Source organism: Rhipicephalus microplus, chromosome 1 (genome assembly GCF_043290135.1).
Source record: "Rhipicephalus microplus isolate Deutch F79 chromosome 1, USDA_Rmic, whole genome shotgun sequence".
Classification (NCBI taxonomy): Eukaryota; Metazoa; Arthropoda; class Arachnida; order Ixodida; family Ixodidae; genus Rhipicephalus; species Rhipicephalus microplus.
The window spans coordinates 215,077,011-215,147,297 of NC_134700.1; the positions used below are offsets into that span (position 1 = coordinate 215,077,011).

Consider the following 70,287-nt stretch of genomic DNA (forward strand, 5'->3'; position numbering starts at 1 on the left):
AGACCTCCTGTGGCTAACTTTGACAACTTCCGTCAGTTTAGCAACAAATATTCCTATATTGCGGCACCCCGATTGAGTGGAATGTCACAGGTGTGGGCACGAGGGGCTGGGGGAGTGAGGGAGGAAGGGAGGGAGGGAGGGAGGGAGGGAGGGAGGGGGGGAGGGAGAAGCGATCGGCTTCCTTCAAATTATGATTGTTGCTCTCATTCAATACATCTTGTTTATTGGTTGGTCTGATGTCATGATGTACTGAAGCTAGAGTCCTGGCACTGACAACTTCGACCAGGTTATTGGTGTACTGAATAAATAAGGCTGTAGTTCATGTCCCATAAAGATATCGTGGACATATCCTACGTTGATTGATATGTAGGGTTTAACGTCTCAAAACCACCATATGATTATGAGAGACGCCGTAGTGGAGGGCTCCGGAAATTTCGACCACCTGGGGTTCTTTAACGTGCACCCAAATCTGAGCACACGGGCTTACAACATTTCCGCCTCCATCGGAAATGCAGCCGCCACAGCCGGCATTCGAACCCGCGACCTGCGGTTCAGCAGCCGAGTACCTTAGCCACTAGACCACCGCGGCGGGGCGACATATCCTACGTTGAAAACAGGAAATGCGTCTATGACATCAAAGTGGTCTACCCTCTTGCCATAGACAGAAACAATTAAACATATGGTTGAACTAGATGACGTCCACAACCACATGCGTACATAAAAGGTTATCATAAAAGTTCTGTCCCAGAAGCCGAAAGAGGGCTATGCGAGGTTTTCAATGTCATTGTTTTTAACTTCTTAAAGAGCAACTTCATCTTCATGTCTCTAATACTGAAAGCGTACTGTCAGCCAGCAAGACAAGCCATGGACCACCCTGCAGTAATGCCAAAGTTTTTTGTCTGCAAGGCAAAAATCATCAATGATTTTGGTAATGCCTAATGTGAATTCTGGCCGCAGCAGCAGAGAATATTCCCCCTTGAATACACAGCTGTCGCAAGCGCGTTTTTGTGAAATCGCGTAAAAACTGCAGGTGAAATTCACGCAAGATTTCAGACAGCTGATAAGAAATGCTGCGTCATGTCTCGCCATCTTTACTTAACTCTCTTAACCAATTGTCCTATTTCCTCTCCCGAAGGATGTGGATGTGTTGATCACACATCTTGTTGTTTTTAATGACATTGCATTTTGTGTGTGAAGTACACGGCGATGTATGTTTCAACTTCTGCATATTCATTAGTGATTATTTATTATGCTTGTATGTTTATTCCGCATATTCTTTTTTATTCTGTGTGAAGTGTGAAGCGATACCTTTCAAATTTTTATATAGATCAGTTTGATGTTTCAGATAGAAATGTTTTTAATTATCTGTATTTTATTGTTCTTTTATTTTTCTTGAAAGCTGCACAAACACGTTTCTTTGGATTGATTTATGTTTAGTCATGTTTTTACGCACATAGTTCATTTTTTTCTTGTTCATTAACCTGTTTATGCATTGTACTTTTTTTTCGCCCGTCCACTGTTTGTTGGCGAAAAAAAAAGGGGGGGGGGGACACAGACAGACGTTATGTGGCTTTGTGTCTGTGTTCCTGTTATCTGTACCGTATATGATACAGATAAGCTTAGCGCCTCCTCGATAAACAGGATTAGTCGACTTCCTTCTATCATATCGCGGTGCTGATGTTGCAACCAATACTTAAATGTAGGGAAGGAAGGAAGAAAGAAGCAAGCAGTGACTCTTCACGCTAGACTTGGAGCGAACGATCTCGGTGAACAAAAATACGAAGTCCATGCCTATGGTCACCTAGGGTAAACCGCAAAGCGATGAATGTGCCTTAACGCTACCGTCTTTTTTTTTTAAGACACAAAGATCTGCGATCAATAGAAAGCGGACTCGATTGAAAGGGCGCATTGTGACAAAGTGTTTAGTCTGCCCAAGCGAGGACTTTTCGACTCACCGATGCAGGCCTGTGTGTATATATATATATATATATATATATATATATATATATATATATATATATATATATATATATATATATATATATATATATATATATATATATATATATATATATATATATATATATATATATATATATAATTTTTGTTTGTTTGTTTTGATTTGTAACAACCAAGTGGAAAGGGGCTGCCTTCGCCAAGTAATGAAGAAAACAACTCTTTCATTGTTGTTGTTTTTTTTTTCATTTCAATAAAAAGAACTGCAGAAATACAGGGAGGTTAGCCAGTTCCTATACCGGCTCACTACCCTGAGCTGAAAAATAACAAAAGGGAGATATTACAACACAAGTAGAAGAAGAGAAGAGCAAGAGGAGAAAAAAAGAGCAATTGACTAAAGTCTGCCTTTAAGCCCAGTTGTGCGCAAACTGGTCTCATGGAGGACAGATCTATGTATTGCCACGGCCGGGCTTGACTGCACCTCCACGCGCTTGTTTCAAGGGAGCGCGCAGGTGCAGTCTAGCCCGGCCGTGGTCTTACTGAGTGAAAGAATCGTACATCTTTGAATAGTATCAATCCCACTTCCAGTTAGACCTCGCTTTTTTTTTCTGGTCCAGTGCTCTGCATCGATATACTGAAAGCGGCAACGTTTCTTATTCCTCTCGCTTCAGTTCGTCCTTTCTATTGAGTCACGAATACCTATAAAAGGGCGGTCAACGTTGCCGTGCGTGTTCTTAATGTATACCACGTAACACTCGAGAAGCCTACTTACCGATGTTTGTCTCGGTGTTTATGAAGAGAACACCACCTAAATTCATTTCGTGCATGGGCTTGGTTTTCACAGTCATGGGCAAAAAGCTCTGTGCCCAACTTCCATTATCAGCCTAAATATGGTTGCCGGATTTTGTGGTTAAACTTGTCGCATTCACCCAGGTAACTGGCTGTACGCTCCAAGCGTGACACTTTGTAAACTATTTTTTGAATTTGACGAACCCTTTAAAGGAAAGTGGAAGAAGACATGGCTTACCAAGTGTCCCAGTTGGAGGGCCCAGCAGGGCAAATAGGTGAAAGTATTTTAAAAATCGGGAGATCTCACGTACATGCATGGGAATCAACGTTGCGCGAAGCATACGGAGGGAAGGTGAGCGTGTTGCATTTGTTTTATTGAAAACACGTCATGAAATAACGCTAAATTTTTATGTTCAAATGTTGCACATACAGACATATGTTGAAGAGTTGCAGATGTTTATATAACCAGTAGTTTGCGCTTGTGCAACGATGCTGACTGGAACACGCGTATTAGCAACACCACAAGCGGATATGAGGCGTTGATGCTCGCGAGGATGCTGGCCCTGAACACTGCTACACAAATCAACTTCAGCGCATGGAAACTAACCACAATTGACGTAAACCCGACGTGACAACTGTATCAAAGGAGTACAAATGTAATGTTCGTAAAATTGGCAGCACTGCAACCACTATCGATGTTTAACGAACATTACCGTCTATTTGCAAATTAGTTCCAAGACCTGCCGTAGCTCTGTGGTAAAATGCTTCATTGCAACGCAGAATGCTTGGGTTCAATTCCCGCTGGAACCCTGACATTTATTCTTTGCATTCGTCCGGTCGACGCTACCGCTGTCGGGTATTTCTTAACGCTCGCGCTTTAAAATTGCGCATGTGTCTCGTCGTTCCTGAGTTGATGCGATGTGTCAATCACCTGTAGCATATACCAGCATGCCAGTGGCACATACCCGCCCGTGAGTATGTGGCACTGTCTGGTGGGAAGTGTTGGACGATGTACGCGACGGGATTGACATTCATATTAAAAGAAAAGCGGCGCACAAAAAGACGGAGACAAAGAGGAGAACCACACACAGCGCTGCCATTACTCGTGACATTACTCTTGTCTAGACCAGTGCGTCATATTCGTCATACCATCTTACCCTCTTATGCTAATTTTGGGTCACGCCAAGTTACGGGGGTGACCATGAGAGCACCCAAACGTAAGTGGCTCGATAGATAGATAGATAGATAGATAGATAGATAGATAGATAGATAGATAGATAGATAGATAGATAGATAGATAGATAGATAGATAGATAGATAGATAGATAGATAGATAGATAGATAGATAGATAGATAGATAGATAGATAGATAGATAGATAGATAGATACGCTCAAAGTCGCCGAAGTTCGCTAAGAAAATGCTTCGCATTTAAAAATATCCACCATTAGAAGAACAGCGCGAGCAGAGTGCGCGGAAGCTGCGCTCAGCGCTATTGCCGAGAACTCTGGGAACCACGGCCATCTAATATACTTCGACGGCAATTCTGTCATACACAGACATCATGAAGACAATTAAAACAAGACGCTGGCCATAATAAAAGCAAATAAAAAAGAAAACGCCAGGCTCGCGCAGCACAGTCACATCAAAAGCTAAATGGGCGGCCTTTCAGAGCCTTTGTTAAAAAACTCTTTGGGTAAGTGCTACAAGTCCACCTTTAGGGTAACCACTACGCCATAAATGAGTGGCCGGATCTGTCCCTGTCCCTACATCAGAATTTCGGGGGGACCCGCCGTGGTGGTCTAGTGGCTAAGGTACTCGGCTGCTGGCCCGCAGGTCGCGGGTTCGTATCCTGGCTGCAGCGGCTGCATTCCAGATGGAGGTGGAAATGTTGTAGGCCCATGTGCTCAGATTTGGGTGCACGTTAAAGAACCCCAGGTGGTCAAAATTTCCGGAGCAGTTCACTACGGCGTCTCTCATAATCATATGGTGGTTTTGGGACGTTAAATCCCACATATCAATCAATCAGAATTTCGAGGGGCCTATATAGGCACCCCCCTGACAATGCACTCGAGTCGAGGGCTTTTCACGGATAAGCGAGCCACTAACCCAACTCACCGTACCGGCCTCGAATTCAGGGGGGAAACAGCGCAAGTCGAAGCATTTCAAGAACTGAAACGACGCTGGCAAACGTTACCGATACTTCCGCATTTCGACGAAAATCCACACCATGCGACGCAAGCAGCGTAGGGTTAGGCGGCCTCGTGCTTGTGCAGAATACTCACGTACAGGAAAGGGTTATCTGTTCAGTCTGTCGCTATCTAAGGCAAAATGCAACAAAAACAAAAGATGTGTCTTGTCATCATCTGTACTACGTCAAAGTTCTGCCACTGCCACTACGGCAGGTCCTTCAAAACTATAAACGACACCACGCCTTGTGGTAAAGACCCTTCAGGTCGTCTCACACGATGAAGTATGAGAGTTCAATGATTACTGTATTTTACAAGTCTGGATGGGCAGACTCGCTCCCTCGATTCCATGCTGACCGGTTGTGCCCTCGCGATCTCCGACGACAGTGCAGCTCTGGCCAACTGGGCTGGTCCTACGCCAACTCCTGACGCCGGTACCCGACGACAACGACAGCGTAGCTCTGACCGACTGGATTAGCCCTACGCCATCTCCTGACGCCGACAAGAGCTGTCGCCAGTGGTGTCCCATCCTCGGACTCCTGCAATCGTGTCCATCTTTCCTGTCTTCTTATACTTCCGTCGTTCGCTGTCCCTGCGCCTCGCTCTCTCCTTCCTCTCTCTTTATCTCTTTACCTTGTAATCCTGTCCTTTTAATCCCTTCTCAAACCCGATCCCTCGTGAGCTACTGTTGAGGTGTCCTACCCTGAGAGACAGTTACGGGGTTCACTTTTCTCTTATTTTCATTTAAAATCACCCCCCCCCCCCCCCCCAGTCCGGATGAACTAATGCTCACGCAGACCTTAGTGCTAACAGAATGACTGCTTCTTGGGAATCTTAAGCTCCGACGACTTCGCTGAATGGCAGCGAGCCAACCCGGAACTTGGGGGTCAAGTAAAATAGCTCGAAGGCAGGAACACCTCGTTATTCCGAAGGTATTCAAGCGGGCATTGTTTGGCTTGGGAAAAAGTTTGCCAGAAGAAAAACTTCCTACCTTTTCGAGCGAAGTGCATTCTCTCGTGGTAGCCTGAACACAGGGACCAGAAGTCCTCCAGGCCCTGCAAGACGATCCAACAGCGCGACACCTCGGAGTTGTCCATACTCTCACGAGATTACCGAAAAATTACTGGCCATACCTTGTCGCTGACGTAGCTCACTGACGTAAGGAAATGCCGAGATTGTCATCGACAGAAGACAACACCATGACCTGCAGGCCTTCTTCAGCCGATCAAGCCAACTCGGCGACCGTTCCAGCCCCAACGTCGACTTGCGGAAATAAATGGATCGTCGTAGCTATCGACTACTTACACAATGGTGATCTCGCTCGCTACACCTAAACAAGGGCCCTTCCCAAAGGCAGTGCCAAGCCAAGTTTTCTACTTTTCTTTAGAACATTGTCCTGCGTCACGTGGGTCCACAGAAGTCCTTATCGGTGACAGAGGTACCGCCTTAATGCGGACCTAACTCAGGCGATTCTGAGATGCAGCCAGACAGGTCATCGCTGAGCCACCGCCTGCCACCCACAGACAAAGGACCTCGCTGAGCGTCTAAACAAGACCATTACCTACATGCTGGCCACGTACCATCAGCGTCCAATGAAACCCGAAGAGCGGCGGGCCTTCGCGATGGCGGGCCTTCGCGACGCCGTCCACTTTATTATCACTACGAACAAGCATGCATGTATGTGCAAAGCTGCTGAACAGGTGATGGTGGTAAAAAACATTTATTTTAGAAAAAGTCTGCTAGAGAGTGCCGACGTGGCCCATCGGCGTGCTAGAGTGGAAAGACCCTATTCCGGGACGCCAGTGGAGCTGGAAGCTGCCCGTGCGCGCTCCACCAAGGAGCGTTGTGCAGCCAAGGTAGAGCAGCCGAGCAGGTGCTCCTCCCAAGCCTCTCTAGTTGGGATAGCAAAAGGGGATGAGAAAGGGACGGGATTAACTGGGCACGATGCTACGACGTGATATGTGTCGGCGAGCACATGACAGGTCGAGCAGGTGCCATTGATTTCCGGCAAAAAGTGCCTGGCGACCGCCGGACTTATAAAGGTGTTCGTCTGCAGGCGGCGTAGCAGTCGTTCGTCCGCTTTCTCCAAACCGCGTGCGGGGTCCGGGTAGAGGCGGCGCGAAGCCCGGTAATAAGCCAAAATTTCGCGAAAGCGCGTCAGGTTGGTATTGCCAGATTCCGTCTCGGGACATGGAGGGGCAACGGCCCGGACAGGAGAAGCGCGGGCAGCGGCATTTGCCGCCTCGTTGCCGGGCAGGCCCGAGTGGCCTGGGGTCCACACTATACGAATGGGATGAGGGTTAAAGCGCCAAGAGGCTGCCTGTAGTAGGCTAGCCGCCAGCGGAGCAATGGAACCCTGAAGGTACTGAGAACAGGCCGAGCGCGAGTCCGTCAGGATGGTGCGTGAGGCAGGGTGAGAGGCGGCCAAAGCTATGGCAACCTCTTCAGCATGCGTTACTGTGTCTGCTCGAAGGGAGAGGCCATCTACGTGTTTGCCCTCTGTAATCACGGCAGCCGTGAAGTGACCCGAGGGGGAGGGACCCGAGACGTCCACGTAGAAAACACCAAGACGATCGGAGTGTCGCGTATGAAGGGCCGCGGCGCGTGCTAGTCTACGGCCAGGATGGAGGTCAGGGTTCATATTACGGGGTAGAGGTTCCACCCATAGCTTTTGACGCCAGAGCTCTGGTACCGGCTGCAGAGGGTCTTGGTCAGATATCGTGTTAAGGCCAAGTCTGTGTAGAAGACGGCGCCCTGAAGGCGTCTGCGACAGTCGATTGATTTGGTTAACGCGATGAGCTTCGCGCATCTCTGCAAAGGTGTTGTGTACCCCCAGAGCCGTGAATCGGCTGTTGGAAGTTGCAATAGGTAGGTCCAGAGCGCGTTTGTATACTGAACGAAGAACGACGTCCAGCTGGTGCTCGTGTCGACGACGCAGGCGAAGGTAAGGCAAGGCGTAGAGGACGCGACTGGTCACAAACGCGTGGGCCAATCGGAGGGACTGAGACCCGCGGAGGCCGCCGCGCTTGGTAGAAACTCGCCGTATCATGCGGCTCACCTGTTCGCTGGTGCGTCTGAGGCCTGCTATTGTGCCCTTTGGATCCAAGGACGACGTGAGGTGAAGGCCAAGAACCCGAATATTTTGCACTGACGGGACGGGCCCGGACGGAAGAAAAATTTGAGGCGGCGGTAGCGGAGAGACTGAAAGAAGAGCCGATTTAGCTGGAGAGCACTCCAGGCCGCATGAACCTGCGTAGGTGTCCACCAGAAGGGCAGCCTTTTGCAGGCGTTCTTCGATTTGCGCTAAGGAGCCGGTGTTGGTCCAGATTGTGATATCGTCCGCATATAGTGCGTGTCATATTCCCTCGACCTCGCTTAGAAGAGAGGGGAGGTTCATCATCGCCAGGTTAAAAAGCAGAGGAGACAGAACTGCCCCTTGAGGTGTACCCCGCGTGCCTAATAAGTACGGGCCGTGTTCGGTAGAATTAAGGCGAATGAAGGCGGTGCGATGTGATAGAAAGGCGCGAATGTAGTTGAAAGTCTTCTGCCCGCAGTTTGTGGTAGACAGGTTAGTGAGTATAGTGCTGTGTTTGACGTTGTCGAACGCCCCGCGGAGATCGAGAGCGAGCACGGCTTTATCGTTATGGCGCATAGTAGTCGGCTCTATGATATCGTGTTGAAGCTGGAGCAGGACGTCCTGCGCCGACAGATGCGGGCGAAAGCCAAACATAGTGTCGGCAAAGGTGCTCCTGGCCTCCAAGTAGGCGGAAAGGCGTTCGCGAACCATGGTTTCCGTGAGTTTGCCTGCGCAAGACGTAAGTGAGATGGGTCTCAGTGCCTCAATACTAACGGACTTTGCCGATTTGGGAATGAATGTCACGACCGATGTGGTCCATTCCGTTGGAAGCGGAGAACCGTCCCATATCGAATTTATAAGCTGGAGTAGCGAGAGGTGTGCTTGGTCGGGAAGATTTGCCAGGAGCGATACTGTGATTCCGTCGCGTCCAGGGGCCGTGCCGCGTCGCATTTTCGTGAGTGCAAATCGTAAATCAGAAAGCGTGTATGGGGCGTCGAGGTCGGTGTTAGGGGCGCCGGAATACGTATATGCTGGGCCTGCGGGATCAATTGTGCGGCAGATGTAGCGGTCACAAAGTTCTCGCGCGAGTTCATCCGTAGTGCCCTGAAATGCATGCAGAACACGGTGGAGCTGGCGTTGCGTTTCTCCCCTGGTGGTGGAGGGATCGAGAAGGCTTCTAAAGAGTCGCCACGCACTCTTAGAGCTCATCTGGTTTGCAGCCTTCGAACAGGTGTCTGCCCAGTTAGCATCGGAAAGTTGTGCGGAGTATGCGGCCGCCTCTGCAGTGAGCGCCTCAATGCGAGCGCGAAGTTTCCGATTAAGTTTGTTGCGTTTCCAGCGCCTTATGAGCCCGCGGCGAGCGTGCCAAAGATGTAGGAGGTGTGGATCGATTGCAGGAGTCAAATTAGAGGTTGCAAGGGTGCGAGTGTTCGCTTGTTTCATATGAAGAGCGTATGATGCCCACGCTGCATATTCGGTCGAGGAGAGGCCGGCGGGGAATGGTTGCATTCTGAACTTAGTCCAATCGGTGAGACGGGCTTGGCCCCAGTGTTGGCGCATTTTCTGCCGCGGTGTGAACGAAATGCGGAGTAAAAAGTGATCGCTGCCTAGGTTTTCGCCTAAATTTTCCCATGTAGCATCGCGGATGTGACGGGTGAGGGAGAGGTCGGGGCATGTGTCTCGCGTGACCGAGTTGCCGGAACGTGTGGGTTGTGCCGGATCGGTAAGAAGCGTCAGGCTCAGCGAGGAAATGAGCTCCTTGAGCTCTCTGCCCCGGGCCTTCTCGTAGTGGTAACCCCAGTGAGGGCTGGGGGCATTAAAGTCCCCGACAATCACCAGTGGTTGTCGGGCCGCTATACGCAGTGCCCGATGGAAGAGATGCGCAAACGAAGCCCTCGCAAGGCGAGGGGGACAGTACACGTTTAAGATGTGTATTGATGGTTGGCCCCTCCGCTGAGACAGCACTGATATCATGCAGTAGTCGTAAGGAAGATCCAGATCGAGGTCGATCTGTATCGCCGTGTAAGCTTTATGCACGAGGAGGCATGTGGTGGTGCCGCCTACATAGGAGCAGTATCCAGAAAGGGATGGAGCAGAGCCAGATTCTTGGAGCGCCAAGACGGCCGGCTGAGAGCCAAGTGAGCTGAGGAAAAGGAAAAGATGTGAACGCTTTCGCCTGTTCCCAAAGCCTCCAGGGTTCCACTGTATGATCTCAAATTTAGACGCAATGTTTGAACGGGACGTACGATTGGTAGCCATCGTGACTGTCCTAGGTTTTATATTTGGTCCTCCATGTCCCGCTCGGAATCCTCAGAGGCAGGGAGGGGCACGGAGGCCGGATTGTCTGACGGCGGGGTGGTGGTAGCCACCTTACGACGACGCCGTGGAGCTGTACCCTCACTGCTCACCGAGCAGGAGCGAGAACGCGATGCCTTGGGTTGAAACTGGATGATTGCCCAGGCTTGAATAGCCTGGGTAACCTCTACTACTATGCGTTGAACCGAGAAGCTGGTGAGGAGGTGATTAATCGAAGCTTCGACGCGCGTGAGGCGTTCCTCTACGCGCGGGGTGTGCTCTTCGCTAGGGAGAGTTTGGTTAGCGGGCAAGAGAACCTGAGGTGCCCCAGGAGTCTCAAGAGCTTCTGGAGTAGATGTAGCACCGGTTCCGAGTGCTGGAGTACACATGGCTGCTTGAACCGGCGGTTTAATGGGAGTGGACTTAGCGCGAGGACTAAGCTTGGACATAGCTGGCGTAGCCGCCTGGACAGAGGAGGCAATACCGGATGGCCTTGCAGTACACTGTTCTTGGGGTTGAAGTCGCTTATTTAAGAGTTCGAGTTGTTTAGTTAAAAGAGAATTTTGCTTTTGAAGTGCCGCAACTTGCTGGCGAAGGGCCGCAAGTTCGGGAGAAGGAGGATCGACAGAAGGGGGTGAGAGAGGCTTTGAAGCAGCTTTCCCTGCCCAACTGCTCACCTGAGGTACCGCCGCTGGTGCTTCGAGCGGTGGGAATGCTTGAGAGTCGGCGTGGAGTGGTGGAGCCGAATGATGCAGGTTTCTGCTGCTGTCTGGCTGTGACGAACATGAGGTGGTCCCTCGAGGAGATGTTGAGGGCTGCTTGCGTTTCCGATATTTTCGGTATTTTGCCGTGCAGCCACTGGTCCCAGTCTCATGGGCGCCGTGGCAGAGGAGGCACTTGGGGTGGCAGTCGTGGGCATTGAGACCTGCAGGTGCGGGGGTTCCACATTTGGCACACTGGGTTGGAGCGGCGTGAGGGCACTGAGGTGGTCGATGACCGATGGTACCGCACTTGGTGCATACAGGGACCGTTTTCTTATAGGCGCGGATATACGTCGCCACGCAGTGGTAGAAGAGGAAGCGGGGTAACTTCGTGCCCTCGAAAGTCACCACCGCCGCCGCGGAATCTCCGAGTTTGCGGACCGCAAGGATAGTACCTTGAGGCCAATACAGTTCAGACTTTATCTTTTCCGGGCTTTCAGCAGGGTTTACATTGATGACGCCCTTGCATGTATCCCCTGGTGCCTTGGCGTGGCCTCGAACGGGCAGCTGCTGATCCCCCACTTGCAGCTGAAAGTCACCGAGGAGTCGCTGTGCCATAGGCAAAATGGTGGTGCTACAGACCAAGATGTTCTGTTCCCAGATTGGCCACACTTGAATTTGCGTGGTAGTCCGGTCGCCGAGGTAGCTACGGATGGCGTCGCCCGCGCGATCGGCCCGGACAAATGTGCGTAGCTCGCAGGGAACGCGAGGTTTCAGCACTACGATGTAGTCGTCGCGAGAGAGGCGAGGAGTTTGACGCGGACGCCACTTGCGTTGCTTCGCTGGCTGCGAGGACGGAGCAGAGGTAGGCACACCGCCGGAGGGATGGCGCGCCGGCGTTCCTTGCAAGGCTGGGGAATGGTGGCCCACCGTGGCGTCTCGTTGTTGTTGAGACGCAGACTTCGATTTCGCTTGCTTTCGTTGCCACAGTTTCACCATGTCGTCGAGGTATTCATCTTCTGATGGCATAGTGTTTTCGGAGGATGAAATCTCCATGGACAGCATTTGGCTTGAGGTAGGATCATAGCCCGTAACCACGTTAGCGGCCGCCATCGCCGGGCTGAGAGCCCTTAGCGAGGCGGCGTTGTAGCCGGGAGTGAAGGACGTCCCTCAAGTTGTCAAAACTGGACCCACCTGGACGAAGGTGTTGTCTAGGCGAAGCGGAGAACTTGGCGGTGACGATAAATCCAAGTTTCAGGGGTACCAAGGTGGATGTCCGCAGAAATAGCAGACTGCTGAACAGGATGCGCGCGCCTGTCAATGGTGATAACTGGACGGCACGCACTGCACTATCGCAAAGGCTTGCCGCTCTTCGGGTTTCATATGACGCCGATAGTGCGCGCTCGTAGAACACAGGACATGGAATGTCATACTTCGGTATGTGACATTCGCATGCAAAATGGCCGGGCAGGAAACTACACGCGGATGACGTCATACAACTTGGTCTACTCGTAAGGAACCCGGCAACGACACTCGACGCCAGGCTAGTATCTAACATTAGCTACGAATAAAACCTCGACGTCAACGCATACCTTCAGTGCCCCGAGGAATTAATCCAGACAACTCACCCGTCTGCGCATCACGAGCCAGAACACTAACAAAAGCCGCCACTACAATCTTCGACGACGCCAAATGGAATGTCATACCGGTGACCGTACGTATATGGGTATGGGCAGTACACCGACAATGACTTCACGAAAAGCTTCTTCGACGATATTTCGGATATGCGGCACTAGACGCGAGCATGCGCAGTGGGGATGTAGACATCGCCGCAGACGCATGACGCGTGACATCATGGGACTAAAAAATGCGCTACATTAAAAAAAAACATCTCTTTTTTTTTTTCTGAGTTTGCCTTGCCATGCGCCTAATCCGTTGGACCAACGCGGTCCAAAATTGCGCTCAACTTTAAAAAACGCGCCGAGCAGGAAGTGATCACGTGATAGTTGTGAGGATCACGTGCCACTATTGTAGGGAGTCGACTAGGTACTTCTAGAGCCTCTAGGTACCCGTGCATCAGCCATCCAAGCAACAGCTGCAGCTGTGTTTTTACTTGCGTGTGCTTGCCCCGAGGAAGCGCACCGAGGCCGAGGGGCGCCGCGTACCTTGTCGGAGGGAGGCTCGAGACAGGTTCTCTTTCGGCAGTCGACCGAGAGCTGTCACTTCCTTGTGCACCTCGCTCTACGTCGTCATGGCGCTCAAGTTTGATGGCAAAGTAGTGGTCGTCACGGGTGCGGGCGGAGGTGAGTTGTCGAGAAGTTCGTCTGATATTTCGCGAGCCCTTGCAGCTCGTTTGGCCAGCTGATTCCAATCAAGACAAGAACTAGTCAGCGGACATGGCCTTCGCAAAGTTTCCTCGTATCGCGATGTGACGCACAAATGCATCGCAAGGTCGCATTGATGTGGTTTATCTGCGCAGATTCTGTGTTTAGACTGGCAGGACGTAGAAAAAATGATATTTTGTCTTATACTTTGAAAGTTCCACCCACCGTTTGTAGCCGGTAACATTTCCAGTAATGACCCACCGTGTTTTTAAAAGACAAACATAAAGTAATGCAACATTCCTGCTTGCTTCCTGTGCTGTCAGCGTTTTGCTACTTTCAGGAATTGATAGTGTCGGGTGGAAAGGGGAATTCCAGGTCCGCGATGTGGTTTGGGCAAATTCAAAAAAGAAATGCGTACGTAATGCTACGAAGCTCGAGAGAGCGTGGCCTGGAGGGCATTGTCCTGTTTAATGGTGACCTAGAGTACGCTCCGGAGAGCAGCGGACTTCTACTCGTGTTACTTCTTCGCTTGACCCGAAGGGCATCGCCGAAGCGAACTGTTGGACTGTTACATCGCGGAACGCCTCATTTGCTTTCAAGGCTGAATGTGGTAACTGTGGAGTAATACGATTCACGTGTTTCGCAATAAACGCGTAATTATAAATCTTTTTTAATTACGTTGAAAAGACGACAGTGTTTAATTCAGTTTATAGAGAACATTTGCTTGTGAGTAAATGGCTGTAGTTTCCTGTCATTCTCCTTCAGCATTTCTTCTTGTGTAAAAAGGACATAGTACTTTTTTCCTCCTGGATGCAAAAGGTCAGACTGCCTGCACTTTTCCTTTAGGGACAGCTAACGTTTGTTTGCACAGCAAACATTGCTTCTTTCTTGCATCTTCTGGCACTTAAACGTGTGCCTTCAGGAAGTCTTTAGGAGTGTTAAATAAACACACATACCTTGTGCGTTCTTTTAAAGCAGCCATTCCTTTGGCATAGTGACTTCCTCTTTCAGCGTTTTTTAAACCGTGAGTCGGGCTTTTCAGGCATCTCTATATCCCACTCTTTTGTATTGCAAGACTTGCGTCTGCTCACTATACCATCTCTTGCATTCATGATTGCCTGTACTGATTCGGATTATGCACTTTATGTGCATCATAAATTAAATTTATGTGTATAATTTGAAATTTTGCAGTAATGGTGTGTCTTCAGGGTAGCTCCTTGCATCTGTTGTTGTCTTACTTTCCTTACAAAGAGAAACACTAAGTGAGGCCTTTATGAGGTCTCGAACATTGTGTATGCACAGTAGTGTTTAGTTAGTGGAAAAAAATTAAATGGGAACCTTTTTTCGAAATAGGCCAAATCCAGAACTGAAACTAGCTCAAATAAGGCTCTAATAACACATACATACTCTCAACTTACCTCTAGAACAGTAATAATAAATTATTAATAGTTAGTAATTTATTACTATTTTAGATGAAAGTTGAGAGTATTTATGTGCCAATACAGTCTTATTTGAGCTAGTTTCGGTTCTGGATTTGGCACATTTAGAAAATAAGATCCACAATTGTGATCATGCTGAATCTGTTAAATAACGAAATTTGTACAGTTGAAATGAGTTTGTGGACTCAATGGCATCCTGTTCATGTAGCCTAATCACAAAAGAGGCTAATAGATTACAGATATAATGCTTGCATAAACAGTATTGCCAGTTAGCTGCAGTTCTTCCCGCATTTCATGTAGGGTGGCGAGGATACCAACCATGACAATTACGGTACCCTTACCAGTGATCTTTTAACATTGCAAGGCGAGGATACCAACCATGACAATTACGGTACCCTTACCAGTGATCTTTTAACATTGCAAGGGATAATATAGCATTATAACAATAAGAAAAAGAAGACACTGCAAGATGAAAAAATACGAGAAAGACAAGCACCACAGATACAGGGTCTTGTTTTCCCTGTGCTTTGTCTTTTGTGCTATTTTTCTTTCTTTAATAATGAATCAACTCCCTCAGGGCTATATTTTGTGTTTTCATGCACGAAGTGCTAACATTATAAGATTGTACTTTCGCTTCTGCATTGTGGAGTGTATATGCTTTTTTGTTCAGTTTGCTTCATTTCAAGTAACTACTGAAAATAAATTGTTCGTACTTAGTGTACGGACTGATGCGCACTCATAATTCGATTCTCTGTTCTTTGCGTTATTTTGACAGCCACTTGCCTTGAGACCTCAATTGGTTGTGACTAACCTTCATATATAGCCCTTTGATGAGTATTTGCTGTCTGTGTTAATAATGTTGCATCTTTATTACGTTACTCGAAAATTTGGAAGACTGGAGAATGTGCTTCTGTTATAGCTCTCTATGTTGTGAAGTAATTATAGTTACAGTATTGTGATGTCCCTGTGTCACTTCACTTTAAGAGGTAAAATATCAATTAGTGAAAAAAAGATTTCATACCGGAAGTCTTGGAAAAACGAAAGGAAGATTGTTTAATATGAGCTCCTGGTGTTATCAAAATATAAATCTGCATCTTTATAGCCCCAAACTAAAATTTTTAGAGGGACACTAAAGAGCAAAACAATTTTTCTAGTAGTTAAGTACAATTCCACAATCCCCAAAACACCACCCTTTATCGCGATAAGATGCTCAATCAGCGAGATGACGGGTGAAAAGAAAATTTTGAGATTCTCTCATAAAAAACTGTGACTTAAGAAACTTTGAAGGCATCTACTAAATGCTACGTAGCTTCCAATATACTGTAATTTTTGTGTGCCATAAACTTAGCATATGAAGTTTCAGAAAATTTTATGGAGTTAATGCCACGAAAATACTAAAAATACATTTTGAAATTATCTACATCATGCTAGACATTTTGGCATGAAGTTTAAAAAGGAAACTTCAGCTTTGATTTTCTTTGCTAATAATGAACTGATAATAGTGACACATATAGCATTAGAGTTCTAAGAGTGCAGTTGGTTAATCTAAACCAAGTCAATGTTCCTGTTTAGTGTCCCTTGAAAATCGCATTCATTTGTGAGCGCACTGTTTAACTCCGACATAACCACCGTTTGTGCTCTACAAATCGGTTAGCCACATAGCTGGTCCTTAATATGGCAGGTTACAAAGGTAGGAGTACTGTATTAAAATTTGTAGTTTGTGATGAATAACAGTTTTCCATGCATTCGGGCATTCTTGCTTCTAGGTCTGGGCCGAGAATATGCAGTTCTGTTTGCTGAGAGAGGAGCATCCGTTGTTGGTGAGTCCTTTCCCACCTTCCTTGAACATCTACGGGCATGGCCTTGGTTGCCCAATGTGCGAGGCAGCACCTCTGTTCGTCCTTTGTTTTCCAACGCCCAGCTTTGCATCACTGTTGGCTATCTTAAGGAGGAACTATCAAGAACAAAAGAATTGTTACTTTCCCTTTGCTCTGGAGAAATCCTCTCGAAGGAAGCAGACTTTTTCTTCTTTTGCCGACTTAGTCTGTCTTTTTCTTTTTCCTCTTTCCTTTCATTTTCTTCCCCTACAGTAATCCTGAAACTAATAGCCATTTGTTTAAAGCCAACTCGTGCTCAGAATATTCAGGATAATTTTTTTTCTCTATCCATTGGCCAAAGTAGCCATACTGACACCATGGAAAGTTGAAGTATTTGGGGGTAAAAGTACTTTTAGACTCTAGTCAGCCATCACTCGTATAACTTTTTTTAAATTAGCTGCATAGCAGTAGTGTAGCATATGACAGCTGGAGAAAACCTACATTGTGGGTGACCCAAATCATGTCATAATTACTAAAGAGTCACTTGCCACACAACTGGTATTATAAGTTATAATTTAAATAAGTTGTTTATTATGGTATACTGTAAAAGGTGGCCCCTGCTCTTACATTACATCATTTGTGTCCGTGCATGTTTTATGAAAGTAAGTGCTCTCATTCAAAGCATTATAAATTCTAGTGCTGTAAATTAAAAAAAAGTGTCTGTTTTCATTCACTATTACCTTAACCTTTGATTTTTTGCCATATTCGACAACAGGTGGAGACTACACACATACTTTTTGCCCTTCAGCCAAAATGAGATCTGAAATTCTAGCGGTTGCAGTGTGTGTGTTATGTGTGTGCGTGTTTTGCATATTTAAGCTGTTACGAGAACTTCCTGCAGAAGGGCCTACATTTCCTTAGCATTGCTTTAGCTTTACATTATGTAGTCACAACAGCTTAGGGGAAACTGCTGTTCTTTTTATTATCCTAACTTCGCTCCTCCGAATGGGAAATATCTAGCTCAACAGTGCGCTCTTTTTTTTTTTTTCTTTTACTGTAGACCACATATCCAAGAGGTCCGTAATTGTCACTAAATATGCTTATTTTTTATTTTTGTTTGTCATAGCCTTGTCTTGCAGCTTAATGTCATGATACTGTGAGATTGTATTAGTATTGCCACACCAGTTTTCATGTCATTGATACACACCCACACATTGCACTATAGCCTGTCAGTACTATAAGACGTGTTACATTCCATCATTGAAATAGCATGAATGAAAAAGAAGTTCAAAAATCAAAAGCTAGCAAATTGTCACTGCAATAGATACAATTACAAAAAAAAAATATGGCAACACTGATGTTTGTCCAAGGCTAATAAATGCCTTCTTTTTCCCTTTTTTGCATTAATGCAAGTTTTGTGGGTTTTCTTTTTACGTGACCTCAGCTCACAGTTGGACATCACTAAATAATAAACGGGGTTTGTTTTTATTGTTTATTATTTAATTTTAGTTTTTGTTTTGTATTACTGTTTCTCTACAGTTCTGAGGTGAAAGTGGAGGCCAAGCTGCATTAATTGTGTTAGTTTGCCTGATAATGTATTTTTCCTGCATTATATAGCTTCTCATAAATACTTTGAGTCTTGCATGTGACGGTATTTATTTCTTTTGCTTTTGCAGTCAATGACTTGGGAGGATCTCGTAGTGGCGAAGGGAAGTCCAGTTCTGCTGCTGACAAAGTTGTTGAAGAGATTAAAGCAAAAGGAGGCCGGGCTGTAGCTGATTACAGTAAGTTCGTACCCATTGGCTTAAGGGGAACTACAAAAAAAATTTTTAAAGGAGGAAAGAGGATCTTGCATATCATATCACTCATTCTTTCTTTCTCATTTATAGATTCTGTTGAAGAGGGGGATAAGATCATCAAGACAGCTATTGACAACTTTGGTCGTGTCGGTGAGTTTCATCATTCTCTCATTCACAGATTTTTTTGCAACCACTCAACACGCAAGATCGCCACCCAGCCCATATGCCAATGATGCAAACAGTTCCATCATTTCATTTTGTGTTGTCATCAATTTGTGCTCATTGCTAGTGACCTTCGAAATTTGTCAACTTCTTGTTTTTTTGGAAGGTTAAAGCTGTGTGATCGTGTGCTAAACTATGATATTTCCCTCCAGATATTCTTATTAACAATGCTGGCATTTTACGTGACAAGGCCTTTGTCAACATGACTCCTGAGGAATTTGGTAAGCTAGGCATATCATGTCAGTCATGTTTGTGTATACTTTTATTGCCTATAAGTTCTGTCATGAAAACATGCGGTGTTTTGCAGATCTGATTCATCGTGTGCATCTGAGGGGTTCCTTCCTTGTCACGAAGGCGGCGTGGCCATACTTTAGGAAGCAAGGCTATGGAAAGTAATTGCGTTTTCACTTCATAAGTGCTATCTAGAGTGGGTTGAAAAAAAACTGCATCGCACTCTTGTGCTTAGAAGTCTGTGTGCTCACAAGTACTCTTCAGCAGTGGTGGAAGTCATGGGGTGGTCAGAGAGAACCTGCCACCTTCTCCCCTATTAAGGTGTGGGGACAATGGTTGCGCGAATGTGATTGGGTTTAAAAGAATCACTGGTGAATATCAACACGCTCTACAAAGATTGCAGTTGTATTAATCAGGGGGCTAACACTTGTACACAAGTGGTGCTGAAAATAAAGAAAGGCTCTTTTTTTGTGCATTTGACAAAGAAAACTCAAATGAAAAAGAATTTTTATATGACAATTTATCCCAAGTGACAGATTAGCTAGAAACATGCTGGGGCCTATACCTGAGAGTAGCACTTCTAACTTGGTCAACTGTTGGCTAATCAGGTCTATGCTCTTTTTTCGTTTTAATTTATTTGCAAGCATGGTTTTAATTTGCATATTATTAAAATATGTATGTTTAAGAAAACAAAATGGCTGCCATATCATGAAGATTTGTGCGTGTGTCCCTTGAGATTTTTCTGGTTTTACTCCATGCTCTTTATTCGTTACTATATAATTAAAATAGCTAGTTAACTCAATTTCTTGTGATCTGAAAAACTATTTAATAAAGCAAATGCAAATAATTGGAAGTATCAAGAAAACGGTAAATAAATGTCTATTACATCAACGTTATGTCATTTTCTTAAGGAATATGTAAATCCAGTGATTATTTTGCTTCAGAGCGGTGCAAAAGCGGCATTTTTCGTCATTTTTTACTTGCGTTGACTTCATTCACAATAATGCCTCCATGTCTTAAGCCGACATGTGCTCTTAACACGTACCTTATTACGTACCAGCAACGTGGTTGTGGCTGGCGACCACACCTTGCTGAAAGCTTGCAGCTATTTCAGCTGTCCGTGAACGCTGCTTCGCATCGTATTCTTGCGACGACTTGTCCTTAATGCACTCTAAAAATTGTCGTCCAAGTTAACTTGGTTGTGGCCAAATATGACTGAATTAAAGGGACACTAAAGAGGAGGAATGACTTGAAATTGGCAAACTGCACTCTAAGAACTCTGTCATATGTTTCACTGTCATAAGTTAATTATTAGCGTAGAAAATCAAGCTTGATGTTTCATTTTAAATTTCACGCCAGAATCGCCGCATGTGACATAAAAAATTTCGTAATGTAATTTCGGTATTTTCGTGGCATTGGCTCGATGACATTTTCTGAAACTTCATATGCTTAGTCTGTCACTCCCACAGATTACAATAAACTTCATTTTTATAGATTGGAACCTACGTAGGACCCACTAGACGCCTTCAAAATTTCTTGAATCGCAATGCTTGGTGTGGGAATCACTAGGTGGCATCGCCAGCCACATTTTCTTCTCGCGCATTTTCTCGCTTGCTAAGCGTCGTGTCACAGTAAAAGTCATGTTTTCAGGATAATAAAATTGTACTTTACTGATTTGTGAAAAATTGTTTTGCATAGTGTCTTTTTAATAATAGTTTTACACCATTAAGCAGTGTATGCACTGGCCAGGACCAGAGTACACGTCTGAATTATTTTTCAAATTGACAAGTGTTAAATTAATCCGCTATTACTGTATAAGTATGCCGTATGAATGACAATGTACATTTACTCTGTGCATGCAGAAGATTCGCACCAAAATGGCATACTTAAAGGTATGCAGAAGCATCAAGCATGAGAGGTGATCATAATCCAGTATGTGTACTGTGTTTTGTATCGATATTCATTTCATGGTTTTTTAATTACCTGTGTATTTTTGTATGTGTCTTCTGCTGTTTTGAGGCACTCGTTAGCTTGCTGCTTATCTAAATATTGGTGGTTATTTATCTTTGAAATGCATTTTCAGAGTTATCATGACAGCTTCGGGTGCTGGAATCTATGGAAATTTTGGCCAAGCAAACTACGGTTCTGGTAAGCCTATAATTAGTCCCTGTTCACAAAAATCATGTGAATAAATTGCCTTTAAAATTAATAGACTGCAGCACACATACGTTTGAAGAGAGAACACCTGCTGATTTTTGCCAGTATATGAAATGGTGTCACGCTAGGAATTCACAGATGTTTTACCGGCTGTGAAGGCAAGTAGAAAATATGCTTAGTGTTGGACAAGGACATTTGGAGACGCCTGCAATCAATTTACTTTACGGACGTTATAGCCCGAATGTAATGTGCAAAACACTGTGTTTTGCTTATCATACTATTCAGTTCAGTTTAATACCTTAAAGACCCTTCATGGTAGTAATATACAGTGGTGGTTACATGATGAATAAGGACAAATACCAAGTAGTTTTTCATACAGTGCAGTAAATTCATTATTATATTGTGCTGTTAGAACTTAGAGCTTTATTATACGCAGTTAGTATGAAGATGTCTTGTCGAGGTTGCATAAATAAAAGTGGGCACATAGTGACAACAATTTCCGAGGGAAGCCTGTTCTAGTCTTTGGCAGTTCAAAAAAAAAAAAGGAAGATTGAAGAGTAGTTTGCGCATAAGTGTGCAGATGTGTGTACAGATGAGTTGGACTGTATGTGCCAGACATCCTAGTGCTCACATTATGTATTGTCGCTCGGCCATAGTTTCTTTTTGTAGAATATCTATTTAGTAGATTGTGTTCTCTGCACCGAATCTGAAGCATGGCAATGCTGTGTTGCAGTGTAAGAGCAACTTCAGTTTAAAGTTGCAGTTCACAGTGTTTTTGTGATTGAAATATAGTGTCTATACTATGAATATACACTAGTAGTCTCCAAGCCAATGTAGATAAGACTTTATTCATAAGGTACCCCGCGATTTCATTTATAATTGCTTTTATTAACGCTTCCATTTTCTATTTGCATCGTCATTCTTCTCGAGCTGCAGTTGCAGAAAATTGGGTAAGATGCCATATAATATAGATGCCGATTTCCAATGGGCTAAGTGCCATTCCTTATGTGCCGTACTCTTGCCCCGCCGCGGTGGTCTAGTGGCTAAGGTACTCGGCTGCTGACCCGCAGGGCGCGGGTTCAAATCCCGGCTGCGGCGGCTGCATTTCCGATGGAGGCGGAAATGTTGTAGGCCCGTGTGCTCAGATTTAGGTGCACGTTAAAGAACCCCAGGTGGTCTAAATTTCCGGAGCCCTCCACTACGGCGTCTCTCATAATCATATAGTGGTTTTGGGACGTTAAACCCCACATATCAATCAATGTGCCGTACTCCTCTGTGAGACATATTGCCACTGTCTATCCATTTGTGCCTGAAAGGGAGTTTGCTCTCAGTATATTTCACGCAGCATAAGCACAACTCGGGAAATTAAAATGGCAGAGCAGAAAACAGTCCATACGTGCATTGCTCACACGGCGTGGCTGCCCCCTAATTCGACAACTTCAGATGTCGGCAGTGAAATACTTCGTTGGGACTATAATTAAAATTTTCACTAAAGAGATACCCTAGCTGCATGGCAAATTAAGACTGGAGGGCTACTTTCTTTAGAATTTTCTCAGTACTTCGTTGCCACAGTTAAAAATTGCAGTTATGAAGGCTGGACTTCTTGTCTTCAGTGTACCAGTGTCGCAAATGTATGGTGCTTCGCACGTGTTTTGGATACATTCCTAGTTATCTGTATCTCTTCCTCACTCTTTAAGCCAAGCTTGCCTTGCTTGGACTGAGCAACACCCTGGCCATTGAAGGAAAGAAGTACAACATTGCATGCAACACCATTGTGCCGCTTGCTGGGTCCCGCCTCACTGAAGACATCTTCCCACCAGGTGAGCGTAGTTTTTAACCCTCTGTAGATTCGCCTATATTTTTGACACAGTGGTATAAAAAACGGCTTTGGTATATTGATATAAACTACAAGAAAATGCTATGAAACAAATTTCATCATGATCAAGCCAGTAGTTTACTGGAAAAAAAAAAAGTGGGAAAAACACTGTATCATGAAGGCGCCATGTCGTGGTTGTTCAAGGAGTATTTGAGATGACACAGCCGAAGAAAGTGGCTCAAAGCGTCATTTTTTAAGTTGTGAGGAGAATAGGTGTGTGACCCTTATTTTAGCAAGAGAACGCCAACGCATTTGCACTTGCGAGCCTTCATAACGCTCTATTCTATTTCTGTAGAGCTTACTTTTTCTCATGCATTAACCATTATTTTTTGCTTATTTGGCCGTCTTCGCTTTTGCTATCTAGCGTAGCTGTCGTCCCTGATTAAGCATGTGCCTACTTTTCAAGAGGTATATGATATAAAGAGAAATATTAATTTTCCACTCACTAAAATCCGCAATTGCACTGAGGTATGAGCCAGGCAATTTTGCAGGGGATTGTTCAAATGCATTTATTAGTCAAGTTTTAATGCAAATATACAAAAACACATAATGATTGGAAGCTAAAATGACCTTTCAGGGAAACCAGAAAGAGAGAAAATTATCTGGCATTTTTATTGGTAGGTTCAGTCTATAAGAAGAGTAAAGTTCAGAAGCTATCGTGAAAAATTGACCGAACTTCAATTCCATTGTAACACTACTTCCACCCTTTGAAAGCATCGTAAAAAAACTTCTGTCATGACTGCGAGGGCTTAAGTTAAAATGAGCATACTTAGCACCGCACCAAGTGCTTTGCGTGATGTGGAAGAAAATATTTTCTATGTATGGGAAAGTGAGATATATGTGTCCCACTGTCGCACAAAGGGTCAAAGAGCAACATTGACTTGGTTTAGATGGGCAAACTTCACTCTGAAAACTCTAATACTACAAGTTTGACTCTCATAAGTTTATCTATTAGTGAAAAAAATCAAGGTTGAAGTTTCATTTTTAAATTTTGTGCCTAAATTCTCGCGCGTGATGGGAAAATTTTCAAAATGTATTTGTCACATTTTCACAGCATTAGCTTGAATAAATTTTCAGAAATTTTGTAAACTAGGTCTATGGCACCCACAGATGACCATGTACTTCAGTTTTATCGCTTAGAAGTTGCGTAGGACCCAGTAGACACAGTCAAAATCTATGACGTCACAGTGTTTGGTGTGGGAATCTAAAGGTAGCATCTCCATCCATATTTCCATTTTCATCATTTTCTCGCTTACCAAGCATCATGTCACAGTAAGTGTTGTTTTCAGAATTGTGAAATCGTAATATAATACACGAAAAATTGTCTTGGACTTTAGTGTTGTTTAATTACCAATCATGCACCTTTCTAAGTTTATTGCCGGAACCCATAGCTAACACAGTGAACTGCAGCCAACACACAGAATAGAATATTACATTAAAGTTTCAAAAGCTAGTGTGTTTAGTTGTGATGAAAAACATGTGCAAAAATAAATGTTTATGTGAGGTAAAAAAAACTAAAAAAAAATCTAAGAGTAGCTAATTTGAATGTAAAGGGCAAAGCTTTCGTCTTTATATGTTTATGATAGCCATGCTAATTAGCCTTCTTTACCTTTATGAAAAATAATGTATGAATGCATTGTATGTTTGAAAGAAGTATTTGGGCTATTAAAAGAAGGATTGGGCGGAAGCATCAGCGTGCGGGGAGCTGCATCTCGAGAACCTACAATTTTGCAGATTACAGTATCCTGTTCAGCACTGATGAACCTTAAATGGCTTCATTAGGAATTGATTTTGCTGTCGAATACTTCACTGCCTTTATAATTGATGCTGTTTCGTAATGTCTATATGAAGTAAAAAATGTGGGAGGAAAACGTGTTCCGTGATAGAACAAAGAGTGCCGCAAGGCTTGAGAGAAACAAAACAAAGCATGGGTACTACTACAGGCTCTACAGCTGAAAATTTTATAAATTTCAAACACATAAAATTCCAAGGCAGGAGGATCTGTCCGCAATCTAGAAGAGAGAGCTGGCAGAGCTTTATCTCAAGTATCAACTCCTACACAGGTGAGGCTAAAGTATGTAATAAGGTTAGTAGAATCAAAGACCGACAACCATCCAGTCTCCCCCTGGTAAACATACATGGTGACTCATTGGAAGACCAAGTTAACTCCCTGTGGAAGACCACAATGGAAGACCACAATGCTGTGTGGAAGACCACAATGCTGTGTGGGCCTCTGGTGAAATCCCCCATGCATAGAAAGAGGCTATTATCATCCCTCTTCTCAAACAGTGGAAGGATCCATCATCTGCCTCTAGATATCGGGCTATAGCACTAACGAGCTGTCTGTGCAAGGTATTTGAAAAAGTGATTGACCATCGCTTGTTACATTTCCTTGAATCAAACTGCTTGACCCATATCATATGGGTTTTATGGGGGGCGATCCACAACTGACCACTTAATCCGCATTGAGTCAGATTCGCGAAGCATTTGCGCATAACCAATTCTTCCTCTCTGTTTTCCTCGGCATGGAGAAAGCCTATGATACAGCATGGCAATTTGGAATAACCAAATACCTTTTACAATGGTGCCTACGTGGTGTAATGCTGAATGTAATAGAAAGCTACCAGACAGACCAAACATTTCGTGTACGAATGAGCAACATCGTCTCACGACAGTTTGTGCAGGAGACTGGAGTGCCCCAAGGGGGGGTGCTCAGTTGCATGCTTTCCATTGTTAAGATGTATTCATTGTGCCTGTGTATCCCACCCGGTATCTTTTATTTCGTGTATGTCGATGATATACAAATAGCTTTTAGATCGTGCAATCTCCATATCTGTGAACGGCAGTTACAGCTTGGTCTGAACAAGGTGGTCAAGTGGGCAGACCAGAACGGCTTTAGATTAAATCCATAAAAGAGTACTTGCATCGTATTTCCCCCTAAAAGAGGCCTGCACCCCGTCCCTGACATTGATCTGCAGAGTCAACATCTACCTGTAGAAACGGAATATAAATTTTTTGGGATAATCATTGATGCAAAGCTAACCTTTGTGCCCTATATAGAGTATCTAAAAAACAAGTGTATGAAAACAAGGAATGTTTTAGAGGTGTTGTCAGACACTACATAGGGTAGCGACAAGAACTGCTTAATGGATGTTTATAAAAGCCTCGTCCGCTTACGACTAGAGCCATAGTCTGTCAACCTGCCTCGTCAAGCGCCTTGAGTATGCTGCACCCCATCCATCACTTAGGTATCCGGTTGTCTTTAGGTGCACTCAGGACTTTAGGTGCACCTAAACACTCAGGACTTTAGGTTGACTTTAGGTGCACTCGGTTGTCTTTAGGTGCACCCTATAGTCTATATGTAGAATCAGACTAGTGGTCACTCCGATTGCAGAGATCTTACTGATCCCTCGTTTATTTCCAAAAATTGTATGCAAATAGAGAACACCCCACACATGCTACTATAAATGATTTGTCCAGCTCTCTCATATTCCACAGCCGTGCCTCAACGAGGAAGCCATATTCACTTAGAGTGAGAGCCCTTGCTGAGGAAATAGAAGTCCTACTCTTTGAAAACAGCCTTATGGCACCTGTTACAGGCCTTCCGCTGTGGCAGTGGCAGCTTATAAACTGTGACGTATCCTTTGTTGAAGTTACAAAACAAGCCCCTGTTGTTGCATATTTTCGTATGTACTCTTTAGAACTTCGGCACAAGTACTCCTGCCCTGAATTCTATACCGATGTGTCGAAGTCGCATTCCGGCGTCTCCTACGCAGCAATTGGCCCATTTTTTTCGGACGCAGGAGTACTCCATCCTCAAACAAGCATATTCAGGGTGGAGGCTCATGCAATTTTGACAGCTGTTAAGCATATAAAGGAATCTAAAATATCTAAAGCAGTGATACATCAACTCGTTGAGTGTTGCGGAGGCTCTGAAAACTTCTATGATTCACAAAAATCCGGTCAGAATGTCGCTGTGCTCTCTCTTGTGTGCCATGTATGCGGCTGAGCAGCACGCCGTGGTTTGTTGGGCACCATGAAATAGAAGGCAATGTGCTGGCTGACCAGCTGGCGACATCGGTTTTTAGAAAAGACGGGCACTTCTTCCTCTGCTCACTAATGGTACCCGTAACGTATGTGAACCCCTATCTTCGCAATACACTGCGAAGCTACTGGCAGCACTCGTGGGATGTCCAAACTAGCAACAAACTTCACAATATCAAGCCACGATTAGGTAGCTGGCCTCCCACCACAAAATCTAGACGAACTGAAATCCTCCTGTCTAGGTTGAGAATAGGACACACCTACGGGACCCATAGTTACCTATTGACTGGTGGAGAACCGCCGACCTGTGGTAGATGAGGAGAAGCGCTGAGTGTACTTCACATGCTTCTACAGTGTCGAGAGGCAGAACCTGAAAGAAGAAAATACTTTTTTAAGCCTATCAGGAGCACATCCCCCTTCACCCCGCATTATTTTTAGGTATTGATCCATTATTTGACAAAAAATTGGTGCTATCATTTCTAGATGAAGTCAATACATTGAAAATAATTTGCTTGTGAGAATCGTAGCTCATCCTTTGCGGAATAATGTTGCTGCGAAAGTACCATGTTTTTAATTCACTAAGCCTCCGACTTCTTGCTCGCAAGGGGTCCTGTGGGGCAGCAGTGCCTAGTATGTATAGTTTTACTATATTGTTATACATCCCATGCACTATAGTGCTCTTAACCATCTGTATTCCTTTCTACTCACTCCCATTCCTTTAACCATTATATGTATTTTATGTACATTTTGTGTGCAGGCTCTTAAGGCCATTATGCAGCCACCTTACATCAACATTAATCACGCATTACACCATGTCTTGGCGCTCTTTCACCATCATTGGCCCTTACGCCATAAAACACCATATATCATCATCATATATTTACAGAATCGATGACAGAAGAAAGGGAAACACAATAGACAGTTCCAGAGGACTAGGTGGTGCGATGAAATGAGGAAATCTGCTGTCAAAAAGTAATAGTCACCTGGCTCAAGACAGGAGTAAATTTCATGTAGTTGGCGTGAATTCGAACCTGACTAGCCTACACCTTTTCTCTATATCTTGACTTCGACTCATCAGCGTTCAATTATTTGCTGCTAAGACAGGCATTTCTTGTATTTTTTATCTTTTTTTTTCTGCAGAGGTTTTTGAAAAGCTCAAGCCATCTTACGTGAGCCCAGTTGTTGTTTGGCTGTGCCACGACAGCTGCCCTGAAACTGGTGGTGTGTTTGAAGCGGCTGGAGGCTACGTAGGAAAGTGTGAGTCTGCTTTTGTACAACTTTTTGGGACATCCTATTTTATTTAGGAGCTTGCTTCTTATGCTCGAGCCTTGTCCATCCATCCAGCCGTAGTAGCCATGCTCCCTCGGGAGCAAATGACAGGGTCATAATGAACACGATGCAGCATTTGTCTTCTTGCATCAGAGGACACGCTGGGCTAGCAACGCTACGCTAGCAAAACGCGAGCTCCGATGTGAGACGCAGCCGACGCGACCGGCGTTCGTTGGCACCGTTTCAAGGCGCAGGGTGCTTGCGACTCCCGGTAGAGTCTGCCAATTTTTACGGAGTAGTGGGAGAGGTGCTGCAACAAACCTTCACTATAATAATAATAATATCATTGTCAGAGTTTAACGTCCTAAAACCTTCGCTGCCCATGATAGGGCATGTCTTTGTATGATGGTCGAGTGGATGTACGGAGGATTCTCGGTTTACCAAAATTTAACCTCCGGAGCAGGCTCCTACGTCATCATTCACTTCATGGGTATGGCATAATTTTTTTTTTCCCATGAGCCCTGAAGTTACAAAATAGAATTGTTGAAATGAAAATCTGTAATCACTGGTCAAATGTGCCAAATACAAAACTATGAAATTAGATGCAACTTTTATTCTCTCTCCCAACTTATTTTCTCAAAAACTATTACATTCTCTAAAAAGTTTTTCTCAACATACATACATATATCTTAATTAAACAGCAATTTAAAGCTCTATGTATGATACTCTCGGTGTCCCGGTGTTCAGCATGGGGATATGGAGCTTTGTCAAGCTATTTTATACAGCTTTTTTCTCTGTCCCAGCCACTTAATGTACAACTGTACGTGGTAAAATAAACTAAACTCTCTAACTAAGGTTCATTTTTTATTTTTAATGATGGATTTGCGATTTCTCATTTTTTTTACATTCTTTTAGATCAGTGGTACAGATCAGGTGGAAAAGCCTTCATCGGTGATGATTTAATCACGCCAGAAAAAGGTAAGTTTCGTAGAGGAACAGATGTTTAAAGATGGCTCCTTGAATTTGTACGTTCATGTTGCTGAATTGTTAGCAGACTGGAACATGCACAATTCATGAACTACATTTGTTTCCCTCTAGTTCGTGACAGCTGGCCGCAGATCACCGATATGTCAACTGCACAGCCAATGGCTTCCATCCACGGTATGTATTGTAGCAAGAATACTTTTTGCCATTGTTTTATTGCAATAGCAATCATATGTACAATCTTTGCTGTTCTTTGCTGTCATGTCCTGTATATGTATATTATTTATATAACAGCCACGAAGAAAAGTAATTCAGAAAAATATTTTCCGATGTGCGGAATCGAACAGGTAATCTCGCTCCACAGCACGTGGCATTAACCACTCTGCCACAAAAACGCACGTACTTCAGCATACTAACGGTGAGCAATTTATATATACCACTTACTGCTGGCAATACGCTGACCTCGAGGGAGTATCAGCATGTTCTCTTCCTTACCAGCGAGATGTTGCGAAGTGCACTGTCGGCGCTCGGCTCATGATGCGTTGGAACTGAGAACACCCAAAGGCAGTTCGCTAACTAACACAATTTCATCCTAACAGTGTATTTCCCATCATTCCCACAATAGTTGAACAATCGCACTGCTCAATTTTCCTCGAGGTTATAGTACCTGTATGAGCCTCAGCAAGCAACAGGAGCAAGAAAAAATCACCGCCCAAGCACTCCATACATATAATTAACCAGTGAAAGCCGAAACGTGTGGTCCCGGTATTCAGCAGTGGGGTGAATGGTTGAACCCGACGCTGTGCTGAAGCCTTTCACAATTATTGGTTACATGTTCATGCTTCTTAATGAGCATTAGTTAGGCACATGTTTCGCTTGGTCTATACAGTGTTTATTTCGCATGCTTCACATTGTGCCTCACATGATGACGGTCATGAAAGAGTGTGATTAGCCGTTAAAGGCTTTTGGATTGCGTTAATCGCATTGGTTGTTGTTGAACCACAGGTGGTGTGGAAGTGTTGAGTTTCATACTTATTTATCGTAATAAGTGCTATCTTTCGCATATCATGGTATCCTTTAAACCACATTGTTTTCTGTACTGCTTCTATACGAGTCTTCCATAACTTTTTAAGAGATAAATATATCTGCGGGTTTGTATGCTTTATTTCCTCGACATTTACTCATGGAAATAAATAAGTGCATAGTTAAAGAAAACGAACCAAGTGCCATTATGTCTGATTCTATATAGGTGTTGCGATAATATAGGTGTTGCGATGATATAGGTATTGCGATGCAGCTCTCTGCCTTCACTGCCCCCCCCCCCCCCCCCAAAGGAACCGTTCGTCTTCCTGAAGTCAATTGAGCAATGTATGCAGATTGTGCATGAAACCTTCGGAATGTGTTATATATATACATATATTGATTGTGTAAAGACTAATAATTTTGTTTTTGATACCGTCTTTCATTTGCTTTGTCACCATGGTAACTATTGCTTTGGGGCAACTGTGGCAAAAAGCAATTGGATGTGCTTGGACATGAGTTACGTTCTTGCTTAAAGTAGGATAGATACACGAGAGGGGACGTGCGAACGTTACTTATTTGAGTGCAGCACTTCACACAAAATCTTGCATTATGGTTCATCGGTCACTGGGCAGCTATATGCGACGTTACCGGTCCTTCGGACAATATTTGTTCGGTTATAGCGATTTCCCGCCACTTTAGCGCCCGGTCGCATGTTGTGCTGCATGCCAATGCTGTTCTCTCGCACATTCTTTTTCAGTACTGGCTATGTGCGTGCCAGTCATGTCAGAAGGTATTCACAACTGCTCGTAACATCGCTAGGATTATATTGACGTCATAAGAAACTGAGGCACCGACTTTGGTGGGTCCATACGCCCCTTCTCGATACGGCAGTGCATGCTTCATTCCTTAACGGAAAGCTTGCCAGGCTCTTCTTTATATTGAATGCTTCCATCCTGGCGATAGTGGGTTTCCCGGCCCTTCTCATATTCCTGCCAAAAAGAGCAAGGGGCAGCACAGGAAAATGAAGGTGGCTTCCACCACCGTACTCCGGAGCCACGGAACACCAACGACGCGCTGCACAGAACCAAAGAGGAATCTAGCAAGACAGAGCTTTGCTCATGGAGACAGTCCATATTCCTATGGTATTAGCGAATTTCTTTCCATTTCTCTCAATTTCAACAATTCTTTGCTCTCTTTTCCTCATTCTAAAGTATAACCCCCCCCCCCCCCCCCCTTCTGCACCGCGCCGCTGCCGATCAGATGAGCCCCGCACCGGTCACGCGCCGCCGCCAGAGGTTAAAACACCGGTGCACCACGGCTGGTAGTTTTGGTACCGGCACTCGGGTCTAGTGCGTGCATGCACCTATCTTGTGATAAAGGCATTTGGTACGTCTCTTGTGTCATGTGCTTCTGCCATAAAGATTGTGTTTAGGTTACAGGTCGCACAAAGGTTACTTCACTCACTGCAAAGGCCCCATTTGCGAAAGAGGTGAACTGTTTAAACACAGTGAAGTAACAACTGTCAGTTCACACTCATCGTGCGTATGTTTTGTGCGTTCTTTGTGTTTGAGCTGTGTGTAAAGTGTCGAGCTGTAAACGCGAGCTCAAGCTCATCCTATGTGTGCTCTTTTCGTGCATCTTTTATGCTTGAGAAGCTTCTCCAAGTTTCACGCTGCTTGCCGTTCTTTTCGGGACATCCCAATTTGTTGCTATCGCATTCATTGCTCCGCCCTTGCAGCAAAACTGTTACTTTTTTATGCATGGTGTTAGTTTTCAAATGAAAGTAAACAAAACACATAACAGTAAAACCTCGTCAAAAGCAAAATGCATCTGAAATGCAACTAGATTCTTTATGTATCCGATGATTTGTGTGTACTCGTAACACTTTTCTCTGGCAGTACTATTCCTCGTATACTACGTTATAACTGATAATTGTTATACCCGTATTCATTATATCAAGTGTTGTTGGAGGCCCGTGTGCTCAGATTTGGGTGCACGTTAAAGAACCCAGGTGGTCGAAATTTCCGGAGCCCTCCACTACGGCGTCTCTCATAATCAAATGGTGGTTTTGGGACGTTAAACCCCACAAATCAATCAATCAATCAATCATTATATCAAGTGTATGCTGCTCTTGTGCCAGCATTTGTCACAGTTATAACTTCCATGGCATTGATCTGCAGTAAATGTCTTGCATTTGTTTGGCATCAAACATCAACTTTAAACAAGTTCACCAATATTAATCAAGTAACACCACTACGTTGCTGGCACACAGAAACAGTGAAACTTCACAACCTGTGTAGGGTTTTTCAAGCTCATTATCAAGCAGGTTGGATGTGCAAGTTTATTAGATGTAATAGTTACACAAACTAATTTTTGTGGTGTATAACACTCACAAAATGGTGCACTTAATAGCTTCCTAATTGGGCACTTGCTCTAGCACAACTGAACAAAAGCTAAAGATATCTGTGAACTATTATTTTCTTTGTATATCAAATTTTCTTTCTTTTTAGCTTGTATACAGTGCTGAAAATAGCATCGCACATATTCTGTATTTCTGTTTCAGATCAGACCAAGTCTTTGATTGAAGTCCTGTCTGGCCAGGCACCGTCGCACCCCGTCGGGTCCACAGTGCCACCTCCTATTGATGACCCCACGGTGTTTGTCTACAATGCTGACACAGTCATCTTGTATGCGCTTGCAGGTGAAAGAAAACACCTTTTATCTGAGGGTCCGGCCCCAAGACGTACAATTGACTCTGTAAACTTTGTTTTCATACCCAAAAAGTTTGCAACGGGATATTTCGATGTCATGACCATCTGAGTAGTAGTGCTTGGATTAAGTTGCGTAAAACAGAATACTTTCTGATGTGCCACCATCCTAAGTATAAGTGTCCTTCTCTTTTGCTTATTCAGTGGGGCTGTCGACACAAGAGAAAGACCACCTGAAGTTTCTCTACGAGGGAGCTGAGGATTTTTCTGTGCTGCCATCGTTTGGTGTGATTCCTGCCATGCCTGCAGTGTTTGGCTCTGTTGCACAGCACGATGAGACAAGGAAGCTCAACATTGACCCTACAAAGGTGAGAATTGGATTGTTCATTATGACATCATTTCTCAGCTAATTATCTTTCATAAGTGAATTGTGCATTTTGCAAATTTTGTTGATTTGTTTCTCTGTTGGTTGTTTTTTGCTGCTCTGTGCATGCATTTATTTAGTATTCATATTGCAGATAAGTGGTTGAGTTGGACTAGGTAGTCAGCTTATACTGCATATTGACCATAAAACTATGGCCACTTAGAGGGAAAAGGAACAATGTGGTACTAACACATTGCACTCGCATTGCTTACAGCGCTCACATCACTCCTCTTCTCTCTTCAACATGAAAGTGTTGTATGCTGGGGTCCACCAATACTTCAATGACGCATTTCCGTCACGGATATGGAGATGTAAAATTAATGCTAAAAAATGAGAAAAAAAAAACATTTAAGAAAACATTCCCCCACCGGTTGTTGAACCTCCGACCCTTTGGGAAACAATGAAAACCACTCGGTGCTTTACTGACTGATCTATTGAGGCATTTGCTGGGTTCCTTACAAACGTGCCTTGTATTTTTCACAGATTCGCACTCGCTTCGTGCTCTCTGTTGGCAAAGTAGGGTGGTGCCGCTTTCTGTGAGTGCTCAAGAGAATTAATGCAGCGATGCAGTTGAAGCATGGCGTCAACATTGCGGGCTGGCGTGCAGTCTTGGAGGCCATGGTTAAAGCTTCTAGATAGCAGTGAAAAATTCTGACTTAGTGAGCATTGTAGAGTTGCCGACGCAGTTAGGTTCTTTGCCTTTCGCTTCGTGTAAGCATGTAACAGCTCATGACAACTCGTTGAAGCCGTGCAACTTCCTCATGTTTTACCATCGACTACTTTGAGTGTGGTAGTACTGACCTGTTTAATAAATAAGACTGCTGCAGAAAGCACTGCAGCCAGGAAACGATTCAACAGGCAAATGTTGTGCCTTGGTGGAGTGAAAATGAGGCCAGCAAGATGTGTAACACCGGCATGCCTTCATGGCACAAGCTACGAACCTCTGTGCCTCGCGTTGCTGAAGTGCAGTGTTTGTGAGCGCTGGCGTAGGTTTCAGGAGCGCGCCCTGCCACGGTGGTCTAGTGGCTAAGGTACTCGGCTGCTGACCCACAGTTCGCGGGATCGAATCCCGGCTGTGGCGACTGCATTTACAATGGAGGCGAAAATGTTGTAGGCCCGTGTGCTCAGATTTGGGTGCACGTTAAAGAACCCCGGGTGGTCGAAATTTCTGGAGCCCTTCACACAATGCTGTTCCTCTCCATAAGTAACGATTTTTAAAGGTGTGCATATCAAGTAGTAGTTTTTACCGTGTGCTTGTTGATGTCATCTTTGTGCGTGATTAAGAATACGCTGTGTTCAGGTATATGTTAAAAACTTCAGTTACTCCAACGGTTAAATCATGATCGTGAGTGGTAGTCGTCGTGATGGAGCCATGCCACTAGGCATCAACATGGCTGTGTCCATGTCAAACGGTGCTAAAGCGGCAATAGAAATTGTATCAACTCTCGTATATCACTACACAATGAACACTACTTCTAAGAAGACACATTTCACTTTCGTGTTATACCGATTATTATGATCGAGGGATCAGCCATGTTTTCTTCTTTCATTATCTTTCACCAAGTGATCATGATTTTATGTTCAGTACACAATGACTTGCTTGTTTAAGCAATAATTTTGAAGTTGACAATCACGTCGGAATTGCTGTAACTATTCAATTTGCCAATGTGCGAAAGGAACATGGGGATGTCAAAATGGCAGAAAAGACTCTTTGAAGACGAGGAGAGCGGCGATTTATTACAAGTGAACATTTTCAATGACAGCAGAGCTGGACATAGGATAGGGCTCATTTGATGTCCGTTTTTTTGTCCCGCTAACGTTATGCAGTTCATAAACCTGCAACTAGCCCACCGACAGATTTTATTAATGCTTTTGCTAGTGCAACCTTGGCATTTGACTTAATCTTAAGCGTGTATCTACTTATTTGTTCTACATAGATGCTTCATGGGGAGCAGTACCTTGAGCTGCTTCGTCCAATTGCACCATCTGGTGTGTTGAAGACTGAGGTCCGGGTTGTTGATGTCCTTGACAAAGGTTCTGGTGCTGTGGTAATTGCAGATGGTAAGCCTGTTCTTATTTGTGTGCATTTGGGTTGTTAAAGGAGTGGTAGCTAATGATAAGAGGCTGCTGAAGTTGCACAGATGGCACCGTCATACATATGCTTCATTAGTGTAAAATCACCTTGCACATAAATTTAGTGTTGCGGCGCTGGTCAGATTGCTGATCAGTAAGTCTTATCAAGTCTTATTAGAAGCATTCACAAGAATGTTGTGAAACGGGTCCAACCTCTTGTAGAATAAAACATTTAAAATTAGTGTGACAAATGGAGATGAGTCGCCATTCTTTCCTAAATGTCATTATATCGCCAAAATTTCAGGTACTTGCTTTCTATTTAGCATGCTAAGGTGACATGTGGCAGCCATGTGCTACGCCCATACATTTGGTTATATATGCAAAATAAAAAAATTGAAAACACTATTTGCTGGCAAATGTCTAAAAGACATGGGTTGAGTGAAAAAGCTGGATTTTGCCTGTATTGGCAAAACTCGCCGTGGTAGTCTAGTGGCGATGGCACTCAGCTGCTGACCCGCAGATCACTGGATCGAATCCCGGCCATGGTAGCCGCATTTTCGATGGACGTGAAAATGCTTGAGGCTTGTGTGCTTAGATTTAGGTGCATGTTAAAGAACCCCGGGGGGTCAAAATCTATGAAGCCCTTCACTAGGGTGTCTCTCATAATGATATCGTGGTTTTGGGACGTCAAACTCCAACAATTACCGTATTTACTCGATTCTACCGCGCCCTCGATTGTAACGCGCACCCGATTTCTACCGCGAAAAAAAAAAAAACGTAAGACATCGATTGCAACGCGCACCCGTTTTTTCTCGCTGGCCCGCATGATCACACCACTCGAAAAAACGACTCCTTTCGGGAGCGTCTTCCATTTAAATATGAGGTACGGGCGAAGCTTGTGCCCATCTGACGTGTAACAGAGCATTGCCGTCACTGTAGTTTTACCGTGGACCGATGTCAGCACGCGAACTTGCTTCGCCCCCTTCTTCTCGACGGTTGTGGTGCCAGGCATGTCGAAGTAAAGAGGCGTCTGATCGGCATTCTCGATTTGCCCAAGCAGGTAGTCGTTGTTGCGCCGCAAGTTTAGGACGAACCTCTGAAAACTGTGAAGCTTTTCATCGTACTCCTCCACAAAACTTTTCGCATATGCATGTTCCCCTTCGGAGGGAAAAGCCTTTTCTCTTCATAAAGTTAGTTAGCCAGCACCTGCTCGCTTTAAACTGGCTCCGCATTAGACCTTTTTCTAAGACTAATTGCATAGCCCGCACTTGGAGCAGTTCTGCCGTCACGGGCCGCTGTGCTGCTCGCTGCTAAAGCACATACTCGCCGAGCAGCTCTTTAATTTGCAGAAACCCACCCTGCTGTGGTCCACTGAAGCCTTTGCGTAAAGCTTTGCTGTCGAAAATCTTCTGCTTTTGTTTCCGCCGGTCCTGCACGCACGTTTCGGGAACTCCGAACGACCGCGATGCGGCCCGATTTCCGTCCGTTTCTGCACACGCGATGACTTTTCTTTTAAAAGCGGCATCGTGGTGCACTCGAGTTTTTGGAGTCGGCCATCCCACGCCGTCGATGCTAATGCACTACTAGATGACGAACTCCTCAGCACACGTACGAAGGGCCGCACATGAGAAACACATAGGCAGAAATGGATGACACGCCATGCCGACGCACGTAGGGGGCGGCCATTTTAGGTTTGCCGATGGCAATAGATTGGCCGTAATTTTTTTGCTCGTACTCGATTCTAACGCGCATGCGATTTATGAACTCGCTTAACCGGAAAAAAGGTGCGCGTTAGATTCGAGTAATTACGGTATTATATATTATTCAGCAGCAAAAGAAAATTTTTAGCTTTTCATATTACCACTATATGCCACCAACATTTTGCCTATTCTTTTTTTATGGTTGACAGAAAAATTGTAAAGCTAAGATTTTCCTTAAACTGAAGAATTCTTAAGCATGAGTCACATGTAAACAGTAGTCATGTTTTGTATTTGCCTGCAAAATTTATTTACGCTTGGTGTTTGCTCTGCTATGTGAAACATTTTGCCTGAAGCAAAATGTGCAATGACATATTTTGTTTCTTTAGCAAGTTAAGCTGTTCCAAGTGTATTCACTACTTAGTGGCATATGTTATTAAGCCTATTTTTATGTAATGTCTAATAATTTTAAAAGGACAGTGTGTGGACCATAATTTTACGAGGTAGCGCCCATTATTCAACATGAGCACTCTAGATTGCACAGCAACACCAGACCGCAGTGAGTAGACTGTACGAAGATGCATGGTGTTCCTGTTTTTTAATGCAGCTGAATCAGCGATTGATAAGCGTAAGCACGTAGGCCAGTGGTACTATGTGCAAGAGTGATCAGAACTCACCGTTTTGGGCTTTTTCACTCAGTTTTATGCAAAAAATTTGTTTATTCGTTTTCGTTTTCTTTCGGTACGTGTATGCCTTTTTGATGCCTTGACCTCAGTGTACATGCCACGATTCTGATCTTGCCATGCAGCGGACACTTTTGACCAGAATGGTGAGCGTGTCATCCACTCCCAGTGGTCAACGTTCTTTGTTGGCAGTGGAAACTTTGGTGGCAAGAGAACTTCAGACAAAGCGAGGCCCTTGGCCACCATTCCAAATCGCAAACCTGATGCTGTTGTTGAGGAGAAAACGTCAATCAACCAAGCAGCGCTCTACCGACTTTGTGGTGACAAGAACCCCCTGCACATCGATCCCATGTTCTCAGCTGCTGGAGGTAAGCCATGCTTACCCTGTCTGTTGTCGAGTTTGCATCACGACGATAAGTAGGCATGCAAAGATGAAGGAACCTGCTCACGTTAGCACATATCAAAAGCAGAATCGTATTATTATTATTATTATTTGTCGATTGCACAGCATAAATGTTCCACAGGCTTCTGTCATCGCAACAGCCCTTTCTCATTGTATTTTACATTGTGACGCCTCTGTACCTGGTCAAAATGACTTGTATGTGCAGCTTGCAGGGATCTCGACAAAGTCTTAGGGCACTGATAAGTATTGTAGTTTTCTCAATTACTTGGCTTTGTATTGTTACATGTATAATAAAGAACTGTGACAGTCAGAACTGTTATTTGAAACTAGGTAGGAGCGTAGGCCTAGCCAGCGAAAGCAGCGATACCGTCCGGCGCGAGATTCTCGTGCTTAGCACTGACAATGTGTTTTCTGAGCTATGCATGACCCACTACATTCATCATTACACATGGCCTTGACATTGAAAAAGGCGGCAGTCAGCGGAATCATGATGCAACTTTTTATTTGGGCAAACATGTGCCTGAGAAACACGAAGTCAAACTATAAGCGATACACGCTTAGCACTGAGAGTAGCGAACATAGCGTCGACCATGAATAATTTGCCAGGCAGTAAATTGTGTCGACTTTTATGCATGCATTATATAAAATTCCAATGTTATCACTAGTGCCTGAGTAAGCTCTCAAATAAACTACACTGTTTATGTCCTGCATGCAATCTCGAAGAAAGATCTCAAGTAATCGCAGTGCTTCTCAAACACTGCTGTGCGGCCTGTGCCGATCATTGCTTAAAATTTTTGCGAATTCATCAAAATAAAACGCATGGCAGTATCTTCGTTCAACCTCTGCACTGACCTGTTGTAGCTTCTATCTCGGGAATTAACTTGGCCTACAAACTGATAAAAGTTACATGCAGCTTTCACTCACGATATTTGATGAGATAGTGCTGAATGTTGCTTGGTGCGAGAGCTACAAGATGCCTAGTTTTCAATAATCTGCTTTCGCCAATGACGTAACTTTTTAAGTTCTATACCACCCGATTAAGTTGGAATAAATTCTTTTCTGTGTGTAACATACTTTTTTTAATTTTAGTGATTTTATTGAAGTGTAGTGTCCAGGCTCACTATTTATTACAAGATCTTGTCAAATAACATTTTACAAGGTTTTCTACACTTATATAAATGCCTGTTTCGTGACTTTTTTGTGTGTCAAATAATTCTGGACTTATTTCATTTCCCTGTTTTCATCAACCATCCATACTGTGTATACTTTTTCGTCATGTCCTATACTGCAGTATGCTGAACTTTCTTAATAAGAACTTGATTAGTTAGCTGTTGCATGCACTATTAACATCCCTTTAGAAGCATGTATTTACTGTGTGAAGTGTGTATTGGAGCAGCCGTGTTTTGTACCGTTTATTTTTTTTTTAATTATCTGCGCGAGTGCTAACAGCTGAAATTTGTTTTCTACAGAACTCTTACTCTTACTCACCTTTCTGCAGGTTTTCCTCAGCCAATCATGCATGGGCTGTGCTCATTTGGCTATGCAACACGTCACATTCTCAAGCAGTATGCAGACAATGATGTGAGGAAGTTCAAGTCCATCAAGGTAACTGACTGACCTCTCTTTTTTGTTTTTCTTGGTATCCAGAGCCATCAATAACGTAATAGTGAACAAATTTATTTCGTAGGCTAGGTTCACAGGACCGGTTGTGCCTGGTCAGTCAATTCGAACGGAGATGTGGAAAGACGGCAGCCGTGTCATCTTCCAGTGTTCGGCAAGTCTCTACCTTTTTTCTCTCGCGCATCCTTAAAACTTTCTTGTGAAAGCATGATAGCATTAATGCATGATATCAAGGTGCTATGCAGGCAACATAATTGCATAAGATATTTCTTGTTGGATTATATGTAGCGATTGTTTAAAGCACTAAAGGTCTATTCTGTTGCATATTTCTCTTTAAATAAAGATGAGGTCAGCGAGAGAAAAGACGAATGGCAAGGGTGGTGACAGCTCGTACTTTATAAGCATCAAGATGAGAGCTGGTTGATGTACATTCATTTCTACAGTGCAAGAAAGGACTGGACAGTGTTTAGCGTTGCCTTGTAGCTTCTCTCTTTTTTTGTCCCATCCTTTTATTGTGCTGTAAAAATAAAAGTTGGTACTTACTGTACATCACTTAGATTGCCATTATTTGTATTTCATCTTGCTGGATGTGTCTTTCTTTTATAGTAAATCTGCTATGCCGTAAATTAGGCTGAATCGCCTGAATGCAGGTTCTTTTACAGCTGTTCCATAATGGCACTTGAGTTCCTTTGGTTTCTTTTTTTTTCTTTGTTTTTGCTTAGGCTTTCTTGTTGTTGTCATTTTTGTTGTTGCTACAGGCCATCAGACCATCACAAACATGTAGCTTGTGTTGTCTTTTATCGTGGTTTCTCACCTTTCCTTTAACTTTTGCTGTGTGGTAACTCTAAAATTTTGTCCGTGGTGGCAGTGCATGCTCTGTCACTCCGCATTTTAGTATACCCTGTATTCTCAATTCCTATCAAAGTTAAGTGCCATGCTCTCAACGGTAGGAACCATGATTCCTAATGTCTACGAGTGTGACATTGAGGGCAACCTCCACTAGAGAAATACTTTTGTCTGTACCATTGAACATCCTGCCTTATGTTGGGACACTGCAAATGTTAAAAATCACAAAGCCTTAAGTTATTAGGTTTCTTTTGATATGGACAGCCTGCTGTGTTAATAGTTGATGCAAGGCTACTTTTTTTTTCCATTTTCAAGTATGCTTTCAAGCTCTCTCTTTTTTTTTTTTTTTTTGAAGAGGCTTTTAGCAGAAGCCTACAAAGCTCAAGAAAAAATAATGAAGTCTTTTGCTTCCTCCTTCCTCCAGGTGCCTGAATCAAATAAACAGATCATCTCTGGTGGCTGTGTAGAGCTTCATGACATCGCACAACCACCACCCACTGCCCCTCAGCCACCTCTCGGGGCTTCACTAGAGGTACAGCTTATGCTTTGTCTGTATTACAGTGCTTCTACATATCATGACTGAATTTTGTACTACATACGTATACATATTGTATGTTGCAGTCTGAGATAGAACTCAAGTCCGACCTTGTGTTTGCTGGAATGGAAGCTCGTGTGGAGGACATGCCCGAACTGGCTTCGAAGGTCAAGGCCATCTACGAGTACAACATCCTGGTCAAGGGCAAACCAGCAGCTGTATGGAGTATGTACTTCATGATTTTGTATTGGCTGTCACTACGCATTAACTAAAGCACTTCCTGGTGTTTCAATAAACAGTCAATGCATTTACAATTGCTTAGTAAAAAATTTGCAGATATTGGTTTATCACTAAGTGTTGAATATTGTGCTATATATAGTAATTATGTAAAGTCTAAAGCCTTTAAAAACACTAACTTTGTCATTTTTGTCTAATATGAGCTGAAATAGTGAGCAATATGGTTAGAAGCATTGTACTGGAAATGTACTACGTGTCTCATGCTGTGTAAGCTACAGCATTGTGTTTATGTATTGTCCAAGTAGCAATAGAAAATTCAGGAGTTTGTACATTGCCTGAAAATGAAAATTCGTTGTTAGGGTTATCTGTTTGGAAAAGGTGCTTGGGCTTAAACATGGTTTTACATCTCAGCATTTCAAAAATTCTCCTGTTATCGCTTTGCTAATTAAATGCTGCTCTTTGAAGACTGGCATGGTCTCTTGTATCTAGAGAAATAGCAGACTCACCAGGAATGTATTTAAAAAAAAACTCTAGAATTTCTTCAATTATAAAATATGTTTCAGCTATGATAGTATTAGGTTCTACTAAGTAACTGACAGAACTTTTATGAAAAAGGGAAGGGAAAATGAGCTGCTGGACTGTTGACTCACTGTTAGGCAGATTCGTTCATTTCTGGGAAGCCTTGAATGAGAGAGTTCACCACTTGACATTCAAATCATTCCAAAGAAAAAGCTGTCTTTTGAAAGAAGTTACTTTATGGCATTATCAGCATTTGTTAATCGAATGACCCAAATTCTCGACAGCTTCAATGAATACCTATGCAGTACTTTTCTAGTCATATGCCTTTTTTTTCGACGTCCTTCTGAAAGTTCTTCAGCCCCGTTCAAATCTTAATTTTTCTCATTTTTTCTACACTTGAAAGCTTTGGATCTGAAGAATGGAAAAGGAGCTGTTTACAAGGGCTCTCCGAAAGACGGCAAAGCCAACTGTGTCATTACCATAGAGGACGAAGATATGTTCAACATGGCAGTTGGGCAGCTGGACCCTCAGAGGGTGCGTATGAGCAGAAATGTTGGTGCAGTTAATAGCTTTCTTTTCGCTTATTTCACTCCCTCTCTCTGTGTAGCGATTCGGTTCGCGTCCTTTCCACAAGAAGTGCTTTCTATTTTTTTATTATTCTTCGCATTATTTTGTTCGCCTGGATGCCCCACCCAGGCAGCCATGTTTGTTGCGCAGAATCACCAGCATTGTCAACCACTGCGAAAGTTCTTCTCGACAGAACAGGCCTGTTAAGCGGTTCATCCTGAGCTCACTTCTTTTGCACTGAGTTTATGGTAAACCAAACAAACATTCTGGTGTTGCTTAACATAAGCAAGAATTCATCTCAATACGTTCATCCTAACGGTAGTTCACTGCACTTACCGATTCTATACTTACGAGGGTTTTCTTTTTTTATTCAAGTCTATTTCCATCAGTGTGCTTTGTTAGCATTTAGTTTTCCGTTAATGTTTAGCAGCATATCTTTTTACATATATTGCATCGAAAGAATTCTGCTTTCAATGTTTCTTTCTTTGAGACTAAATTATTCTTTTCATGCCATTCCCCTTCCCCGTCCAACTAGCATCGTTCAGGATCGTAAGCCTTTATGAGCAAAATTTTAAAGAAGAGAGAGAATGAAATAAAATCAAGATAAGTCGATGTTCTCAGAAATACAAACTAATTTCAAGGTTCTTTTTTTTTTAATAGCATAACACCGGGGCACCTACTTTTCCTTCCACACTTTTTATTTGTCTTCTGACTTCTCCATGCCCTTTTTTCTGCCATTACAGGCATTTATGACAGGCAAGCTGAAAGTGAAGGGGAACCTGCTACTCATGCAGCGGTTGAGAGAACTGCTGAAGCCACCCAAAGATTCGGCTCCACCAAAACCAGCTGCAGCTCCCGCGGTAAGTCGTGTAGACCTGGAGGAGAGTACGACAAAATCTCGCTGTTTCGACTTCAACAAGCTTCGCTGCGCATGTTTTGGATTTTCGATGCCACTTCATATAGGTTTTATCAGAATAAAAAAAAGATGAGATGATTGGCAGGCAAATCAAATAGAAACCCTGCAAACACCGCTTTGAGTGCAGTCTGTAGTTTCAGTTTGTGAACTCGTAGTCGTAGCACATGTGTGCAAGCTTCAGAAATTGTGGCATTAACCTACTAATTTTGATAGCACCATTTATTGTGCTAACAATTGTATTATGACTCTGTAAAAATGTTGCCAATGCCTACATCAGCAATGTGGATCATTAGCGGCTTCTCCGCGACATTTGCGATTACCGAAAGTGCTGTAGTTTGTTGTTGGGAACCACATGTAGTATAGATATCCTCTCTCATGTTCAAGATTTCATTTTAACATGGCTGTGTTTTACAATGGTTGTATTAAATATTTGAAGAATCAAACTGCAGGTATGTTGTACGTGAGTGATTGTTTGCATGTTCAATGTTAGGTTATATATCTGAGTACGCATAGTAATTGAAATGTATGTCTGTCTGCCAATTTGTAATGTTCACTTTTGAACTGTTAATGAGTGTGCTGCTCATTGTTGAAATTGTGCAGTGGCTAGGGTGCTTGGATGTGGGATCGAACCTGCTTGCACGTGGGATCGAACCTGCGACCTTCAGGTTCGATCCCACGGCTGGGATCGAACCTGAAGGTCGCAGGTTCGATCTCAGCCGTGGCAGTTGCATTCCGATGAAGGCGAAATGGTAGAGGCTCGTGTGCTGTGCGATTTCGGTGCACGTTAAAAAACGCTAAATGGTCAAAATTTCTCAAGCCCTCTTATATGGCGTTTATCATAATTATATTGTGGTTTTGGGACGTAAAACCTCGGGTATTACCATATTTACGTGCATAATAGGCACACTTTTTTTTTTCAGAAAATCCGGCTCGAATTTTCGCATGCGTCAATTACGCGGGGTAGAATTTTCGGAAATCTACTCTGTACTCGCGCTTTAAATCTGCACATTTGTTTAGTAAAAGGCGACTTTTACTTGACTGACATTTGTCAAGTAAAAGGCGACCGCCAGCATTACGGTGCATCGTTATTTATCAGCGCCAGGCGATCTCTGACGATGACGCTCCGTGCACCTTTCTTCTGCACTGTCGTGTCCCGCGGCATATCCAAGCTAAGGGGGGTCTGACCAGCGTTGCTGATCTGGTACAAAATGAAGTCTTTCTGCTGTTGAAGCTTTATAACGAGACTGTGGAAGTCCACCACTTTGTCCTCACATGCTGTGGACAAGCACTGGCACAAGGTGGTCCGCCTTCGCAGTGAGAGGCCATGGTGCCGCATAAAACGAGTTGTCCATCCGGAGCTGGCATTGAACTCTCTTGCTTCGATGCACTGCACTCGGGCTATTCTGCGCACCTCAGTCGGTACAACATCTAATGACACAGCACAGCCGTCTTATCGCAGCTCCTGTATATGCCGGACCAGCTGCTCTGTGACGTTAGGATACCTGCCGGTCTTGGCACCGCAGAAAGCCCGTCGTGTCTTCTTCGTCGCCTTAAGTTTTTTTTTTTTTTCTTGATCCCTCCAGTACTGAATACTGGTTTCTCCAACACTGAAATGCCTGCTTGCAGCCCGGTTGTCATGCTCCAGCGCGTACTGCACTGCCATAGGTTTAAATTCAGCCGTGTAGCTTGCGTACTTCCCCATGGTAGAACCAAAGTTGAATACACGACCACAACATATGCACACCGCTTGCAAAATGGCGTTGTTTTTTTTCCTTTTTCTCTGATGGTGGTGATGGCGATCGAGCCCCCGGTGTTGTACATGTGACCTCGAAGGAGCGTGGCGATTTGGGGGGTATTTGTAATTGATTGAACAGCCTTTTTTTTTTTCTCGCTCATGGGCACTTTTTTTTTTTCAAGTTTTATTTTGACACACGTTAGTTAGGTCGTTGCAGTTCGAATTCCTTTATTTGCTCGTCAATTTGCTTTCTTCTTTTCTTCAAAGTACAGGGACCGTGTTTTAACTGTACCGCTGGGGGTAGAATCGTTTCTGATCATGGCCAAGTTTGGGGTGCTATTATGCGCGGAATTAAAAAAATCGAATTTTCCGCGACCAAACTAGGGGGTGCACCTATTATGCGAGTAAATACAGTATTATTATTAACATTTCTCAAGAATAACGGTTGACATGAGTAGGAGTAAAACTATAAACATGAGTGAAATACACTGACATTGTTCTCACTGCACTTACGATTGTTCATACTGAGGTCGCTTTGCTAATCGCCTTACTCGCTCATGTGCTCATTTCAGGCATCATCATCTGTGCCTCTAAAAAGTGATGCTATTTTTGAGTCCCTTGAGAAGAAAATTGCAAACAACCCTGATCTTGCTTCATCAGTCCAGACCGTCTTTCAATGGGACATCAAGAAGAATGGACAGCTCATCAAGCAATACAGTGAGTTATGTAGTGTCATGCCCCATTCAGTGCAAAAATCACAATGTTATAGTAGCTTCGTTTAGTGGAGTCACTCCTAAACGGAAATACATGTGACGCCTTCTTTTGTATGCCAGCACATGTTGGTTGTTAATGGTAGTCATGTACTAATGTGCAGCAAGCCGACGATTGTTTATGCCACTTAGCTGTCGGCACGTTGGACGTGTAAATTTTGTGCATACTTGCGAGAGTTCATTTCTCGTGCCTGCCACGTCATTTCCAACTGTTCGTATGTTGCGAGGAAACCTGCTTTCTGTGTGAGCACATTAAAGTGCCCAAGACTCCACCCAGTATGAAGAGTCTTAATGTATGCAAAAAGAATGTTTCTGGAAGAGTTTGGAAAAGCCATAAAGTTAGTACCGTATGTTCTCATTTGCTACAGTAATGTCCAGTTGTACAGTGCTTTCTGTTTATAATGTTACCATTTGTAATCAGTAGAGAACATGACAGTAGGTATTGTCCACTACACTGTACCACTATGAGGGAAGTACATAATGTTACCCCAGGTAATAATTGTATACAGTTACAGCTTAATCTTTGAAATAGACACTGTCATTATGAGTGGACATTGTCGAGTAATAATGGTCATTTAGCGAGTGAAGAAATTTAAGGAGAAAAAGTATTCTGGCACATGTCGTCGGGGATGTGCTGTCTTCTGCATACCTATATTTTGGCCGTTCAGTAGGCTTTGGTTGGTAAGGGATGTGTGAGCGCTCGTGGCAGAAGGAGAATTTTGATGTCAAAGTACAGTAGACTCTCAGTAAACGAAACCTATAGGGACCGGGAAAATATGTTCCATTTAAAAGGAGTTCCGTTTACAGAGAGATGAACATGGGGGGAAAATGCAAGCTCGAAACCCAGCATTGCAGAGCCAATAGTTTGGTTTAAGAGATTTCCATTTACTGGGAGTCTACTGTAACAGATTGAAACTGCACACACCAGTGCATTTCTATTTTGCCATCTGTAATCTTCATCTGCATAATCTAATGCACTTAATTGGCAGCAGTAGCTCTGGCATGTGAGTTCACTTGCAACAGTACATTTTCTGATGAAAGAACATGATGAATGTGGCATCGATGGTTAGTGAAAGGATTGTTCCTTCACATTTCCTTTGACAGCTCTGGACTTGAAAAACGGCAAGGGAGCCGTTTACCAAGGAACACCTAAACAGGGAAAGCCTGATTGCACTTTTATCATGGAGGATGAAATCCTGCATAGTATCTTCACTGGAAAGCTGGATGCTCAGAGGGTATATCTTGACCTATGTATTTCTCTCTTTGATGAATCTGTTTATTACTTGTGTTTGTGTGTGTGTGAACAAACTATAAGAAAAAAAGGATGGGTATATGTATTATTGGGATAGGAAAAGACATTTCGTGAGTCTCAGTGCAAATTTTACATCCTGCAAAGATATTCAAATCAAAATAGTTTATTTACTGTATTATTTGTACTGTAGCCACATGACAAAGGTGCCAAAAGAAAGCATAACGACATGAGTCCTTAATTGCAATCTTAAATATTTTGCATCATTGCAGTAATACGTGTGTTGTCACAGTTAAGGGCAGATGCGATTCGAAAAAAAGTTGCATTAATTTTTATCCGAGTTAAATCAAATTTTTGATATATATATATATATATATATATATATATATATATATATATATATATATATATATATATATATATATATATATATATATGTGTGTATATGTATATATATATATATATGTATATGTGTGTGTATGTGTATATGTGTATGTGTATATGTGTGTATATATGTGTGTGTATGTATATGTGTGTATATATGTGTATATATGTGTATATGTATGTATATATGTGTATATATGTGTATATGTGTGTATATATGTGTATATATGTATATATGTATGTATATATGTGTATATATGTATGTATATATGTATGTATATATGTGTGTATATGCATGCTTTTATGCTGATTTTAAGCATTTAATTAGTTATAGTAAGTTGCACAGTTTTTGCTTTATGCATGACAACATGTAGAGTACAGTTCGTTTTGGACAAACTTCTTATGCCATTAAGCATTTGTCTTTCTGAGCTATTAATGTCTCATGTTGCTCTGTATTAACTGTAGAATGCAAATAAGTATCAAGTGCTTATAAGACAATTTAATGGACAAGAAAAATTGTAATGTGAGAATTCTTAGAATCCCGAGCTCATACTAACTGCTTTCTTTAGGTTTGTAATAATTATGCAGGGGAAATCGAGTATCAAAGGAGTTACTCGCACCCTTCACATGTTGAGGAATATGTGGGCAAAATTTCATCCTATCAGGCTGTCCGAAGTACCAAAACATGATGTCCAAATTCAAAAAGTTGCCCTAAAGTGGATCTTGTAACAATACCATTTTAAAGGTATAAATGAAAGCTCATCTAAACAGAAAGAATATGTTTTTAAGAGAATATTTAGAGGTGAAGCTCCTTAGGGTGTTTGTCTGTCCATCCTCCGATGATGTATGTAGCCACTGGTGGCACATACTCGAAAGAGCGGTTCTTAGAATGTCCGCTGGATGGCTGTGTTTAGAGTTCACTAGATAGACAGACGGACTGACGGCCGCACAGACGGAGGGACGGCCGCATGTACAGACCGAAGAACAGACGTACGGACAGATGCATGGAGGGACGCACGGACGGACGGATGCACCTACGGTCACACGGAAGGACGAACACACGAACAGACGAAAGCAAGAACGAATGAGCGGACGAAAGCATGGACGGGCTGCCGATTGCTTCGCCCCACCAATCATCATTCAATCCGTGAATATGCTGTGATTTCACATTAATGTTCACGGCTGCACTGGTAGAAAGTGTGTGTGGTTCAGTATTCACCAGCGCATGCTAGTGAAAATTTCAGCACTTCTCAGTGTGCATCAGCATCACAGTCGTTAAGCCAGCGCCTCTACCAGTGCGACAAAGCTATTTATCAGTGCACCCAGCAAAATGCCTGTAAATACCAGCGTGTACCAGGGCCAAAAAATGTACTGGCATCACGCTGGGCCGTGTTTTGCAATAAGGCAAGAACGAACGGACGGGTGGAAGTACGGACGGGCTGACGGACGCTTTGCCCCAATCATTATCATTCACTCCATTGATATGCTGTCAAAATCGCAGCATGTCCACAGAGTGAATATGATAGCGGTTGCGTTAGCGTACGCAACCTCGACATCTGTAGGACTTCGCCCTAGTTTTTTTTTTATCATAAGAGCATGGCAATAATGGTGATTTCGAGCATGTGGCTTTAGTGAACTTTTCATGCAAAATGCCATGGCAAATAGTCGGGTGACAATTTCCGGGGGACTAATGAGCTTTTTTTTAGTTTTAGTAGTCACTTTGTGCTCTTTAAATGATATTGTAGCTTGCTTCATGTTTAATTGCAATCTTCAGTTTCTTTGTCATGAAAGTAGAGAAACTGAAATTATGAAAGCAAATAGAAACGAAAAACATGTAATTTCAGAAAAACTTGAGTTTTTCGAATCGCATCTCCCCTAAAACATGTTCTTTAAACAGATACCATGGCTCTTTGACTCCAGACATTGTCATTGTTATGACACCTATTGCTTTAATGTTTGATTAACCATGTACTGAAAAGGGTTACGGTACAATATAATTTTATTATCTCTAGAAACCGAGCTCTGTTCTGCTGAACATACTCTAAAGTAATGGTGTATGCATCAGTAACTTGGATGAAAACATATTTTTTTCTAAAATACAAAGTGGCATAGTTTGATATATATTAATGTTGCTTTAAAGATATTACTTGATTTTATTTCAGAATTTAGTTGTAGTTGGCAGACTTCATAGGTTAATAATAAGCTTACTCTAAACTACATTCATACCACTGTGGAAGCTCTGTAGATGTAACATGAACTAATATTTAATGTACTTACGATCTCAAAATAGAATCCTCTTGTGCAACATGTACGTTATCTGTTATTGCACTTTGTAATAACTGATTGCCCTGACAATATCCTAAACCACTGAAACGATTCTCCAAGCAACCATTGAATGACTTCGCTAAAGGAGTTTGTTGCCTCACAAGTCAACCATTGTAAAAATTTCTGGAATTCGTCAAGTTGTGCAGAGTTATAGAGATATGTCGCATGCTGGAAGTCAAGCAGGGAGAGATGACATGAGGGAAAGAAGTTGCGTCACATGCGTGTCTTGAGTTTGAGCATTGTTTTTTTGTTTCTAACTTATGGCTTACTTTCAGTGTGATTGCGAGTGCACACGCAGGCATGTGGCGACCTCCCTTGGCAGCCATTGTAACTATGCTGCTGACGATGCTCAAATCAGCCAATGGCCGTGAATTTAGGTATATGGCGCAGTCATTTGAGCACGTGACATCATTTGTAGAAAGAAGGAAGATCGATATTTTGGTGGCTGAGAATGAATTCCAGGCCACGTGCTACACTACGTTGGGCTTGCGTGTTCTCAGAAGCCTTGACGACCTATGGGCAGTGTTTTCTGACCTTTCAGAAAAAGCGTTACAGAGCCTTTTCAAGGCTCGGTTACCACACCCTGGAGAACTAGTTTGAAATTCTGCAGGCGCACATCAGTCGGCATATCAGACATTTATACATCTTTGCACTGATGGCCCAATTTCATTTGTTTGTTTATTCTCTTTGTTTTCTACTTGTGGTATACGAATTTCGTACTTTTTTGCATAAATGCATCTGCATCTCTTTGTAACCACCAAGAAGGCTACCTCACAAGAAGTGTCTATAGATTGAGTTCTCCGCATTTCTATGAGTGAAGCTTTAAATAAAGAACCGGTGTCTCTCTATAGAAGCTGAAGGCAGTGGGACTGTGCTTTGCTTGCTGAACAGGCGTTCATGACGGGCAAGATGAAGATCACAGGTAATGTGCTGGCCAGCCAAAAGCTTCAGGAGCTCTGGGAGCAGGACAAGGAAGAGAACCCCGACGATGAACTGGCTGCCATTGTCCAGTCAGCCAAGGATAACGAGGCAGCTGCGGCTGCAGCTGCTGGTGCTGATGGAGAAAGGCCACCACCTCCCAACGAGGTGAGCTGAATCTAGAATTCAATCATGGGTGATTTGCTCATTCCATTCATACCAGACCTCCCGATTGGCTCGGGTGACTCCCAAATTTTGAACAATCCTCCCTGTTGTACAGGCACGGCCATAAACTTCAACAGTGTTAGTGCCTCCTCTAAAAGAAAATAGCAGTAACTTTTGACATCAGTTTTAAAATGTTCTCACCCTATGCAAAATGCTCGGGTCACTTTTTCTGCAGTGCAATGGTGTCATGCAGGAAAGCGCATTAAGATCGGTAAGGGTGTTTTCACACGACAGACCAAATCAGTCTTTTCCACGACAGACAGCAGATTAAGTGGCCTACGTCACGGATTTTTGCTGCCTGTACCGCATCCCCGGACAAAAAATGCCAAGCTATTTTTCACATTCAGATTCATACGAAATAACGCAGCAGATTTCGCCAAGAGTGCCAATATAGGTCTGGCAACAAGCGCAGCTTTTGTTTTGTTGTTTTCCTCTCGTTTAGTTTTGTAGCCACAATTTTTCAAAGCTTTGCAGGCATTTCCTAACACAGAACGTGATTTCTGCTCTACAAGCGAGGCTCTTCAAGTTCACGCCTAGGTTAAACAACAGTCTCCGATGCAACACATATGGAGAAATGTTTCGAGTAAAAATGCACAGACGTGCTGCGCTTGTTTGGAGCAAGGTACTGTAGCATAACCTGGAGCCCTGTTTCTGCTGACATGGCTAACCACATCATGGTGTCCTGTCGTTCTATGCAAGATCCCACCAGCGACAGCAACATAAGTAGCTGTTCTCTTGACACTCGCAGCAGCCTCCTGTATTGTTCAGTGTCACTAAATAAAAGCTTGCAGTACAGTTATTGTTGAATACCCACGTGCGAGTTAACAATGTGGCCATTTTACCAACAAGACCTTTTTGCAGGAAAGAAAAGCGCTTCATTATCTAATTCTGATAAAGCAACCGCCATCGCAGCTAATTGTCACTTTCTTTCGAACTTTATCTTTGACGTGAGCTCACAACGAAGACGGAAACATAAAAACTTACAATATTTTTGCTAGCAATGAATGTGTTGTCGACTTCCAGACTGTTCATGCCATTTAGATAAAAAAAGGAACAGGCAAGCATTCGCACAATACAACTGTGACCTGCCAGATTTGGCAACACTCGCGCTACCGCAGATTACTGAGCTTATGTTCAGCCAATAGAGGCACTCGCTAAGCCTACAGCTCTCGGATTAATATGGGGCTCAGAAACAGTATCAAATTGTCATGAATACGCTGCCAGCGAAGCTTGCGGACACAAACTCAAAGCCAACGCAGTTGTCAGTTTGGGGCTAACAGCCCATGCCATGCACGACAAAGAGCTTAAAGATTCGAAGCGAACAGCTCTCGCTTCAGATAGTGCCACCATGTTTTTTCTCCGGCGCGTCTGTCTACTCACTTTGTTCGTCGTCTGGATGCGCTAGGCAGCCGACGGGTGGCGGAACGATCGTCCAAGAAAAAGATTTCAGAGGAGAAGTTTGTCGTGTGGATACACACTAAGGGGCTACTAGCCGACACAAGACAAAGACACGACGCGAGGATTTGCCAAGAGCCAAGTAGTTTTAGCAAAATACTTTGCATTGTCACGCTGCTGGGAAAGAAAAGAAAGCAGCCAACACTTTTTGAATTTTTTTAATTTAAAAGCTTTTTTGTTTTGCTTGCTCAGATCAGCTATATTTTTTTTATTTCACTACAATGAAATTTTCGCTTCAACGAATTATTTTCATGCCCCGTCAGTTTTGTTATAGCAGGGTGTGACTGTATCTATCTCTTTTACTTTTGATGAGTATGAATGGTACAATCGAGTAAAGTGCACTTGCATTTGTCGCACAGTATTCAATGCAGAAGTTTGGCCTATTTGGGGGATGTAAAACTTGCGCATCTTGCCAAGTGCAGCAGAACAGACTCAAAAGAAAGGGGCATGAGAGGTGCCTCACAAACAGGTGCAGATGGCATTTTCATCATTTTATATGAGGGAACGTTCAGTTGGTGTCTAGCTCCCATCCTGGTTTTAGGCCTCGTTCTTTGTGTTTGTTTCACTGAGCTTGCCAAGTAGCAGAAGTTTACAGCACAGTATTTTGTTGCGCGCATTTCTAACAGCGATTTTTGTTAATTTTTTTCTCAATAGCCACCAAACACGATCAAGTCAGACTTCATCTTCGGCATTTTCATTGAGTACCAGAAGCAAGAACCACAGATTGCAAGCATTGTGAAGACAGTCTTCCACTGGATAATCCTTCAGGATGGCAAGAAGGCAACAGAATGGAGTGGGTGTTGATTTGTGAACCATATTTGGAACACCTATTGTTTAACAACTGTGCACACTGCAGTGATTAAAAAAAGAACCTCTATATCGTTTTGATGCAAGGATGTGTGTTGGAGAGGACGTAAAATAGTACCTCTAGCCAGACTTGCAGCTAGGGGATGGTGCCCTAAAATCCCTCCTCGAAATTCAGACGGCGAGAGGTTGTTTTACCAAAGACAAATAATGACAATAGCCGTTTTTCAAGGCCTTCAACAAGTGGGCCTCCCCCCAAAAAAAATTCCTGGCTATGGGTCTGCCTCTAGCATGCCTGTTTGGAATATAGTGCCACATTTCTGTTCCCCAGCCACGTTTAGGTATCTGAATATTGCTAACAGTGCTCATTTTCACACTCAATACTTTACATTCTTGGCTTTCCGTAAACTCCTGGCGCAATTTGTTGGCACTGAGCTTCACAATATGGAAGGCTGTACATTGCTATGGGGTCGAGTATAACCTCTGTGGAACATGAATTTGTTAATAGCATTGGTTATTTGTATGCTTGTGCAAATAGTGAACTTTAGGTTCGAATCAAAGTAAAAAGTAATTTTGGTCGAATAATTTCGAATCAAATTTGAGTAGTAATATCGCATATTATGAAGAAAAATGGGCATGTTTGTCATGACCTAACTAATCTACACAGTATTTTTTTTATTGAAATAAGGCCTGTGCATGTCTCTCCCTTTTTCTTTTCTTTTTTTGTTAGTTCAAAGAAAGTGGGACAACTGTGAGTAGTAGCAGTATTTGGCTTTCAGTAGAATGCAAGTGACAACCTGTAAAATATGTTACACGTTAAAAGTTACTCTACCTTGGGCATATGAGCCTATATAGCAACCTTTTAAACCTGAAAAGTGATGAATCAATGTGAGGGTAATATTATTCATTTGACCTTGAATTGGGGCTTCGCGGCAGTTGGATTTCTTCTGGGTTGGATTTCTTCTGTTTTCATGGTTTAGCACTCCTTTACTGCTGTGAAACCACCTTTACAGGGGGTTACAAGTGAAGAAGAAGAACATAAACTTTATTTGTCGAATCCAGACGATTCGAGTCCGGCGTTTTTTAGTGGGCCTGGGCACCCACCGCGGATGCGGTTCCGAGACCTTGTCTCGAAGCGGCTTCCTCGGCACGCTGGACGGCCCAGAGTTGTGCTGTCAGGTTCGAGCTGAGCAGTGCGGCCTTCCAACGCGAGCGGAGGCTGGCGGTGGAAGAGTGATATGAATCGGCACTGTTCGAATTGTTTATTAGGCCCTGACACTCCCACAGCATGTGACCAAGGGTGACAACCTCGCCACATGACGTGCATCTGTTTGTAGTGTATATGTCTGGATACATGGCGTGCATAAGTCTAGGGTTTCTGTATGAATCTGTTTGTAATTGTCTGAAGTGTACCGCTTGCGTTCTGTTCAGCCTTTCGTGAGGAGATGGGTATATGCGTCTTTGTAACTGGTAATGTGTGGTGATGTTGGGAAACCTGGTCATGCGATCCTACAAGTGAACTAATGCATTTTTAAACAAATGGCATCTCGGTTTAGCACCTCTTTACTGCAATGAAACCAACTTTACAGGGGTTATATGCTGTTTAATATACATTTATTCGTTCATCTCGAATGCTTCAAAATTTTTTCAAAAGTTGTTTGTATATAACTGCATTTATTCAAAGTGGATAAATGACGAAACAATGTATGTATAATATATTTTTTGTCATGCCAAGCACTTGACGCACAGTACTTTGCTTGTCGTCCTGGGGTTCATGCATTTCTAAAATCCACAAAGCTTTGCTGATCCTGCACAATAACTGCAGGTGGCTACTGTGACAGCCATAAGGAGCATCAAGAAAATGAGAAAATGCAAACCTGCTGCCTGATAGAAGTTGTGTGCCTTACTTTGTTGGTTGCACAGTATGTAATAATTTGAGCCGCTACCATGCAAACAGGGCAGGTTTAAAGTATATCTGACAAACTGATATTGCAAAGAACATGAGTATACCACAGAAAAGGTTAGCTGTTATTGCCTTTATTGAAGTGCTAGCTCTCAGTCAGCGAGCTGATAGGTTATATTCGTATTAATTGGAAGTTGGCACTGTTTGTTCTGTTTTTATTTTCAAAGACGTCCATTTGTGTGTCGGGCTAAACACCATTGCGAACATTTAACACAATTCTAGTGCCCGAAGCCAATTGCTCAAGGCAGTTAGTCATTTGTATATGTGAAATAGGGATCATAGTTTTATAACCTCTGTTTATTGTCCAGTTTTTTGTTTGTTTCAGCATCACTTGTATGTTTCCTCTTTTCAAGATAGTGTTCGTTAAGCTTACGGCATTTCTGGTACATACCTTAATTCACAGCTGTGGACTTGAAGACTGGCAAGGGAGACTTATACAAGGGTCCTCCCAAGGGCATCAAAGCTGATGTCGCCATCACCATTGACGATGAGGACGTGATTCAGCTCATGCTTGGCAAGCTGAATCCACAGAAGGTAAAAGTGGCTATACATATTTTATTCCTATTCTCGAACTAACATTGCAAAGTGACTGTATTGAGCGTATGGTCCTGTTATTCTTTTTCCAGAAGCACATGCTGCTTGTTCACTCAGTCTAGGTGCACATAGGCAATTACATTTCCGATGGAGGCGGAAATGTTGTAGGCTCGTGTACTCAGATTTGGGTGCACGTTAAAGAACCCCAGGTGGTCAAAATTTCCGGAGCCCTCCACTACGGCGTCTCTCATAATCAAATAGTGGTTTTGGGACGTTAAACCCCACAAATCAATCAATCACATAGGCAATTAGAAACTAGAGATTTGCAGTTTCATTTGGCAGCACGAGCTGCATTGAAATTTTTCTAGCCTTAGGCACAGCAGCCATTGCTATTTATGAATAAAGCCTATTGCGTCCACAATTGGGGGCTTTTTCATCATTAGCAAAAAGTTTCAGAAGCAATAAATCTGCGTTTTCACCGAGATGCAACATGTTAGGTTTATCCAAAGCAGGGCAGCAGCAGTTCTTGATGGGGGAGGGGTGAATCAAGAGAGAAAACTTATCAAAGTAATGCAAACGGACACTTTGCCATAGTCACAGAGGCTCTTTTTTTGTGTAACGTTTGAGCACAGTGCATCCTGCATTTTAAGTGGCATTCTTTATACCTAATTGGCTGCCTTCTCATCATTGTACTCCTGTAAGCTGTGCTTCAGGAGCAATATACTTGTTTGGCTTACCTTGCTGGTTGGCTACTACAATGCCAGAGTTGAACTTTTCTGTAACTCTTGTCCCTCTCGTGGCTGCTACAGATAATCCTACAATGTGTTTAGGTAACATTAGCTACCGCTACTACTTGGTCTCAGTCTTTTCTGAAAATAGGTTTATCCTTGGAACTTGCCAATATTGTAGACATGAAGCACTGTAATGCACTGACGCATTGTCTTACGTTGTATACCTTTATTACCTTCTTGTGACTGTCAAGTCAGCCTTCCCGCTGCTACATGGTCAGCCTAATGAAGTTTTATACCGTTTTTAAACCATTACATTTGTGCCAACTGTGTGTTCTTTAAGAATTAATTCATAGGTATGGTTTCTATGAATTAACCACATGCTACACAGTTGCTTGTGTGCACAGTTAGCTATCAGTCTTTCCTACACCTATTGCTTCTCTTTGCTGTTTATCAAAAGTCAGGTGTTGTCTCATGTACAAGAAATGCCATTTGTTATTATTTTGCTGTGTAACTTTACATTGTTATCACTGACTATTGTGCTGAATGCATGTTTTAAGTCGCCCGTTTCGACATTTCTGTGAAACAGGCTTTTATGACTGGTCGTCTGAAGATCCGCGGCAACATCATGTTGACTCAGCGCTTCAACCTGTTGTGGCAAGAAATTTTGAAAAGTGGAAGAGTGGTCGAACTGAAGTTGATGAGCCCACTGCTTTCAGATGGCAAGGTAAATAATGTTCCAATATCAAAGCCACACATAAAGAAGCATGTACTAACCTGCAGGGCCACCTGTACATTGGGTATAATATGATGCTGTTGACTTATTGTCTGCAATGTTTTGCTGTTGATCGATTCTTTTTTTTTTTTAATACTGCCTTTAAAAAAAGTATAAAATGCAATCTTTTTATTGCATTCTTTTGATGCTATATTGTGAAAGAAAATTTAAACGAATTACACTTACCATATGCAAATTTAGGTGTACTTCTTCAAGTTTGATTTTTATTTGTAAGCAGGAAAACTGGTTGTAGTGGCTCATTGTGCAAGTGTCTTCTGGTGCAGATTATTCATCACACTTTAGAGTTCATAGGTTGCAGTAAGTGGCGCGGAAGCCATGTTTGTTAAGTATTGGGCTCCTAATTTAAGCTTGAAATGCATGCATATATATTTCAAATGTAAGTAGGGGCCATCATACCTCTAGCTCATTCTTATTGTATCATTTACATAACCATTTGTATTGCAAACTTTTTTTCTGTATGCCTTCAATCCCTTGTGCACATGTGCTTAAATTTGTGTGAATGTGAAAGAACCTCAAATTGTTGACATTTATGGAGCCCTCCACTGCAGTGTCTCTTGTGTTCATATTATGGCTTTGAGACATAAAATCCAACCAATCATTATTGTATCCCATTTAGCAGGTGATACTGCAGCTCTGGTGCAGATAAAGGCTGTTAGATTTCAAACACTCGGCTGCCGAAAATGTTTTTAAAACTAACCACAGCTCAGTGCAATTCATTTTTGATTCATTACTTTGAGCAGAGTCATGTCCATTAGTTAATTGATTACAAGATGTACGCTTCATCTTTCCATTTTCGTATTTTTTTCCTTTACCAGCCTCTGAGCAAGGAGCTCTGGAGTGACTGTGCCTTCTTTGTGCTCACTAAAAAGTTAGCTCACATGCCAGATCTGGCACCAAAGGTGAAAGCTATATATGAATGGAGGATTCTCAAGGATGGCAAAGAAGCTAGCAAGTGGAGTAAGTATCGGGGAGACAAAACCATGGCTTATCTGTTCGTGTGCTGCGAAAATCTCTGGATCACAGTGATCATTCTGTATTCTTATGACACTCTACGTTTGACTATCCTTCTCTTTCATTTGCCAGGTTTTCAAACGTTTTACTATAAAATAATATTTTAAATATTGCCATGATCACCTTTTTAGTTGTTTGCACTCTATAACACCACATGTGTAGTAAAAGTGTGACTTGCACAATCAATGATCAGGTAATGAACTACAGGTTTCAGCAAATGGTCACACTGATTAAACATTCTGATGCCAGGTCACAGTCAGTACTCTGCCTGGTGCTAGAAGTTATAACGTTATAACATTTCAGTCTTTGCAACTGTTTTGATTATATGCAACATTGTAACATTTTTGCATGCTGTATGCATTAACCGTATTTCTTAACATGGAAGTCCCAGGAGCAACTGCTAGCCTTTAGGAAAGAGTGATGGATGAGTTCAGATTCCCAATGAGCTGCTATGTCATGCAAAATAGGTGTATTCTGTAAGCACGCATGATAGCAAAATGTGCAATTCTCCGTTTCTTCCTCGCTGTAGCACTAGACTTGAAGAATGGCATCGGTGCTGTGTATCGTGGGAACCCCAGAGACACATCCTCTGATTGCACCGTCATCATGGATGACGACATATTTGCAAATCTTGTGGCAGGGAGGGTGACGCCCCAAGTGGTGAGTGGCGCTCTTCTCTTATCTTACTCCATGGTTTAGAGCCACAGACAGTTAGTCGGAAATCGTGTTATGGGCCATTTGCAGCCATAGGTTGGCCCGCTCAGTTATGGGCACAGCAACTCATACTAATTCGAGAGTGATGTAGCATGCTTGACTTGAATAATAAGCGTGTGGTGAAAGGCACGTCAGTATGAACGAGTACGAGTGCCTATGAGCTTGAAGAAATGGGAGCACATACATGAACAGAAGTGAGCGCCTGTTAATATCAGCTCTCGTAAAATACACAGCTAGTGCTCCCACTACGGTGAAAGATAAATGGCAAATTTGGAAGGGGGAGGCCCTTGCTTGATCGCAGATCGAAATTCGAGGTGGTGGCGGATGGGCTGCTAAGAATGAAGAATGGACACATGTGGTTCCAGTTGTATGCTTTTAATACGCCTTTATTCACTGTTTTTATTAGCCTTTGTCGGGCAAATAAGAACAGGGAATCAACATATATTTCTATTTCTATTTGCCCAAAAAAGGAGGGTGGGGCTTTGCTCAGGTAAGGACAAGGCTCCTCTAAAAACTATAATCACATGCTGTCCTTTCTTTGCTTTAATCACCATGTATGTGCAACCAAGTAGGGATAACTGCCATGAGCTCCTATTTGTCTAATTTTAGTTCTCTAATAACCTGCATGTAATTTGCTCGGACACGTTTATTTCATTGACACTATTTTTATTTCCCAGTTATCCAGCTTGCACAGTAAACTCAGCTGGTGATGCTCCTTTTGTTGAACATTTTGTTTGTTTGTTTGTTTGTTTCAGTTTCATTGCATTTCTTCTATTTCCCTTGTATTCGTTTGTTGCTTGTTGCTGCCCTCTCTATGATTACAAGTTAATGCGTACTGCCATCTGTGACCTATCGTTTGCTGCCCTAAAAAGGGAATCCATTTCACACCTTGTGGAACTGACCTGGAGAAGAAACGATTGTACGACCTACAGTTGCCCAAGCCAAAATGACTGCAGTTTGCAGTGACCTTCTCTAATTACTCAGTGCATGATATACACAAGCCACTAATTGTAATGCACCACTTGCTCACTTGTTAGTACAATGTGAGCAAGACTCATAACAGTGCCTCATTTAAGTTTCCCACTGGTATGCTTCTAAGTAGCAGAAAAAGTACAAAGTGATGAAAACAAATAAATAGTAGTAGTCAGCAAAATATCAGGAATAAAAAAATTTGAGTGTAACTTTTGTGACTGTGTGTGTGAAGGGCCTTCCTTTCATGCAAAAGTAACGTCACATTTTCTGTTTCTATTTCAGGCATTTTCAAAATTCGTGAAGGTGGAAGGCAAGAAGGAGCTCGCAGACAAACTTCATCCCCTTTTCCTTTCCGCATCAAAGCTCTGAGGGGTAACCATCGGTACTGTCTTAGTTTAATGCTCCCTTAGTGGCTAATGGGCAATATGCAATGATGGTGCACTGATATTTTTATAATGACTTTATTATAACATGTCTAATATACTTAAATGCACAGTATTGTTGCCATGCACATATAGCTTCATTAAGGTTTTTACATGTATGAATAAAGCTATATTTTCCTGTAGAGCCTCGTTTATGTTCTTGCAATTTTTTTTAATTACCACAGAGATATGCACCTGTTTCTCGAAAATGAATTTGTGTGTGACCAATGACACAGGCACTGCTGGGACCTTCGAGGAAGAAGCTGTTCTGTTCACAAGAGCCACAACAGGTCAAGGTTCAGACTGGCTTGCCTGTACACCCGCTGCTAAAAAAAACGAGTTTCATGCCGGTCTTCAAAAAGTTTGAATAGAGGTGGTGCTATGAGTCATGCATGCACTCGCAAAAGCTAGTAGAAAATCTAAAATGCCAAATTAGGACAATATCCTGCGCTCCATTCACACACTCCTTATAAATATTAATGAAGCCATAGCTCTAAGGCGGAAAACTTCCTCAAGCATTCATTTTTCTATGTGATCGAGCTCGGTTGCAGGCAGCAGCTTAGAGAAATGCAAGATGTACACCTGTAACAACAAAAATAATTATGGGTGCATAGTAGAATTTATATCGTAGTAAGCTCTGAATTAATAAAACTGACATAAATAGAATGATTTGGTAAATACAGACAATATGGGTTAATTATTATGTTAACCAATACTACCAAATAATGCATGGGTATAAGGAATGGCATAAGTCAAACATGGTCTTCTCAAATTTAGATTGTATTAATAATGAATCGGACCCTTGGGAGCTGTATGGTAAATTGAGTTCAAGCAAATTAAGTGTTGTGTGCATTGCTGTTTCTGTCGCAAGGAAAATGTTCCCTAAATAGGTAATAAGCGTTAATGATTAGATCTGCAAATTAGGATGCCACTACTGCTTTGTTCACACTATCATCGAAGGGTCTCATGAGATGATTGTCTTCTTATCTTGTCCTAGAGAGGTTGTTCAAATCATCGCTGAATTTCACGGCCAAGTCACTGATGCTGCATCGTCAAACACCCTGATATTACTTTTTCAATTAGTGTTGCATTATCTGACCAGATGACAAGAAATGTTATGCAGTTTCGGGCATGGAATTTCTCAGAATCATTGGCTATCATTTCACCCATGAACACGAACTAAGCTTGGTCAAAAATATCGGAGTAGAGCATTTTTTTTTTGTTATCCTAAGTGATATTAATACACTTTGACAGTCGTCAAATAAAATGGGGCTTTGTAAACTTTCTTCGTGGAATCAAATTCCGGCTACAGCAGCTGCATTTTCGATGGAGGCGAAAATGCTGTCGGCTTGTGTGCTCCGATTTGAGTGCACATTAAAAAACTCCAGGTGGTTGAAATTTCCGGAGCCCTCCACTACGACATCTCTCATAATCATATTGCGGTTTTGGGACGTTAGACCCCACATATCAATCGATTAAACTTACTTTCCTTCCAAATTTTGTATCAACACTTTTTTTGTAATGCCTCGAGATGAAGGCAAAAATATTGCTCAAGATTGACGGGAGCAAATAAAATTCAAAATAATAGAAGACAACGAAAATTGGCATACCCTTTGCAGTGGCATAGAGAAGGTAGCACACCATGCCCACTCATCGCCACCCCACCGCCTGATTTTTTTGTATTTTTTTGCCATTGCATACAGAGTACAAAATGACACACGACCACATCTGCCTACCCCACTCCAGATCATGGTGGTGCTCCTCAACCGCCTCCCAAAGTACATATTCTGCCTATGCCCCTGGCCCTATAGAATTTCACGCATCTAAGTACTGTGGAATGCTGTGTCCACTCAATGTGCAGTTCACATTTTGTAGTACGAGAATTATAACTATTCCGGAATCATGCTACATGTACACACATTATGGCTTTCCTCCCACAAGCCTACGACCCAGTCTTTGACGGCATTGTCGTGGCCTACAGTCACCAGCTGGATTGTTACGCTTACTACAACTGAAATCTTTAGCGACTTTAACTGATAACACAGCTTTGCAGAGTGGGCCATGTGATGGGAGTATTGGCACTGAGAGAAATAATGCTTCTTTTTCGCAGATGCACAAATTCAATACAACACTAACAAGACGGAAAAAGTTGCATTTTTGGACTGGAAATTTTTTCACCCAGAAAGACATGAACTGTGTCCAGCTAATCAGTTCTCTGCTGGAAATAATTAGTCGTATTCCATTTCAAAATGAATATTCACTGAATTTGAGGTGGATCATAGTGCTATATAGCTTAATTACCAAACTAGAAATTTTTCCAGCTGGAAAGGTTTAACAACCCAATTGGAAAATGGAACTTTTTTCACCTGGGCAATGCAATTTTCGCAAACCTGTTGTAGTGCTCCTTGTGTCAGTCGCACAGAAAATGAAGTTGTAAAGCACAAAGTACTCACCACTGTCACCAGTGGCAGATCCGTAAGATTGGGGTAGTGCGATAGCGCAATTCACAAGAGAACATACATAAACCACTGTGACCTACGAAATAGATTACTGCACCTCTGCAAGCTGCAGTGCAGGTAAACTGACTGGTTGGATGCCAAAGCGTCGTCGCACTCCTGTGGAGAGACGTGGCTTAAGAGCAACAAGTTGCGCTAGTTGGTCGATGGTTTATGTGCAAGACAAACACGACAGAGCAAGAAAAAGACAGTTCTTGTGCAGGCTCATTTTATGGACATACAGTGAGCATGAAAAGTCGAGATGAGCTCAGTGGCCAAAGATGGCCACATTACCGCTTTAATCACTATATCTCAATCTGGCTTCTATATATTGCTCCTCTTAGTCAGCAAGCAGCTCTAACCGATTGCTGATGCATCCGTGTGTTTTCTTTATCACGCAAGTCACAAAGCCAATACAAAACCCTGGTTCTTTTCTGTAGCGGGATGCACCCCTCCTTTAGTAGAACTCGCTGTGTGGCTAGTTGGTGCATTTCTTAGAATCAATGATCGATTTCACACCAAAAGTAACGACCACACTGACAGAAGAAACACATGGACAGGACAGGTGCAGACTTACAAATGTTTATTTCCTAAGCAATGCAGGCTTTTGTATCCACTTTTTGCCAACGCATGCGGAACTTGCTCGGATTGTAGTCTATCTAAACACGTATGCCATTGGACGCTTTCAAGGTATCGCACTTCTGATTCATGCAGATTGATCGAGGTTTCACTTACATGATCGCTACCCCTCTTCTGCGTAAAAAACGCCTCCAAAATTTCTCTTGTCTAGCTGTCTCCTCTTGACAGACCCTGCTTTCTGATGATGCGCATTAAAGTCGCCCAAAATCAATAGTAGACCGTTTCTTGAAATAACCTTTGTTTTCGTGAAAAGATCACCAAAGTTGATTTTGCGCTGCCTGGGGGAACTATACACATTCAGGATAAAAAGACTCTTGTCTTTGCGCTTGCGAGGCACGAGTTCGACTAAAACATGATCAATCTGTGAGTTCCCCGTCTCGTGCTGCAATGTCGTAATGTTTCTCTACGAAGTTCGTAACTTGGGTATCATTACCCGACCCGGCAAAAGATTTGTAACCTGCCAATTTTGCATTTTTCCCACACTCCTGGATCGCAATAACCTCCGGTCGATCGGCGTTAGTAAAAAAAGATTGTAAAAAAAAAACCGCATGTTTGCGCGAGAAACCCCTACAGTTCCAGTGCCAAATCGTATTGCTGTAAGGGTGCAGAGCCATCATGGTTTAGCTTGAGCGCTTGGCATAGCCATTCTATCTGCCGGTCCCTGCTAGCAAATTCAGCCTTAATTTGCTCAATAGCATTGCCTACTTGTTTCATCTGTTTTAGTACAGCTTGGAGCATACCTTGTAATGACTTTGTTTCCACCTCAAGCACTTCAATTCTCGCTACGTGATTTTCTTCAATTTCGGTTTCTTTAGCCATCTTCTTCTTTGAAGGCGGTTGGTTTGCTACCTGGGGTGTTTCCAGCGCCTTCTTTGATTTACTGGTTAGATGAGTTTTAATCTCATCAAGCTGTTTGCGTAATTCCGCATTTTGCTCCTGTAATATCCTGTTTTGCTCTTTAAGAGCATTAATCATCTCTGTATTAGCATCCTGGGAGACCTTAGTTACCCAACCCACCCAACCCACCTGTGGTCCTGTGGATTTTGACTTTTCCTGGGCACAATCACCACCATCATGGGATGCCTTGTGAGAAACTCCCGGCTTCTCCAGCGGTGGCAATCGGGGGAAGGATTCCGAGCACCCTCTCGATCTACTTCGATGCTTGGTTTTGCGCTTCGAACTATCTTGAACCCCGTCTGTCCTGCTGTGCCGCTGCGTGCCCTCTTCGGCCTTGCATCGTTCTTCTTGCTCCCGCGCTTCTTCAAGCTTCATTTCCCACTGTCGCTCCTTCACTACATAAGGTGTCCGAAAAAGTTCCTCACAAGTACCACAGGTGAAGACCAGGGACTGCTGGACGGCCGAATGACGCCACATTGTAGCATGTCGGCCACTTGCTCGGTGATTACACAACGCTCCACAGGAGATACACGGTAGGGACGCTGTCGCAGAGGCACTTGGGAACTTGTGTTAATCTGATGCACAACGGTGTGCATTCGGCCTAAGGACGTCTGCTGGCAATCGAACGAGCCGCGGAACTGGTGAAGAAGTTCTAGAAGCTTTTCACGGTGCGGTTCTTCAAGTTCGCCATCAATTGAGGGGCCAAACAAATTATTATTTTCGTGGACAATTGTATGGGCAGATGGCGTCAATGCATTAAGCTGCAAATCACTTTCACCGTCAAGGTCGAAGATGGAGGAAACGTCTAAGACTCGGAATGTTCCAATACATTCTCCGCGACGCAAGGTTGTGAGAGACGGCAAGGGATTTGTGACAAACAAATCGGTAGCACCCGCCGAAATATGTAGAACTGCAAACGGCAACGCGAGGCTCTTGCGACTTTGGAATGTTTGGGAAGGCGTAAACAACACTGCAGGCTTAGACACATCGGCACAAGATACAGGAGCAAAGGCTGCGCTAGTCGGTGGTATGTCGATGTCGTCAGCGACAAACAGCTTGTTCAACGGATATTCCGGAGACGAGGCACACAACGCAGAGAAGGCCACTTCAGCACGAGCACAGTCGATAACCGCATGATTACGAGACAGAAAATCCCAGCCCAGGATCACATCATGAGAACACGCCTGTAGCACAAGAAATTCAACGGTGTACAAAACATCTTGGATGAGAACGCGGGCGGTACAGGCAGCTGATGGTCGAATATGGTGAGCACTGGAAGTACGGAGGTACAGCCCCTTTGGCGCCGTGGTAACCTTCCAAAGCAGGCGGCAAAGTTTTAAATCAATTACTGAAACGGCAGCACCAGTGTCTACAAGCGCAAGGGTACGGTAACCATCCACAAAAACGTCGATGAGTTTTGTCGGAGAAATGCGAGGACTTGATTATTTCGACGACGACGCAGTTCGTGCCTCCGGAACTGCGGCATCTAGTTTTCCGCGTCTGAAGGGCAGGGTCGACGGCGCATAGGCGCCAGGGAGCGACGTCGGGGAGATGGAGATCGGTGACTGACTGAGGGAGGATGGTCGGGTGAAGAGGATCCTTGTTGACGTGCCGTGTTGTTAAAGCGCCGAGAGTCGTGCGACGATCTTTGCATGTTGTCACTCTGAACGAGAGGGCGGCGGCGGCACAAGCGAACCACATGTCCTGCGTAACCGCAAGAATAGCAAATCGAGCGGTTGTCTGCGATGCGCCACGGATTCGGAAACGCTGCAATCGGCCGGCTGAACGGAACTGGTGATGGCCGAACAGGGATCGGTGAGGTAGCATAAGTGTGCTGTCGAGGTGCTCTGGCTGCAACGACTTGCGCATACGTCAAGGGTGCGGCCTCCAGAGGTGGTGAAGGAGCGAAAGGCAAAGCGTCCGCTACCTCATCTTGTATGACGGGCCTTATGGCCGGGGCCATGATGATGATATATGGTGTTTTTGGCGCAAGGGCCATTTGATGGCCAAAGAGCGCCAGTTCATGGGACAAGGAATGTGGACAATGATTGTGATTAGCAGCTGTATAAGGGCCATAAAATTCCTCGCAGTAAGGCGGGTAAAATTATACAAGTAATAAAATCATGACCATGCCGTGAAAGGAGTGTGTGGTGTGAATAGGTGACAAAAGTTGGCGATAATGAAAAACGATGGTGGACATGTATGGCATTAGCACAAGTACCTCACACGTTAGTACCCTTGCGTCCAAGGGCCGTGAGGCAAGTGCTTTCCTGTGTAGCCACCGCAGCAAAAACCTCTCTGGAGAGGTTGTGCTACGGAATGCCCGGGTATATGATATGAAAATTATGAATTTCTTATAAAAACGCTAACAATGATTTATTACTAAAAAGCGGTTCCCTGCCAACGAACATTGCAGGGTGTAGAGGTATATGTTGTCGGTAGGATAATGGAAAGTGTTGTCTTCTTAGAGTGTCTAACTGTTTACATTGAATTAAAACGTGAAGAACTGTTAATGCCTCACCACATTTATCACACAATGGTGGATCACCACCGGACAAAAGATGTGTGTGTGTCGTGTATGTGTGTCCTATCTTGAGTCTTGTTAGTGTTACCTCTGTTAGACGTGATTTTGATACTGGTGGCCAATGGCCAAGGTGTGGCTTGATAACGTGTAGTTTGTTTTGTGTGTGTGTATCCCACTTGCTCTGCCAGTAGTCCCTGAGGTTTTGTTTGAGAGACGGCTTAAGATCAAGGGCCGGCATTGATATGAATGTAATGGCGGTGCTCTCATGGACGGATGCAGCAAGCTGATCCGCCCTCACGTTGCCTTGGATCTCACGGTGCCCTGGCACCCAGCACACTACAACATGTTGTTTGAGTGTGTAGAGTGTGCACAAAATGGAGTAAAGTGAGACAAGGACCGGGTTTTTTTTGTTTTTTAAGACTGTGCAGAGCCGTTACCACACTGAGGGAGTCTGTATAAATTACTGCTTTTTGTATTTGTAATTGTTTGATGTGTTTAGCTGCCATAAGTATTGCGTAAGCTTGCGCTGTGAAGATACTTGTGCGTGGATGTAGAGGGCCAGCATCCGAAAAGGATGGGCCGACAGCAGCGTAGGACACAGAGGAGTTAGTCTTGGAGGCATCTGTGAAGAACTCAGGACGTGTGTATTTGTGTTGAAGTTCCAAAAAGTATGTTCAGATATGGGCAATAGGTGCATGTTTTGTAACTTCTAGGAAAGACACATCGCATTCTATAGTCTGCCACTGCCACGGTGGCGGGTATGCTACAGGAGCCATTAAACTGTGTTCAAGTGACACTGCAGTTTCTTCAGCTAGACACTTCAGGCGAACCGAGAAGGGCTGCCTCATTGAAGGCCTGTTTTGAAACAGAGTTGAGCTCGACAAATCATTAATTGTAGAGTATCAGGGGTGCTTCATGTCTGCTTTCACCTTAAGAAAATAAACAAAGGACATGTAAGTTCTCTGCAGATGAAGCGACCACTCATTTGACTCAACATAAAGGCTTTCTACGGGGCTGGTGCGAAAAGCACCCGTAGAAAGGCGGATGCCCAAATGGTGCACGGGGTCCAGCATCTTCAAGGCATTTTGAGTAGCAGACTGATAGATAACGGCCCCATAATCTAAGCGGGTGCGAATGAGGCTTCTGTAGAGGTTCATGAGGCATTGCCTATCACTACCCCACGTAGTACGTGACAACACTTTTATAACATTCATGGCTTTTAAACATTTAGTTTTTAAATTCTTGATGTACGGTACGAAGGTCAACTTGTTGTCCAAGATTAAGCCTAAGAATTCATGCTCGGCTTTGACGGACAGACGTTGCCCGTTCAGTCGAATGTCAGGTTCCGAGTGCATGCCTCTCTTTCGAGAGAACAAAACACACGTGCTTTTTTGTGGGTTAAGTCGAAATCCGTTTTCATCTGCCCATTTGGAGACCTTATTTAAACCCACCTGAACCTGCCGCTCACACATGGCCAAGTTGCATGACTTGAAGCTAAGCTGAACGTCGTCGACATATGTACAATAGAACATATTGCGGGGAATGGACAAGTGCAAAGAATTCATTTTGATAATAAAAAGTGTGCTACTAAGCACGCCACCTTGTGGCACGCCTGTTTCCTGGACAAATGTTTGGGAGAGCACACTGCCCAGACGGACACGGAATGTCCGGTTTGACAGGTAACTTTCGATTATATGAAACATTCTCCCGCGCACACCAAGGTGGGACAGGTCTCTTAGAATTCCGAAACGCCATGTTGTATCATAAGCCTTTTCAATATCGAGAAACACGGAGAGCAAATATTGTTTATGGACGAAGGCGTCTCTGATCTGTGCCTCGATACGAACAAGGTGGTCTGTGGTGGATCTACTTTCTCGAAACCCGCACTGAAATGGGTCGAGCAAATTGTTTGTTTCAAGGATATGTACAAGTCGGCAGTTTATCATTTTTTCGAATACTTTGCACAAGCAGTTTGTAAGTGCAATAGGCCTATAACTCGAAGCTAAAGAAGGGTCCTTGCCCTCTTTCAAAATGGGAATAATTATAGCCTCTTTCCAGGAGGTAGGGATAGTGCCAGAAAACCAGATAGCATTGTACAAACAAAGTAGGGTTTTTCGTGTTTCGGCTGGTAGGTTTTTTAACATTTCATACACCACACGATCAGAACCTGGGGCAGAAGTACTGCAGGAGTTTAGAGATGTTCGGAACTCCACTAGACTGAAAGCTTGGTTATATGCCTCGTATCTAGTGGATTTGTGTTCGAGTTTCTGCTTTTCTATTCTTGTTCTGTATTTTTGGAAAGTGTCAGTATAGTGGGACGAGCTGGATACCCGTTCAAAATGTGCCCCGAGGAAGTTTGGCTGATCTTCAAAGGTATCACCTTGAGTGTTTACGAGTGGAAGTGTGTGTACTTGTTTCCCTGCTATCCTACCGACCATGTTCCAGACTTTGGCCTCTTGTGTGTATGAATTGATCCCTTACAAAAACTTCTGCCAGCTTTCTCTTCTGGCCTGCCGACGCGTTCTCCTAACTTGAGACTTTATTTTCTTGAAGTTGTCAAGATTTTCGGCTGTCGGTGAGTTCCGAAGCAGCCTCCAAGCTCTGTTTTGCTGTTTGCGCGCGTTTCGGCATTCAGAGTTCCACCATGGCACACGTCGTTTTCCAGGGTGTCCATTTGTTTGTGGGATGTATTTTGTTGCAGCATCAATCAAAAACGCTGAGAAGAAGTTGACAGCAACATCAATGTTCAAAGTACATATGTCATTCCAACCTAGACGAGCGATGATATAAAACTGTTTCCAGTCGGCTCTGTTTATGAGCCACTTGGGAACACGTGGTGGACACTCAGTTAGTGTATTTGTGCTCAAAACTACGGCGAAGTGGTCACTTCCGTACAGATTACTGACGACTTTCCACTGGAGTAGAGACACAAGAGATGGAGATACTATGCTTAGGTCTATGGAGGAGTAGGTGTTATTGGCGAGATTATAATAGGTTGGTTCTTTTCGATTTAGGAGACACGCGCTCGACGAGAGAAGGAACTGTTCGATCAGTCGACCTCGCGCGTCATACCGAGAGTCACCCCATAGCCTGCTATGTGCATTAAAGTCTCCAAGGAGAACATAAGGTTCCGGAAGTTCATCAATTAAAGAGTGTAAATCACGTTTTTGCAGCTGATAGCTAGGAGGAATGTAAATAGTGCAGATTGTGATCAGTTCATCAAAAAGAACCGCTCGAACAGCCACTGCCTCAAGGGATGTTTGGAGTTGTAAGTGTGTGCATGCAATTCCTTGATTCACTATGATGGCAA

At 43.4% G+C, this 70,287-nt stretch overlaps 1 protein-coding gene across 1 annotated transcript; it reads left to right on the top strand.

Annotated features, from left to right (window-relative positions):
- Window positions 1-13,108: 13,108 nt before the first annotated feature.
- On the top strand, window positions 13,109-60,565 carry Mfe2 (peroxisomal Multifunctional enzyme type 2). Its single transcript, XM_075891303.1, has 30 exons — window positions 13,109-13,307; window positions 16,534-16,587; window positions 18,261-18,368; window positions 18,474-18,533; window positions 18,758-18,826; window positions 18,913-18,997; window positions 20,920-20,984; window positions 22,691-22,813; window positions 28,054-28,170; window positions 29,098-29,160; window positions 29,281-29,343; window positions 32,753-32,890; window positions 33,102-33,265; window positions 35,259-35,382; window positions 37,900-38,142; window positions 39,676-39,782; window positions 39,865-39,951; window positions 41,068-41,175; window positions 41,265-41,403; window positions 42,338-42,468; window positions 43,245-43,361; window positions 45,725-45,869; window positions 47,027-47,157; window positions 50,772-50,966; window positions 53,133-53,271; window positions 55,649-55,779; window positions 57,097-57,234; window positions 58,119-58,260; window positions 58,844-58,974; window positions 60,283-60,565. The coding sequence occupies exons 1-30, from the start codon at window positions 13,256-13,258 to the stop codon at window positions 60,367-60,369; spliced, it is 3,456 nt and encodes a 1,151-aa protein (XP_075747418.1). The 5' UTR covers window positions 13,109-13,255; the 3' UTR covers window positions 60,370-60,565.
- The last annotated feature ends 9,722 nt before the right edge of the window (window positions 60,566-70,287 follow it).

What these genes read in the sequence shown, in the direction of transcription:
- Mfe2 (XM_075891303.1), top strand. Translation starts at nt 13,256, where the DNA reads ATGGCGCTCAAGTTTGATGGCAAAGTAGTGGTCGTCACGGGTGCGGGC. An exon ending in CATGACTCCTGAGGAATTTG is followed by an intron (nt 18,827 to 18,912) that starts GTAAGCTAGGCA and finishes GGTGTTTTGCAG; the next exon opens with ATCTGATTCATCGTGTGCAT. An exon ending in TGGAGGCTACGTAGGAAAGT is followed by an intron (nt 28,171 to 29,097) that starts GTGAGTCTGCTT and finishes ACATTCTTTTAG; the next exon opens with ATCAGTGGTACAGATCAGGT.